The 72,089-nt window shown below is 41.9% G+C and overlaps 1 long non-coding RNA gene across 1 annotated transcript; it reads left to right on the forward strand.

The window, feature by feature from the left end:
- The first annotated feature begins 39,553 nt into the window (after nucleotides 1-39,553).
- LOC139041373 (uncharacterized) lies at nucleotides 39,554-55,947 on the forward strand. Its single transcript, XR_011496396.1, has 4 exons — nucleotides 39,554-39,780; nucleotides 47,174-47,271; nucleotides 53,218-53,315; nucleotides 53,675-55,947. It is a non-coding gene; the product is annotated as an uncharacterized lncRNA (long non-coding RNA).
- Nucleotides 55,948-72,089: the final 16,142 nt, after the last annotated feature.

Genomic DNA, 72,089 nt, shown 5'->3' on the forward strand with positions numbered 1-72,089 from the left:
CAATTTGAATAAAGCAAAGGGTAGTATTAAAACACACACACATCTATCTGTCTGTCTGTCTGTCTTAAACATAGAAACCAATCAGCATGGACAAGGCTGTAGCTTCAGCAAAGCTGAGGAGCTGGACGGTAGAGAGATTTCAGAGGAGGGGCTGTGGCTGTCAGGGTAGTGTGGGACTGGGAGGAAGTTAAGGGGTGAATGGGGACCCCTTAGTGGGACATAGTGGCAGAAACTATTTATTAATAGATACTAATGCATTTCAATATCCCAGCAACTAGTATGCTGGTATGTGCATATCAGATGAATATCAGTCTTAGCAAATGAGAATATTTTTCTTGTATTAAACTCTCCGAATCCCAGAATGTGGGCCACAAGTAGCACATCGCAGAGAGTCTAAGGACATTATTGAATTAAATTGACTATAATGATCCAGGAAAAGAGAGATAGGGCAGGCTAACTTTAATAGTTAGAACAAATATCTTAATTATCTAACTCAAGAGAAAGATAAAGGAAGGCTTTCACTAAAAGATCTGAAATCTCTATTTCTTTAAAGGTGAGGTTAATGAGGCAGGTCTCTGGAACAGATAAGGGAATGCTGGGGTGATATGTTAAAGAAAATAGCATTTCTTGGAGGAGACTCCGGATCCTCAGATAATTACTGGAAGTTTCTGAGGGGTCACAGAGATCAGAACCTGTAACCCTGAGAACATAGTTATATGGGCAAGTTATCTGAGCAGGATGAGTAACCTTTCGCCATTCTAGACCTTTCTGCACTTTCCTGACCTTTCAGTCTTTAAAAGGCACAGAAATGCTGGAGAACAATTTTGGGCTCTCATCTTGAGTTGGAGAAATCTAAGAACATCAGGAAATGCAGCATAAGAAATTGATGGCAGCTGCATTAACCAGGTTCCAACTCTAATGACTTTCACAAATTCAGCATATGCAGGATGTGGTGACCATTGCCATAAATGCTGCAGCATTAGTATGCAGAAAGTGTTCATGATAGCAGTGTACACGATAGCAAAGAACTGGGAAAGCATAAATGTTTTACTCTATGAAGTTGCCTAGCCAAACAACACCACATCCATTCAATGTGATGTTACACAGCCATTAAAATGATGTTTATAAAGACTTTGTAATAATGTGTGTGTATATATGTATATATATACACACTGAAAGGAAGGCTATAAAATTACTTGTACAGTATGATCACAATTAACAACAACAAAACGTGTAGAGTCATAAAAATCACCACAATATTCGGAGGTGGGGATTGAGATTTTGAGTGGCATTTCTTCATCCTCCTATTTATTAGTATTTTCCCAATTTACTTTAAATAAGCATACAGTAACAAAATAAATTGAAAACAATAGTGTGCTTTGGATCAAGTGTAGGCACTTCCACTAACTCCGTAGGTAGTAAATGTGGTCTTCAGAGAGGAATTACCCTTTTGGCTCCAAATTAGAAGCTATAACACTTTACATTCTCTTCACACAAGACCTCCCCCTAAACAAAAACCAATATTAGTGTGTGTGTGTGTGCACGCGCCTGCGCAGGTAGTGAGGAGATTTCTATTAAAGACGCATACACCTCTGGGGTCAGTATTTCCATGGACTAGTTTGAAAGGTACTCGTAATCCATTTAGGATTTGACATTGTTCAAATGTCTAAGAAAAATTATTGGAGCTATTAGGATCCTACATGGATTAAGAGTAGGTCAAAGATAAAATTATCTCAAAATTCATTATCGTAACAATTTTTATTATTTTTAGAGAAATATATGATATGCCACACCCTCTGATGGTATAATCCCCACTGCAACCCCCTGAGGTCAGTACCATTATTATCTCCACTGTATAGATGAGGAAACAGAGGCTCAGGCAAGATGAGTAACTTACTCAGGGTCATGCAGCTAAGAAATGAAAAAAGCAGGATTTGAACTGAGTACTCTCTGATGTCAAGGTCTGAATCTTTGACCAATACTCTACATTATCTGCATTTTTAGACACCAGGAATATACATCTAGATACCTCAGAAGTCGGTAGTCCTCACAAATCATCCTTTTCTATCAGTGCTTGCTCTAGAACAATACCAGGGAAGGCAAGCAATGCTCTAGAAGACACTGACACATATTAACTACTGCAGTTTCTTACCCTGGCCACTTTAGAAATCTAAATGAACCCTAGCTTAGAAGCCACAGTTAAAGGAAAATGATGGTGTAATTGTCTAATGGTTCTCCTTTTATTAAATCAGTTTTAAAATGTTACCTATTTGTACACATAAAATTCACTCCACCTTTGTTCTGTTTTGAATTTGCTAATTTATTTAAGAGAGTTAATCACATCTAACTCTAACATTTATTCTGAAAGACTTGTGGTCCGTTGCCGAAAAGGAAACAAATTCTTATCTGGCTAAATTAAATGAAATAGAATAAATTCTGGTTTAAAATTCACTTACTTTACTTCCACGGCTTTCTGAAAAAAAGAAAAGAAAATTAATCTCTAATTATAATTTTTATAATTTAATAATCAGGAGGCACCTCCATCACATGCACCTAGGAACCATAGACATAGAAATCCTGGCCCCAGCCACACAACCAAAAACCTCTGTAATCCTTCCTTCTTACAATTCCGCATTCTCAAGTGCTCTGAATTCTTGGGCTGAGAAGGGATGTAGTATTATGATTATGAGGGAAGCCCTATATTATCTTCTGCTAAAACTCAGAGGGAGAAAAATGTGGCAGCTGGAACATCAAAACTCTAAGAAAAGTGAGAGCTTTTGCAGAATAAGAAATATGCTGGGACGAGACACGGTAACAAGAAAAATCATGGGCTAAATTTGAGTGCAAAATTCTATGGTGAAACTGATTTCATCACGAAACACTTTTCAAATGAAGAGCTAAACGCAAGAGGCATTGGAGAATCATTTCAATCCAGATGGGCTAACGCTTCAGAGAAGAACCTACAGGGAATAATATTTCACAAAATAGGAATGAATGAAATCAGCTGACGGGCCTTCTATTGGTTTTTTAGCCTCTACAGAATATTCTATTTTCAGAAAACCTACAGAAAGTAAATTCAAGAAGAAGTTTTTGTTTCATTTAAGCATCCAGGCAAAACTAGTTCTTCCTGAGGAAGCAGCAAAAATATAGAGACAGAGACCAAAGAAACGTAAGTTAGCTATTGACACAATACTACTCACAATATCCCAAAGGTAATCAAATACTTCTGTCTAATCCTTGAATCTGTCTGCAAAGCTGTATACAATCTACAAAATTTCACATGCATTGTCTTATTTCGACTTCCCAACAATCCTGAGAGGTTGCCAGGGCATCATTAGGTCAGTTTTACAGATGATGGAACTGAGACAGAGAGAATAGAGGATTTGTTAAAGGACAAATGCACATGGCAGAGTATGAACTTGAACTCACATATCCTTGCCTAATTTGAGTCCAGGGAAAGCATGATAAGAGAATATGCTCAGCAGCCTGCCCAAAATCTGAGCCTGTTGTTTTGGAGAATGTACTTAACCTTTCTGTGACTCTGTTTCTTTACCTGTAAAGTGGAGACAATAATACTTATACTATTAATACTTATAATATTAATGTGTTAATAATACAATAATAACTTATTGTAAGGATAAATTGAGTTAATATTTGCAAAAGGCTTGGAACCCAGTAAGCATCATACACATGGCTATTATCATTAGCATACATAAAAATATTTGGCTCCATCTCCCCTTTTAAACACAAAAATGTATTTGTGAAGTTATGTTTCCAATATTTATATCTGGATATCCCCAAACTCCCAATGTTCTGTGCAAAATCATTAGCAAGTTAGCATCTGATTCCAACCCATATCTTTAATTTTCTCTGATCCTGATACACTCCTGCTCTTACAGCTAACCATCCCTTCACTGGGTAATTGGTTGTAGTCGTGCCCATACCACTGCTCAGAAGGAATGCGATCTGTTATCTTCTTGTTCATTGTCAACGTAGATTCAATCTTAGAATTGGAGCTGCCTAAATTATGCAAACTCACAAGGACTCAGAGGAGACACTTTGTAAAATATTGTACATTGAAAAAAAATAAAGATCTCACTTTCCTCCTGATTGCTAAAAATGATTGCCAATTTTTTATCTGTTTCCACAGGTGCAGCTTGGTTATTACTCCTTATCACAGAGACCACAGCATCTGAAATGTTTTGTATAAAGGATGAGGCCTTGGTAAGAATGGGCCCTGCCTCATCAACTCTCCCCTCCTCCTCAGAGCGGGGGAGCTGGATAGCAGCATCCTGGGGAGCTTGTAAGAAATGCCAAATCCTACACACCACTTCAGATCTACTACATCAGAATCTGCATTTTAAGAAGATCCCAGGTGATCCCTGTGCACACGAAAGTTTGAGAAACACAGCGCTGCCTCTCTGAAGGTGCTTTCTTCGCCATTTCTCTCTTATCGGAGGGGCCATTTAAAGAATGCCACTCTGCTGGTTGTTCAGTGGGTAGCTAAAGCCAAAATTAGCGTCAGTTTTGGTGTGGAGAAAAGGGAACCCTCATACACTGCTGGTGGGAATGCAAACTGGTGCAGCCACTATGGAAAACAGTATGGAGACTCCTCAAAAAACTAAAAATGGGACTACCACATGACCCAGCTATCCCACTACTGGGTATCTACTCAAACAACTTGAAATCAACAATGCTAAGTGACATATGTACCCCTATGTTCATTGTAGCACTATGCACAATAGCCAAGACATGGAAGCAATCCAAGTGCCCATCGACTGATGATTGGATAAAGAAGATGTGGTGTATATATATATATACATATATATACACACAATGGAATACTACTCAGCCATAAAAAAGACAAAATCATCCCATTTGCAACAACATAGATGGGCCTGGAGGGTATTATGCTTAGTGAAATAAGCCAGATTGAGAAAGACAATCACTATATGATTTCACTCATATGTGAAATATAAACAAACACATGGACAAAGAAAACAGTTCAGTGGTTACCAGGGGAAGGGGGGTGGAGGGTGGGCACAGGGGGCAAAGGAGAGCACTTATACGGTGACGGACAAGAAATAATGTACAACTGAAATTTCACAATGATGTAATTATGAACTCAATAAAAAAAAATTAGCCTCAATTTGACAGTCAGTGCTACAATATACTTAGCAACCATTCTAGAACTAAAGGCAGCCAGTCTCTCCCTGATTTTCTCTAGTGTCTCTTGTTATTTACTTATTAAAGCTTGAAAGAGCAGATGCACCTCACCTGCGACAACCCAGAAAAATAAAAGAATGAGTCATCCCACTCCACAATTATAAAAGCAGGCTCTGCTTGTCGATTCATAGCTGGGTGAGCCCAGAAAAGAATGAAAAGCCAGGCCAGACAATCATCCCTCTGCAAAACTCAGCTCAGAAGGCAACCTCGAAGTTAATGAGTGCCTTGGCTGGAATTAAGAAGTTTCAAGAGACTCCAACAAGAAAAAAAGAGAGGAAAAGGAAAATAACTTAATGAATCACTCGAATTCTGGAACTACTCTATGCATGAAAGAAAGTATGAGTCTATTTAAATGACTAATACCATCAATTCAGAGAACTGACTTAGCAAATAAGAAAGTTGGAATGTGATCACTCAGGATAAACCCTGCCCTCAGAGAAATGGAGGGGTCAGCCACTAACCACTCTTGTGCCAGCCCACTGGCATTTTCTCTTTGACCAGAAAGTATATTTTAAAATTGAATGTAATTCAATAAGTATTAATCAGGCAGCAACTATATGCCTGGCATGCTGGGAATTTGAAACAAGGAGGTGATTCAGGCTGTTCCCTCAGGAGTTTGCAGTCACTCGTAGCGTGTGTTGAGAGTGAGCATCTATTTCAACTTTTTGAAAAAAATATTATTTTCATGCATAAATGCCCTATCTCATTCAGTCAAGAGGAGAGGGTAAAGCAGAGACTTTGGGGCTCAGAAAGCACTCCCCAGGGAATGAGCCCTTGAGCAGGACAAAAATTCAAAACAAGGTTGAATATCTCTTTGACAGTTCATGGTTTTCAAATACTTTCGTATAGCCTACTGATTTCTATTCGTTCCAGATCCCTATAAAGAAGGTAAGGCAAATGCTTTTACTCCCAACTTAACAGAAATGGCTTTGCAGCTCAGAGAGGTCAACTAAGTGAGTCACATTTGCACAGCTATGAAGCGGCAGGAGAAAGAATTTGAACTTCGATTCCATATCCCAATCTAGGTCTTTGTCGACTCCCCTATGCTAAATTGTAAGTTGCTTACAAAGCATATCCACATACTTATTTCACTCTAATTTTAATCTTAAATTACCCTGTGGAGTAGAAAGCAGCAGAAGCTGTTGACTGATTTTCGGATGAGAAACTTGTCAAGTGGCTCTAGTGATGGCTCAGCAGGACTGAAACGCCAATCTTTGGATTCCTACACTGGGAGCTAGCCTCTGCTTCCTTGATGTGAGTACTCTCTAAAATCTCTTTCCTCTTCTTCTTGGCTACCTGACTTGATGATCTTTCCCAGCCTTCCTTGCAATTAGGTGTAGTCACGTGACTGAATTCTGGCTAATGGAATGGGAGTGCAAGGAATGTGTGTCTTTTCTAAGGCTTGGCCCATAAAAGTATTCCATGCATACTCCTCTAAGCCTCTTCCCCTTCTGGCTAACTGGAATGGAGATGACAATGACAAACTTGGAAGCCATGTACTGATGATAACAGAGCCACAGGCAGCCTAGGTCTCCGAATGACTGCATGGAGCAAAGTCACCTCCCCCTCCCACCTCACCACCCACCTCAAATTGCCCTGGACAATCATGTGATTAAGAAATAAACTTCTGCTGCATTGAGTCACGACATGTTTGGGCTGATTTGTTATAGCAGTTAGGTTATCTTAGCTATAGTACACAACCAGCCCCCATGCATGCCAGCTCATTTGGGGCAGCAGCCACAACATACCTCTTGCTCTGCTTCGCAGACAATCAAAGCCCTCCCTGCAGTGATTCTTCAGGACACTCATAAATCATGGAGTGAAAAGAACCAGGGGAGATGAGCAACCAGGCCCCGCCATTGAGGCAGTGTAGAGAAGTAGATGAGGTCAGACTTTGTGAGCAACCCTCAGTTTGAAGTCCAACTATGCAAACTCTGGCTGCTCCCACAGCTTCTCTGAGCCTTGGTTTCCTCAGTTGTAAAATGGTGATAACAAACAGCAATAATGTTATGGTGAATTTTAAGCCATTTCACAACTTATGTGGTACGCTTGGCACAGACCCTGCCACATAAAGGATATTTGGTAACCAGGAAGCATTATTAATGCTTACCATGTGAACCTCTGAGCTTTTCTGTCACCACAACACAACTAGAATTGTAGCTGAAGGTACTAGGCATGGTTAATAATGGAGAAGTAGAGACATTCAGAATTTCTCTTCTTCATTCAGAATTCTAAAGAGGACATAGCTACAAAAACAACAGTTAAAGCAATTAAAAAGATAAAGGCAAGTGCTGTTGATGCAAACAGGACAGATGAGTTATCGAAATGAACAGAAGCGTACTTGTCTCCAGCACTACTAATCCTAGGTCAACCTGTCAAGTAAGATCTACTCATCAGCAAAATGCCTGAGTCATACAATCGTAGGAGGCTCTAGATTGGATTTTACTAATAGTCGACATAAACAAAGCAGCATGTAACTCAAGATACAGACATTATGATGCCTCCCATAGGCTTTAAGACAACGCCAGAGGGTTAGAGAGAATTACATTTCCTTCTCTGTTGGTCACTGGCTTTAAAGATAGGGTCATAATGTTTGCTCTATGACTGCAGGCTTATTTCCTTCATTACTTTCTTTGCCTAGCAATTTTGAAACTTGACTTCAGAAAGTTCTCGTTTACCTTAGTGCTTAATGAACATAAAATATAGACACACAGACACACATGTGGACACCACAGTGTTCCCATTGCTTCAAATCTAATCAAACCATCACCAAAATAAAATGTGCCCATAGGAAACCATAGCCATGCAGTACACTTTTGTCAAGTTCCATGGCATTCCAAATTCTCAGGTTATTCAATATTGCATTTTAAAAATGACAATCTCTAAATCCAAGTATATTTAGTTACATTATATGTTATCAGTTAAGTTCATCCACATTGAAAGGAAGTATATTCTTCCTTTCCACCAGGAGTTGCCTTTTCTGCAGGCAGAACAAAAGGGGACGATTAGATCTGAAAGCACCATCAAAGATTCACTGTTGTGACTTTTACCGTGTTTCTCAGTCACATCCCTTGCAAGTATTTTAGCACTGAAGCTGACACACGGCAGACTACAACTACATTCTCTTGGGCAATACTGACAAAATGCCCATCATCCCCATGCAGAGCCATCAAAGGCCACTGGCCGACGACTGGTGCATCTGCCTCTGAGCTGTCTCATTACTGTTCCCTCTCCTCTGTCCTCACAGCCACCACCCTGCTGAGTGCTACTCTGTCTATACACGGCCTGTAAACCTCCCCTTTTCACGAAGAGCACAGGCCTCAATCTCAGAATCGTTAGCAATGAGAGAATCTAATAAGAGACAAATCTGTTTTATTTGTATTGTATTGCTTCTTAAGGTTAAACTTCTAGTCATGAAAAGTGATACTAGTTTTCCATTGAGGGAGTTATATAAGTATTTAATAGATAGATAGAAAGGTATAGATATAGACATATTATTTTTATATATATATATACACTTGAGTAAAAACAAGTCCATTTAAAGAAAAATATTAGAAAATTATACATAAAAATCATGAAGATGTAAGGTAATGACTAAAATTAGGAAATGCATTTTAAAGCAACAGTAGCTTCCTAATGTGATATGGGTTTATAGCTTCTGCTTTCTTCTAGGCTCTTTCTACACACTGGTGTTATGTTCCTTAAAACAAAGAACCTTCTCTCTCCAACGGTTACCTTTGCCTATGAAACTATGTATGAGATTTCACCAGCCTGGTATCCTAGCCCCTTTACAGCATATTCTGACACTTTCCTACTATTCTCTTTATACCTCCACGCTATAGCCAAAAAGAACTTTGCACGTCCCACCACATGCTTTTGTAGCTCTCTGTGTTTGCTTACGCTATTCCCTCTGCCTGGAACACCCTCCTTACTCCCTACCAAAGAAGCCTTTGCTGTTTCTCTTTTCCCTGAAGTACTCCTAGAGCATCTCCGCATTTCTAGTCAGCATTTATTATACTTTATTTTGTAGCTGTGTATTAGAACCACCTGGGAGGTTTCTAGGCTCCAGCTTAGAAATTCTGGTTTAGTGTGCGTAGAGTATAACCTGGGCCTTGTAGGATCTTAGAAGCTCTCCAGGAGATTCTAGTATGCCGCAGAGCATGAGAACCCTTGCTATAGACACTTAGGATCTTCTCTGGGCCTCTGCGATTGGACAGTCAGCTTCTTATGTTTGCTCTCTTCAGTATAGATGGAATGGTAGTGGGGAAAGACTGGAGCATCCACTTCAGCATTCTGTACAGATCGGGACCTGAGTTTGCTAAGTCCATCCTGGTCTTGTTCCAGGACACCCAAATCTCTGAAGGATTTTCAATCATAATTCTACTATATTACTGTGCAGGTTGTTAGAAACAGATCACCAGGGACAAGAAGGCATCACAACCTTTCAGCCAGGCTTTGGACTACTTCCACATCTATGAAATGTATCACGCAGGCTATTTTAGATTGTTAATTAAGACATGGAAAAAACTAGCCATGTGGTGCTACCAAGTATGGACACTATAAATTTTTATTCCAATATCCACATATAATTCACCTCTTTGTAAACTAAATGTTAATGATTGGATGGATTCATTGTTTTCAATATGGTGTCTTTCAATATGGCTGTGCCTAACTACTTCATGACACACACATGTGTACAATCTGTTCTCAAAAACAAACAGTTCAGAGTGACTTTAAATGGGTGACATTATAATTCATAATAAAATCTAACACCTGGCCCTGAGCTGTAATCAGAGAAATGACTTAAGAACCTAAAACATCCAGCATGATCACGAGTTCTCTCTGCTTGACTTCAGGTTATCTTACCGTTGTTTAAAGGACACTGTCAGCTTTCTTTTCTGTGACTTCTTCCTTCTGACAGTTTATGTGTTTTTTTAATACTCCATCTCTCTCAGCTTCCCAGAGACTTAAATCACTGAGAAATGACATGTCAGTTTCCCCTAAAACATTATTAATGACAGACCAATTTCCGCAACATCTGAACTCACATGTATATCCAAGCCCATCTTTGAGAATACTTCAAATTAGTCTTTCTGCCATCTTCGTTACTCTGCCTGGAGAAAAATGACAGATATTCTAGATTTCATGGAGAAACTGTCCAGACACAGGCTGTGGCTAACACAAATCAGCTGAACTGAATGTCAGGGAGACGCAAATCATTTCCCTTTCACTAATTCCCACTAATATCGTCTTCCCTCATTTTTCTCTTTTCCTACCTATGTCTGTTCTATTTTTTGTATACAGTCTTTTAGGCACTTTTGTTCTCTCTTCCTTATTCTGTTCCCTGACATCTCATTCATTCTTTTATCTCACAAGCTCAGCCTCTGGTTTGGGGGCGGCATCCCCCTAAGTGTGAGCCTACCAGGGGGCGCTGTCATCCCCTCACCGCCTCCTTGACCCTGGCAATGCCTTGCACTGGTGGCAGCGGAAACAACTCCCTCCAGAAACAGATTCCAGCACATTCAAGATTCAGGCTTATGCCATAATAAAGATGTGCACACATATGTACAAGAACCAGAAAGGGAAGAACCCAGAAAAAACTGAAAATATGTTTTAGCACCATGAAGTTTAGGGAGATGCTTTTTGTTCTCTCCTTAGTGTTGTTTTAACTTTGTTAGTATAATTTAACCTTTTAAAGTAAAAAAATTCCACACTTTTTAACAAGTTGACAAAGTCTCTAAAACGTCTATGGATTTTTTTTTTAAAGTGTGGTTGTGGGGCGAGTAATTCAAACAGTGAGATGGAAAATAACGAGAACCTCTGTGGAGGGATACTTAGCACATGGACACAGGAGACTGGCCCATCCTCCTCGTGTCCAGTTGACTCTACAGACTAACAGATTCCTACGCATCCTCCCCAGAGGACTATCTCCTCTATTCTTGCAGGATTTGAGCTGACACTGCTGTCTTACCCCTCTGAAGCCTTGCATTTTGTTCCCGGCTCTTCTATGCTATTCATTTTGCCTCTCTCTTCCACCCCGCTTCACAGCTGTGCGGTGACATCTAACACTTCTCAACAGCATATGCTGGCAGGAGCGGGTGCTAAAGCGGTGGAGCCTGGGAGAAGCAGAGAAGATCCTGAGAAGGGCTGGGCTCTGCCTCGAAGGCCCCAGCTGTCCTTCCTTCCTGGTTCCAGGGGCAGGGGAGGCCCAGATGATCAACTGGTGTTGTCATTTTCTCACCTATAAAATGGCTTTTTTGAGAATTAATTGAGATAATACACGGTCATTATCTCAATAGTAAATTCTCAGTATATGGCCAGTTTTACTACATGGCCACCTTCTGAGTCAGGCTTGCAGGCTGAACCAATGAGTGGGGAAGTTGGGGCAATTTTCCATCTTCTTCAAGGTTAGGCAAAAAGATACTTTTGTAACCAATTTGAAGGTCTGTTCATTCTCCCTACTTCAGATGACAAGAAAACTAATGTAAGATCTGTGGGATGTATTATGACACTTCTCTCATTCCTTACTTCACTCATTCACTCAACAAATATTTACTGAACATTGACTATAAGCCAGATTATCTTATAGGTGTCCGGGATACAGCACTGATAATGCCAGCTTCCTGACCTTATGGAATCTGTGACTAGCAGAGGAGACAAATACTAAACAAGTGAACAGACACACACACACCCACATGCTCGTGTATAATATATCAGGAGGTGATAAGTGCTGTGGAGAAAAACAAAGTGCGGTAAAAATGATAGAGAGTGGAGCAGGGAGTAGGGGAGTGATTATGTATTTCAGACAGTTGATCAGAGAAAGCCTCTCTCACAAGGTGACATTGAGTAGAGCCTTCTCCAGAGACCTCCAGAAAAGTCTTCTTCAGTAAAACAACCACATCCAGTGCACGGGAATTCTTTGTATGTCTGATTCTCAGAATAAAGCATTTTTAACATATCCCTCCTCTATATGAAAAAATGATTTTCATTGATAAGCATGAAAAGGAACAAATATATTTCATGTATAAACCAAAATGTGCACTTACCAAATGAACTTACGTACTTTGAAGTGTCCAAATGTAAAACACAAATATAAACCACAAGTGGTCAGGGAGAATGAGAGAATGAATGTAACTCAAGGTCTGTTTGTTTTTACTATCATTGAGCTCCATAGTTTATTCCAAATCTACTATTTAAATGCAAAAATATGTGGTATCACAGGGGCTGGAGACATGAGCTGTGCCTGAAGCAAGAGAAGGATCCCAGATCCGTTATGGCTTTATTGTTGAGTGGATATTCGAGGACGTGTGTGCCGGTCGGTATAACTAGGACTTCTCTGAATCAACTTCCATGTAGAATACAGGGTTTACTAAATACTAATAATCATGTGCTAACTTGGAGCTTACATATATTATTAAAGTTTAACAGTAACCACAGCAACACATATTTTTGAAAGGAAAGAGTATTTTATCTCTGACATTGTTTAGAAATATTAATGTTTAGTGACAATAAGAAGCAGAACAACTCAGCCGGTTTTCTTACAGTTTTAAACTCTCCATGCACCTCCTTATTGCCCGCCCCAGGGAGTGCTCCTCCCACTGCCCCGCCCCAGACATGCCCCTGATGGGGTGAGCCGGTGACCCCTCTCTCCTTATTTCCCGATCTAGCATGGTCCCTTCTTCCAAATATGTTTCATACTCTCTCTCCTTCCTGGACATTTCAGAACCTGGAATACATCAGCCCAGGTTATTCTCTGGAAAATATGATGATAAGGGTCTGGGGAAAATATCCAGACAATTGGCATCAAGAAAAGTTCTCTTCAATTCATTCATGCAGTATTTTGAATCAAAGATTAAGTATTCTTAACTAAATATTCCCAAAGAAACAGTATAGAGAAGTCAGAGGGGCAACAAATTCTCTTTGAATGTTAGAGCTCAAATGTTAGTTTCTCCACAAAAGCCAGTAGAAGCTTTCTGTCCTCAAAAATAAGCCAACAAGCAAAACAATTACTTGCATGGTGTTCCAAGAAAATTCTGTCTGTCTGGTGGTTGGCCCTACCTGAGACAGCCTGGCCTTGAGTCAGATGACACAAGATGAAACTCTGGACTCCTTTAGGAATTTAAAATCTACCTTCTATTTCTAATTCTTTTCTTGAAATTATATTCAATTATAAACACTAAATTATAAACACTGAAAGCAGCTTCAATTATAAACACTAAAAAAAGAGAGAGAGATGTGTCAATCCTCTGAATGAGCTGTATTTCAGGGCTGCGCTTAATTTGTGATTTCCCCTGTGCTAATTAATTCACCTCTCCTCTTTAAATAAAGCTCCCTACAAGAAACCATCAGCTCTCCAAAAGAGAAAAATGTCCCTTTCTGATTTGTGAGTTGCCTCTAGGAAGAAAAGTAAGACAGTTTTAGACAGCCAGAATATTTGTCTTTATTAAAGATATTTTGTTGATTTTAAGGCATAGTCCTTATTAGAAAACTTGGTGTTGCAATTGTTCATTCTTTAAGTCTTTCAAATAAAAAATTAAAAATAATGTAATTAAAATATTTTTGCATCAAGCATCAAAATCCTGGTGCTACATACTTTATTTTACCCCAGTAGATATGAGCACTTGTGTGAGAGTTTCTCTGGGAGTTTCACAAAGAGACCACATATTCTAGGAGATGTGGGCAGGATTCTGTTCCTCTGGGGTGGGGAGAGGAGAAACTAGATTGGATATGCAATCTCCTTTCCTGCGTCAGTTTACCAAAATCCTTATACTTAAAGAAAGAGGGAGACTATCCATTTTGAGAGCACAGGTAAAGTAATTTTTGCCAAATTCAAGATTTGGTTTCCTTTTCTTAAATGAGAGATTTCAATTTCCACTGAACCTTAAAGAACTCCTTTTAATTTCCTGGAAAAATTGAGAGAGTGGCGAGGGGAGAAGGCGAAGCAACCTTGCATACTGTGTCTACAAGGTGGCAGCAAGGGAGGGGTTGCACCGTCTGAAATCGGCACCAGGAGCTGATTCAGTCTCTAACAGGATGATTTTCACACTTCTAAAAAAACACATCTTTATAAACATCATGAATAATAGATTGATATTTCTGAAACTTCCTACCCTTCCCTCCACAATTTAAATCAAGCTCTTTCAAAACCAACATACTACAACTTGATTGAAGCCTGAAAAGGTCATAAACAGTAAAGGTTGAAAGTTTTCCACAAAGATAGGTAGATGAAAAAAATCCTTATACCATATATGGGCAAGATGTACTCAGCTGCTCATTATCATCACTGCGCTGTTGTCTTGAAGGAATACAAAAAACAAAAATGGGCTGTGGCATCACTGTGCTTGCCTCCAAGATGGACCCTCTACATTTATTTCCTGCCTCCCCAAAACCAGGCATATGATGCCATTTTCGTTAAGCCAAACGTGGCACAGGGAAGCTGTGTGTAGCTCAAATTCTCAACACAGTCTCCCTCTGATGCTGGGCATTGTTTAAATGTTGCATGCTCTGCATACTCCATAGGAATGAAGCTTACACCTGTAAACTGTTTGCTGAGTACCAATTTCCAAGCTGGAGGATTTTTCCTCTTGCTTCAAATTCCTCCAAGTTTTGTTTGAAGTTCCTGCCCGTGAGATGTATCAGAAGTTAAATTATGTGTCAGAAATGCCAGATCTTTACAGAAATTGCTGCAATAATATGAAGAGTCTACTTCAGGCTGGGGCAATGGGAAGGGGTGCTTCAAGGACAAGGCAAGGAAGGCTTAATAATAAGTGTCATCTATAGTGTTTTATAATTTCCAAAGGACCAGAAGCCTTGTATCATCTGATCTTCAGGACAGCCCTGAGAGGCTCTTCCTTCTCTCATGGAGTTCCCAGTAACTTCCATGCAACATGTACTTATTGAGCAGCTAGTATGTACCAGATGCTGGTATACTCACAATAGTCAAGGTCTCTGCTGCCATGGAGCTCAGGGTTGAGAAGAAGAAACACATAATAAACATAAAACACAAATGAATTATCAGGATAACTTAGATAGTGAGAGAAGCCATAAAGAAAACCCATCAGGGCAATATGTTAGAGATGGAGAGGCTGCTCTTAGTAGTGACATTTGAGCTCAGAACTGAAAGAAGTGAGCATCAAGCCATGCGGTGATCTGAAGGAAGGACATAGCAAGCAGAAACAAGTGCAAGTTCAACAACTTTGAAGCAGGAATATGCTTGGCATGTTCTCCAACCAGAAAGGAGGCCAGCATGACCGACTGGAGCTGAGGGAGAGAGTGATAAGAGGTGGGAATGGACGCCCTATTTGAAAGTGCATGACCATGCATAAAGAAACAAGATGGAGGAGAAGGAGGAAATGAGGCTCATATTTGTTGAGCATTTACTATGGGCCATGTTTTGAGCCAAGTTTACAGTCATAAATGGTGGGGCTGGGACTCAAACCAGGTTCTCTGACTCCAAGTCCTATATGTCTTACACTAGAACATGCTGCCTGGCCCACACCCTGCCATCTGGAAGAGCAGCTTTGATTCAGTCGGTGGAAATGGGAAATGGAAGGAACACTGATATTCGGAATCCTGCATAGGATCCTTTTTACCTGCGGACCTAACTCCTGAGTGATTTTATATGAGAGGCATAATTTTGGCCTGAATTTTAAAAGTTGGAATTTCTCTAAGCACTAAGAAATCTTGTCTTCACTTTCTATCGTTGGTGGCCTCTGGGCTAGAGAATCAGATGATGGTTCTACACTCTAGGGTAAATTCAAGCACTGCAGATAGAATATAATTATCAGATGAAATTGAAAAGGTGACTGGAAAAGAAAAAATAAAACATATTTAATGCCTCCAGGAAATGAATCCAAATGGATCTTGATCAGCGTTGCAAGGAGAATGCAATATAAGTTCTTCCCCTACCCTCCTTTAAGCAAGTTTGAATACTCTCTCTGTCACTGCTTTTACATGAGCCCAAATTGCTTTCAAAACCTGTCATATTGAATTAGCAAAAGCAGATAGTAATTCAGAGGGGTGCCAAGGTGGCATTATTGAAAATTGCTCGTTGGAAGTCTTCCTGCAGCATTATTCAGGGACAATAACTCACTTTCAGTACCATGTGTTATTATGAACAAATGATGGGCTTTCTGTGGTTTTTGGATTAAACTTTCTAAAAAGTCCATAATCAAGTCGAAAAGTGCACAGAGAACATCTGCATTTATCAACAAGAGAATGGGGAAACAAGAACACACCCAACTGTTGGCCCCACTCCATGGTCGCTGGGTGTGGATCAAAATCAGAAACATAGGCCCTGTGGCAGCCCAGCAGAACAGTCAGGTTTCAGATGACCCTTGACCTTGACCTCAAACTCAAAGGCTGGGAGAATTAGGAATAAATAGCAGAGACACATAACATAAAATATTCTTCCTCGTGACTTTAATGATCAGTCCTCTCCTCAGAGAAGCCTTTCAGTATGTCCTCATCACTCTCTGTCATGCTACTCCCATAATTTTCTTTTCCTTCGCAAAACTTGGCAATTTTTGAAATCACTCGATTCATCTCATTACTTGCTTGGTTACTTCTATCCCTCCCACTCCAGAACATAATCTGCAAGAGAAGTAAGACCTTAAACGTATCCACCAGCCTCTAGGAGCAATGCCTGGAGCATTGTAGAAACTCAATAAATATCTATTGAAGGACTTTCAAATTTACAAAAATCTTACTATACCATAGCAGAGGCTATTCTGCGTGTAACAGTATTATTTTATAAGCTGTAATAATGAAGCCTATGCAAACTAGAATCCAGACAGTCACCATGAGCCATCCTCGGCTCTGCTGACCAGAGACCAGTTTAACGTCTAACGGTTACTTGGTGGAGGGAATCTTCGCTGTGGAATAGTTGTGACGCCATTGTGGCTCTCTGCACCAATGTAAGCATGCTCCTTAGTAGGCTCAAGAAAAATGTTATCCAATTCCTCAACACCTACTTCTTGATCTACATAAGGAAAATCTTAGATTATCTCTGAGACTTCTCTATCTCAAAAAGTGCAATATATTTCTGTAACTTTTTATTTTGAAAAATTTTAAATCTAAGTCTACAGAAAAAGGATACAGGAACTGCACAAGGACCACTCCGGATTGGCCAACTGTTAATATTCTGCCACATTTGCTTTCCCTTGTACATATGTGAGCATGTATGTGTGACTGCAAGCATATGTGTCTATGCATGTGGGCAGGTATGGCTACGTGTCTATGTATATGTGTGTGCATATGTGTATTATGCGTATGCATATATCTGTCTGTATATATGGGCATTATGTGACCATGTGAGCATATGTGTATGTATGTATATTTCAGCCTGAACTATTTGAGAGTTAGTTGCAGACATTGATGCACTTCATCCCTAAATACTTCAGCGTGAATTTCCTAAGACCAGGAATAATCCCCTCCACTACAATTATCACACTCGGGAAATCTAAAATTTATAACTATACTATTTTCTAATAAGCAGTTGTTTTTCAAATTTCCTTAATTGTCCCCAAATGTCTTTTATAACTTCCTATTTTTGATCCAGGGTGAAATCAAGGGATGCATACTGTATTTAGCTGTTATATCTCTTTAGTCCCCTTTAATCTAGCTATGGTTCCCCAGCCATTTTTTTTGGTTTTTGTTTGTTTTCTTCTGGTCCTTTATGACATTGACTTTTGAGTAGAGTCCAGGGCCAGCTGTTTTACAGAATTTCCTTTTATTTTAATTTGCCTGGTTTTCTCCCCTAATTATACCCAGGTTAAAGTTTCACACTCTAAGTACCTGACACGATCAGGACAAAGAGATGTGAAATAACTCAGGTTCCCAAAAGGAATTTTAGGCTGAAATACCAAACCAATGAAGAAGAAAAACACTTCTGACATAGGTATCAGGTATCACCTGAATTTGTTAAAAGCCTCGTTAATACGATTAAGTTAGTGCGTCCCACATATTAGGCACTCACATACTACCTCCGAGAATTTTGCTACATCCAAGTTCTACCTATATTAGCATTTATGCAATCTTTTTATTTAATTCAATTTACTTATGTAAACTGTTTCTTATCCTAAGAAATAATACCAATATAAATGGTTTTACTATATTTCTCTAATACCTATCAAAGTATACCAAAATAGCAAAAAAAACTTGTGCACATCTAAAACTGCCTCTCATACTACAATGAGGTACTTGAGGAAGCAGTACATTACGGTCAAATTGCTGTGAGTGTGTGTGTGTGTGATGTGTGATGTGTGTGTGTGCATGTGCATGTAGACAGAATTGACACAAAAAGCGTCCTCAAGAACTAAGGAAGCAAGAAGGTGCCAAGTTGACAGACCAAGTCGGGGACAACATCCAAATAAATGACAAGACCTGCAACTCCTGGGGGAGACAGCTGCTATCTATAGTCCCCTCATGCCAGATTGATTGCTTCTCCACTCATTTCCTAATCCCTCAAAAGGCAAGATTGAAACGGGGCTCAGGAAAATGCTACTCAGGCAAACTCTGACACTGATGGAAGCGCCGTGTCCTCCAGAAGATCACTCTTTGTGGCCTATAAAATATGCATTTTGGATCACAAGATTCCTGACTTTTCACATCCTCTACATTTCCCAGAAGGAGACTGAGGCCCAGAGGTGCCTAGTGGGTTGTCAAAGGTCACACTGCTAATTGGTAGAAAACCAGAAACTTCATCCCCAACTTCAGATACCTGGGCCAGTTCACATGCTGGGGCCTGAGGCTATAGACCTATTTATATATAAAACAACCAATATATACATATACACCACACATATATATAACATATATATAACACATACACACACATGCATACATACACACACATATATGTAAAACCACATTCTGGCTTCCTGTGTCCCTCCTAAATGCTCTATTAACCACAAATGTGTTCAGAACCAAAGAGAAACATTCTCAAACCTTACCCCTGTTATCTTTGCTACTTGCCAAACAACCATCTTTTCCTACGTCCTTGCATATGTGAACCATGCAGCCTGGGCCAGCCCATATTAGAATGCTTTTAGTAACTCTCTCCATCCTAATTCCTGCCTATGCACAATTATGCTATAAAAGTCAGCTTTAGACCTCCTGATAATTATTCTGGGGCTGGACCTCCCACCTCCTTTCTACCTCGGGTCACACTCTTGTGGAGCAGAAGGCCTGGCTGGCTCAGGGATGGGTTGAGAAACACCCCAACACCAGTACCAGCAGCTGGTAGATGGTCAGTCCTTCACTGACCCAGGATATTCTCAGGGACTCTCCCCTGTCTTTCATCTCAACATCCAATTGGTTACTAAGTTCTCTGGCATCTATCCCCTTACCATTTCTCTCCTCCATCCTTGTTCTCCTTTTCTGCTGATATGCCTTGGTGCGGCCCTCATCTTCCTCCCCAACACCATTATAAGGCCTCTTCCCCGGTATCTCTGCCCACTCCCACCCATCAAGCCACTCTACACCAGCGGCTCTCAAAGTGTGGTCCAGGGACCCTTGGAGTTCCCTGAGACCCCTACAGGGGATCCAGAGGATGAGACTATTTTCATAATACTGTAGATGTGGTTTGATTATAGACAGGATATAGACTATTTCCATAAAACTATAGACATACTACTAAAGACATGATTTTCCTTTTCTACTCTTATTCTAACACGAGTATACTGCACAGTTTCCCAAAGGTTTTCTAACATGGGATATCACAACAGAATGAATGCAGAAGCAGATATGAGAATCAGACTGTATTCTATTAAGCCAGACATTAGACAGATGTGCAGAAATGTAAAACGATGCCACTCTTCTCACTGAATTTTTGTTTTGGAACATAAATTATTTTTCAGAAAAATGTGTTTTTATGTTAACATGTGATGGGTTTATTGTTATTTTAATGAATTGGTAAACATATTTTAAATTTCTCAGTTTTAACTTCTAATGTGGTATATATGGATAATATAACCTGCATAAACAAAAACTCTTTGGGATCCTCAATAATTGTTGAGTGTCTAAAAGGTTTCTGACACCAGAAAGTTTGAGAACCACTGCTTGAGTTATTTTCTTAAAGAAAACTCATTTTGTCAAGTTACTCCTTCATTTATAAGCCGTTGTGATTCAGAGGATAAAGTCCCTAATATTTAGCAGGGCTCTCAAAGTCATCCATTGCAGCTTTATCTCTTTACACAGACTGATACCAGGCCTTACTGGTACTCCAGCCTCCCACCCAAAGATGCCTTATGCCCCATCCAGCCACACCCAGCACAGGTTTCCTAAGCCAACTGTAGTGATTTTGTATTGTGTTGGCTTAGCTCCATTTGACTATGTTTCCCAGAATTCCCTTCCCTGTGGGGTTCAAGTTAAAGTTGGCCACAATAGAAATCTGTGTGAAAATTGGAAGCAGAAGTGAAGCCACAGCATTACACTTGAAAGGCACTGTTGCAGCTTGCACACATTGTCACTGACCAGCTGGCTTACCTCACTGGTGAGGGCAGAGGTGGGCTCACAGCTCTCCTGGCTCCCACCAGGTTTCCACCCTCAGTTTCTAAGTCTGTGTGTACAGCTCCTGGGCAAGGGACACCAGCTTCTTCTTACAAGGCACAGGTTCCAGTTCATCTTCCCAGGTTCCAGTGTGTCCTTGCCTCCCCTCACTTCAGTCCTGGTTTGTTCCCCTCTGAGCCCTGCTAACCTACAGCAACTTCAGGCTCACCACCAGGAGAGGCAATACCTTCTGTAGATCTTCTCGTCAGGACCCCTCATGGTCCCTGCCCAGTGATTTCTCTCTGCTCCTCCACCTGTCCCAAGCAGCTCCCACAACTCTGTGACGTCTGATCCCTACAGTAAATCCATTATTCCTTGTCATTCATGATGGCTCTGCTTCCCTGTTCACATCCTAATTAATACTAAGTCTCCAGGTGTCTTTCCCCTCCTTGATCTGTCTGGTAGAATACCAATTTTATTTTTCTCTGAATCAACCCAAGGTCTCTGAAGTCCCTTTTAGGCCACTCTTTGCAACTTAGATCCAAGCGGATACGACTCTTGTCTTCTTCATGTCCTCACTGCACCCAGCACATACATGTAGCACTCCACCTGTAATGCTGTATGAACTCAATTTTCCATAGATCTGTCTCTCTCTCCTATGTCTGCAAGCTCTCTAAGGTCAGAGACAGGATCTAATGATCTATTTCTCTGTATCTCCAGTCCCCGGAACAAATGCATATTTGTTAAATGATCTGAATGCAGAGGAGGTAGAATAAATATGAGACTGTGGATTTCTAAACATCAGACATGGGGAAAGAGGATGCATGAGACAGGGTGGGTTTGAAGAATTCCATATTTCTAACCTCGGGGGAGGGGTCTGCATAAAGCAGTGTTTTTTAAAGTTACTAGGCAGAAGAATTACTTAAGGAAGCTGTTAAAAATGCATATTCCTGGTACCACATGTTCAGATATTCTGATTTAGCTGTTTTGGAGTAGGGCCTAGAACTCTTCAGCTGGACAAGACACAGAGCATTCTGATGAAAGGGGTCCTCAGAACACACCTTATGAACCACTAGCAAAAAAAACATAGTGGGAGGAGGGATGTCGATGGTAGTAGTTCTTAAATTAGGCTGTGCTGGATCACTTGGTGGGGGGAGGTGGGGAGAGTACGGAAGACGATAAAAACGCAGTTTCCTGGGCCCGAGCCCAAATTTTCAGAATCAGAATCAGAATCAGAGTGCTGTGAGAGTGATGGGTATCCAGGGGGCTTAGAGTCAGGAACTTTACTCCTGCGATTTAACTGCTTAGTCATAACAACCTGGAGCAGGTTCACTTCCTGTCTCCATCTAATCATCTAAACTCATCTCTGAAACTTCCATCTATGAAGCAGAGACCATCTGGTGCCCCTGGATGTAAACGATGAATACTCATTAGGAAAGGCCCTTTGGGGGGTCACATAAAAGGATTCTAAGGAGAAGATGAGGAGCTTTTGGAAAAATACTGCATTAACAGAAAGACTAAAAGAAGGGTTTTATAGAAAGGACAAAAAAACTGGAAGGACAAGAATCTCTTCTTAATTTTTCCAGAGTTTAAATTTCCACACTATGCCTCTGGATCCCTCTCCCATTGTTTCCCCGTATAATCTAGACCTGCACCAATCCAATACGGTAACCACTAGTCACATGTGACTCCAGAGCACTTGAAATGTGACTCCGGAGCACTTGAAATGTGCCTAGTGTGACTGAGAAGCTAAATGTTTCATTTTATTTGTGATTAATTTAAATTTAAAACCTAATACTGGATTCAGTTATTGGAAAACATTTAAGTATATTTGAAGCAACTTGGATATGTGAACCTGTTTTTTAAACTGCAAATTTTATGAAATCTAAATATAGACCAAGTGTTTCTGATGAAAATTCAATGTTCAAAGTGCAATGTGCCGTAAGTATAAAATACACACTAGATTTCAAAGACTCAGTATGAAAAGAATTCAATAAATTTTAATTTGATTATATGTTAAAATTATAATTTGGGGCATATTGGGTTAAGTAAAATATATTATTAAAGTTACTTTCAACTTTTTTCCACGTTTAATGCAGCTGCTGGAAAATTTAAAATTACATAAGTAGCATGTATTATATTCTATTGAACAGTGCAGTTCTATTCAAGACTGTACAGAATATGACTATTTAATGTTGTCACTAAATATTTTGAAAACATCTTGGAATGTTACTTTTATAGAGGAAAATGAAGGGCCCTCTATAACGTAGACAGCCCAGAGGACTGTAGGCTGATTCCAAGGATGTTATAATTTTGGAAATGCGATCTTTTCCAGATCTCATCCCTACCCCGCCTCCACCCATGACAGAACAGCCTTCAGAGGATTGATGAGTCCCTTCCAAAAAGCCTTAAAATTTTCAAGTTTCAATCTGGTTTTTACACACCTTGATCACCCGCTACATTTAGCAGCTTTCCTTCAAATGACTTTGGCTTATTTCAAAATACCAGATCCACCCCCCAAAACAGTTTAATATTTAGCATTGATGAGAATATTCGAAACATTATACCACTGGCTCTCAAAGAAGACCCAACGCTATTTTAAACAAAGCCAACAGCCTCTCTCTCCAAAGGGACCAGTTATGTAGCCAACCACACTCTTTAGGTTGAATTCTGGCATGTTTGTTAAATTACCAAACAGAAAATGACATTCTTTTATAATCCTTTCTATGGGTCTCATCAGTCTGAAAACTGCTTTGGTTGTTATTTTCCAACTTATCAGGTATCGACTCTCATCTTGAGACAGGTTTTTAACTTGGGGTCCATGGTCCCCCAGTGCGGCCAAGGCTAGAATGCAGCACATCCACATCTATGGAAGGGTTTTTCGGATTTCTTTTTTCCCACTGATCTCCAACTAGAATTTGGCATTTCCTTTCATTTTAAAGCAAGCAACAGACTATACCACTATTATCAGTGTCTGTGATGTCACCAATAAAAATCAAAGCTTTTTTTTTTCATATGCCAAGACAGTTGTTCCAGAAATGCTGAAACACCATTTATGCGCATCATGACTTTAAAATCATGGTAGTTAGTTCTTCCTGACTATAACCCCTCATAATATATAGAGGCAATTACTGGTCAACTTCTCATCTGGTAGTCATTCAGCCACCAAAGGGGGAAGGTGTATCTTCTCAGCTAGTGATCCAGACGTCTAGGATGCTTCACGTCTTCCTTCTCTGCACTTGCTCATTCTTCATGGATACATGGAAAGACGTCATCCATTCATTCGTTACAATTTTGCAAAACTGGACAGTTCAAATGAGAATTTTTAATTCTTAATAAATTAGCATTGTCTTTTGAAATTATAGGCACGTGGGCTACAAGTCCAGACCAGCAAGTTCAAACACATTTGATGGTTAAGCTAACTATTGAAGTGTGTTAAAGTAATTTTTTTAATATTGATGACAGATGGGGCAGTGACACAGGTCATGCATAATGTTGTAAGCTCTGTGATTATCAGTGTATTTTGTGGGGTTTTTTTGTTCTTTATAATACCAGGTACTGTAATTTTTACATTCATAATATTTTACATTTAATTCAAACAAATTAAAAATAATAATTTTACATTAAAAAAATAAGAAGAGGTACATAGGTTTTACTGGACTGTCAAAAGGATACATAGCAGGAAAAATGGTTAAAACCTCCTGACCTAGGCATTACGTTACTAATCTGAGACCCTGAATATCCATGTGTTTTTACTAGAGACACCTGCCACATGCAGAATTCACAAATGTGACCTAGCACTGGTCACAGTCACGCATACACTTCCCACTCCACCCACAACTGAGTAGAAAGAAGGTTTCTCTCTATTACTTCTCTATTGTTGTCAACACAAAGAAAACGTAAAGCAGAGAAAGAAACATGACTTTTCAAAAGAAGTACTAGTGTCCAATTTCACCTGAGAAAGCCCTAGAAGTTGATGATGATGCCGAGGGTTTAGAGCTTGGGAAGCAAACAGTGATTTCCTAGTAACTCAATAAATTACTATTAATTTTTCTAGAAATCAGTTGGCTCTTCCATCCTCAACATAGAAAGTGCATTAAAATCTTGCCTGTTATTACTGAAGCTATTCCCCTGAGTCAGTTGAGTCCAATATGAATGTATATTTAGAAACATTACAGCATCTTCTAGTTAAAAAGAGAGCTAAGTGGGGCTTATACAGTAAAACCAGGCTAGACAGAAGAAAGTGATGCATATTGGAGGCCCATATTTCTCAGCACGGTTGTCCCAACATTTAGAAACACCCCTGGCATAAAAACAACGCTGTCACTTTTAGAAATTTTGTTCTGCTTTTTTTTTTCAAATACCAAAAACAAGATTCAGCCCACAATTTAATATTGTCAATATATTCTTCATTGCACAACTGGTACGCCAACTGTTACCTAAGCACTCAGGCTCTTCAAATCCCACACCCACACATTCTGAACTCATCTGCACCCAGATATGAATAAAGATGAATAGCATCTTGAGGAAACAGCTTCTCCATTCTCACATGGCAAAAGGCAGGAGCAAACTCCTCGTAGTGTCTCAGAGATTTCTCAGAGGAACAAGAAAGAACCCGAAAGCCACCATTTTGTCAGAAAAATCACATCCTCCTATGGCAATCTGCCCACTGGGGATTTGAAATTAAAAGGAACCTCAGATGTGCTTTCCACTCTCGAGGTTCTATGATTCTCTTATAAAGAAATGACTTTTCTTTTTTATTTTACTAATCTTAAGTTAATTAGATGTTGGTAGGTCAGCGGCCCAACTCAGCATCTCTTTATGGAGAATAGTTCCCGGAGACCTTGATGAAATTGCAAATGCTTAGAAACAGTCACTTGTTTGCATGCTGGGTAAATAGAAAAGCATGCTGCCTATATTTATTTTACTATCATTATGACTCCATGGGTTGAGCTAGTAAAAAGTGCAGGCTGTTAACAGCTTGGTGTATATGGATATAGATATAGATATAGATATAGATACAGATACAGATATAGATACACACACACACATACAACACACACACGATATACTCTAAAAGAAAGTATTTTCCCTTCATTTCAAAATCTGATTGCAGGAAACCCCAACACTCGAATGAATTATTTTCCAAATGTTTGTTTATAAACTGGATGTTTTTCACTCCATTTATTAGAGTTCATTTATTCATTCAACAAGTAGTTACTGAGTGCCTACAATGTGCCAGGCTATTGGTGAACATCAGAAACAGAAGTATAAAAACAGGCACATCTTTGCTCAAAGAGGTGTTTCACAAGGTGTCTCGATGCCCAGGCTAATCTATAGCAACCTCCTATGCTAGTCAGCTCAGGCTGCCGTAACAAAATACCATAGACAGGGTGGAACAGAAATTTATTTCTCACAGTTCTGGAAACTAGAAGTCCAAGATCAACGTGCCAGCATGGTCAATGTCTGGTAGGAGCTCTCTCCTTGGGTTGCAGATGGCCATGTTCCTGCTGCATCCTCTCATGGCCTTTCCATGTGTATGAGTGGAAAGAGAGGAAGCAAGCTCTCTGGTGTCTCTTCTTATAAGGGCACTAATCCCACCATGAGGGCCCCACCCTCAAAATCTCATCTAAACCTAACTACCTCCCAAAGGTCCCATCTCTAAACACCAACACGTCAGGGTTAGGGCTTCAACACCTCCTAAATATCCAATGTGCTAGTTCACCTATAATGTTAATTCGATAGATTTAAGTGTTTCAAATCCATCTCAGAAGAGTGGGACCTTGGCTCCTCTGGGGTTCGGCTCCTATAGTGGTTAGGGGGGACAGGGCCCTAAATGTCAACAGGGGATGAGAGCTACAACAGCATCCAACACCTCAGTCCTGAGAGCCCAGGTGTCTTGGGGCTCAGAGGAGAGTGAAATGGACTCTGAGGCTCAGGGAAGCTCCTGAAGCAGAGATGTAAGATCTCTTCGGTGGGGCCAAAGTCCATAACTGATGTGCTTTTCTGAGTCAGGTATCCTTACTTCAAGGCCTGTCTGTATCTTTGAAGCTTCTCATGATCAAGTTCAGCCAGACAATACAACAAAACAAATAAAGATAACACAAAATAGGAATAACATCAAGATTCAATGTATTATAATAAGCAATTACAGAGTGCTTTTAAGCAGACCTGATGAAGCTTGGTGAATATCCACTTTCTGCTGCATGAAAGCCAACATCCCCCAGCTCAGCCCCTCACCTAGAAATAATTCAACTCTTCTAAGGTTTGATCATTTCCTTAAAAGCCTGCAAAATCAAAGCCAACCTGGAATAGAAAGGGATCAAAAGAGGGGAAATTACAGAAATGCAACTGCAGATTTTGACATGACCTGGACTAATACCTAGTCGGCTGACTTCTTCTCCGAGTTCTTCCCCACCTCCGAGAAGCACTCAACACACACCCCACAGAGGCTAGATGCACATTTCCCCTTGATCCTGAGTCCATGCAGAAGCAATCAATAACTCTTAGCTGGATCTCTGACACACAGACTTCCAAAATGGAATGTCAGGCTCTCAGTGATGTTTTTAACAGAGTGAAGAGGAACAAAATACTCCTACATTTCTCTTCTCCCACCTATCATTAAACTTAAAAAGGCAGGTGAGGACGTTCAGGTATCTTCGGGTGACTTCAATCAGGCTTGGGCTGTACTGCGTATACGGCTCTGCCACAGCATGTAGGGCCTGGGAATAATTCTAGCACACGTCTGGTTCTTTGCAAGGACTTTTTATCTCCACAGTCCGAAAGGCTCCTCAAAGCAGAGTATGTAGGACAAGAAATATGATAGCCATTGGGTGGAAAATCAGGGCTCAGAGAGCTTCAGGGACTTTCACCTGTGGTCACATAGCTAATGGCACAATCATATCCAAAATTGGGAATTTCAATTGCAGATCTTATCTTTACACAAGCTAGGGAACCTGAAGGGCCACTCTTCTTGCGGGAGGCTGAAGACAGCCTTTGGATGGGTTTTGTTTTGTTTATTGTTTTGTTTTTAATTGAATTAGTTCTACATTATATATTAGGAGCTTTTGCATAAAAACATGAATTTCTCACTTTTTTTTGAAAATCCAAAGCTCAGACCTGTACTAGTGCAGGCAACAGAGGCAAAGCTAAGAGGAGACTGTAGCTCACGTCCCCGTGGATCTTGCCATAACCCACATATGATCAAAGACCCCCTCTCCCTCCATTGTCTCACGCTCAGCTGCACAAAACCCTAACAGGGACGTTGCTCCCTCTTCTGTTCCTGTGCTCACGTGACTTCCCTCGTCTGGGGGTGCCTCTATCTGTCTTGCCGGTTTGGTGAATATATGCAATCAATCTTTCAGGATTCAGTTCGAATGCCTCTGGCTCCAGGGAAGAATTCCGATTCACCTGGAAGAACTAACCAGGCTTTGTTCAAGGCTCTTGAACATTTTCTTGTGCTTGTTTTGTTGAACCTCTTCTCACATGTGTATACTCATTGCTGGGCACACAGTAAGCAATCAATAATGTGATCAATGCTAGGACTTAAATAGTACTTATCATATGCCTGACACTGTTCAAAACATCTTATCATATTAACTCATGTAAGGCTCACAACTACCTATTATTATACCCATTTTACTTAGAGAAGACTGAGGCAAAGTAAAGGTTAGGACATTTTCCCAGTCACTCATTCAGCTATTAAGTGGCAGAAGAGGAATTAGAACTGAGTCTGGCTACCTCTGGATAGATGGGTGGATAGGTAGAGGGGTAGACAGTTAGAAGGAAGGGAAAGAGAGAGGAAGGGAAAGATAGAGGGAAGGAGTAAGGACAGATGAACTGTCAGGAACAGGGAATAGCAAACAGAGAGACATGTGAAAGAGCACTTTCTGTGGCAGGAACTGCGAGTCTTTTGGTGGGGCAGGGGCAGTGGTGCCAGCTGGTGAATTTTAACAACACACTCTGGGGAAAAAGCCCTGTGGTGTCTGTCAGTTTCTGTGGTATAAATACTCCCACCATAGGTGATTTCAAGCTACCAACATGATATCACCGAACGCAGAGTTGGAGAGAAGAAATGTGAACAATTGGCAGCACTAACCAGGACTAACAACCAGCTCTATCACACCAGGGAGTGCGATATGCCAAGGAAAATGACAGATGAACAGACAGGCAGGACCAGGTGATGAAGGACCTATTAAACCGTACTAAGGATGTAATCCTCCTCGATGCAACAAGGAGTAATTTACAAGTTTTTAGCAGGGACTGACATTACCATATGGTTATAAAGAATCAGACACAAGATGGGCACAGAGTCAAAATATGACGATCCTCTTTTTCATCTTCCTACATCTTTCCTGAGTGACAACTATTGCTGCAAGGAAAGTTATCAATTGTTCCACTCCCTTCCTACTCTATCCCTTTAGCTGTCAACTATTCTTCCCTTCCATCCCCTTATTCTAGGCTCCCAGAAGTGTTCCAGGTGTCACAGACCCTCAGGACTGTAGAGTGTTCATCCATCATTGTTGGATCTGTGGCATGTAAGGGCTGGAATGTCTAAGCAAAGAAGTGAGCTTGAACCAGCTTAAATAGGGAAGCCATCATATGGAGTATGACTAAAACAAGACACATCCTCGACATTATAGACTATAGAGCTAGAATGGGCTTTAGAAACCATTCAGTCTCCACTCATCCTCTTATTGGGGAAGCAGAGCAGAGGGCAGTCAACTTAACCAGCCCAAAGCCACTGAACTGGTTAGGGCCAAAGCTGGAACTAGAACCAGGTTGCTAGGTTCCCAGCCAAATAGTCTACATGCACATAAAAAGGGTGTTTTCTGATATATTGTCGCCTCTTGCAAAGTCAAAGGTTTTCTTAGGAGAGCTTTTTCTTCCACTAAGGAGGTTCCACTTCACCAGTTACAACAGACAGAAGCATGGTGATCTCCAGGAGCTGGGACATTCTGACATCCTCCCCCAACAAAGGACAATATGAGCCGTCTACTTAGGAAACATTCCATGACTACAGTCTCCTCTCCATCACTCAAGGCCTTATTATCCAGTTTAAGAATTCTTCAGATCCTGGCCTTTTCCCATGGGTCTCCATCCACCTACCTGTACTGAGGCCATTTCCTGACAACTAGGAAGTGGGCAGGGAGAGGAAGTGAAACTTCAAAAGCCATTGTGGCAGCTCTGTTTTGAAAAAAAATTGTCGGAGGGGAAGTTGAAACTTCCGGCTAAAATGCAATGTAGTCTGATAATTCAACCTCACTTCAGGTAAAATTGGCCAAGGCTACAGGGCATCTTGCCAAGACGGCCATTGGGAACTATAACGCAGGCCAATGTTCACCCAGCCAGGAGCCAGAGGCTGCTGCTGCTCCAAGGAAACCCATTTTCCAATTCTTACAAAGGCATTCCATAGCCTGGCTGTGGCGCTGACACGGGAGCTTCTTTTAGCTAAAGTTCTTCTCTACTTCCCAATGCCCATCAGTATCCACAACCACGATCCCTAGGAATAGGGCAGATAAAGTGAATTCCTTGGTCCAGAAAAGTCAAAACTGGTCTAGGGAGAGAGATCCCAGAGAGGTAATAGCAGCTAAGAGAACCCTATGTTACAATTTTCCCAGGCTGTCCCAATTCACACCTATGTATTCCAGTGGTAGATAATAAATTAGATGATCACCCTAGTCTGGGATTCTCGGGGTCACAGACCTCCAAGGCCTCTATCAATAGAAGTCTAGGGATCCATGAACTTGAATGGAAAAAAAGTCACAAATTTGTTTACTCACATTGAACTACAATTTAGCATTCTATTATATTATGAATGCAGGCCACAAAGCTCAAATGCGGTAGCAGTACCAGCGATTTTGTCACCAATATAAATCAGGTGTCTTAACATCATAATACAATTGCTGCGGTGAGCTCACAGCAGCACTTATGCTCATCTCTTCTTCAAGATGAGGGAAGCCATTAGTCCCACCATTAGATTTTGTTATGCATACATTAGTAGGTCACAATGGTTTATGTATTATATATAACCATCTCAATAAAATTTCTGTTATAATCTTAGATACTGCATTTTATGCATTTAAGCACATCATTCTGGGGTCCCTAAGCTTGTCAGACTGCCAAAGGGCACTGGGCATAGATAAAATTAAGAGCCTGGTGATGGAGAAGCCACATTAACAAGGCACAGGGGAATGCGAGACAGACCATGCCCTCTGGCTGAGGAGCTAGCCTGCCTTTGAGTTATCCGGATCACGAGGAATTATTTAAGTACATTATTCTTCCTCATACACCTCTTCTTCAGGGCTTTATTATACCCACTAGCATTCTTTATCGTCTCTTTTTTTTACGCCTTTTTTTCCTTATCCTTCAGTTTTGTCTTACTACCAAATATCTTTTTAGTCTTCCCGTGGTGTCACTGGGTTCTCTTCCTTTGGGTGTTTGTTTTCCCTTATGGCCTGTCTATTTTATCCACCTCCATTTCTCTCCTACCCCCACCCTCTGCTGCTTCTATGTTGCCTCTCTCTTGGTCCTCCTGACCTGGCTGGCTATCAGCCATCCCACCTTCATGGGTTTTGCAGCAGATAGTTTGGGCATCAAGAGTCTACACTGTATCTTCTATTAGGGAAGGGTATTAATTTTGTTTATAGGAAGTGATTCTAAGAAGCAACTGAAAAACAGACTGACCAGCCTAATAAATGACTATGAAACATTCTGTGGCAGGAGGATACCTAACTTTGCAAATCCAAGCTTAAATATAATTTGTAGAAAGGATGGAGAATGTTCCTGCTTGATAATCCCTGATGACCAGATGTCTAGGGAAGATCGGCAGACTGGGCCGGGATTTTTCTCAGTGCATAAATTCCCAGTGTAGCCAAGGGAAAGTATACTGCTTAGTCACTGCTAACAGGGTGAGCCCTCTGCAAGCAGGCCTATCCAAGGATTGCTTTTCTAAATCAGAACTGAGGTTAGAAGACTAAAGAAAAGCCAATGAACTTCATGACCTTTGTGCTTTAGCTTTGGACAGATACACAAGTGTTCTTTATCTCCTCCCTGCCCTCACCGGGAGAAATATTGGTCCTGAAACAGCCGTCTCTCCCAGCAAGTTACTTAATTCTTACCTGCAGACTGAAAATTCTTTGAATGATCTAAAAAAGAAAGGAAGAAAGAAAGGAAAAAAAGAGAAGAAATAAACAAAAGAAAGAGGAAAAAAAAGAAACTAATCTGCATTTGAAAATATACTTTGGTGTGTCGAGTATTACTCCACATTTGAGAATGAGTCACAATATTTCATTTTTTATGTTTGTTTCCATTTTACTTGTAATACAAGGGACAAATCCTTTTTGAAAAACTGAAAGTGGAGTGACACTTGCACTGCACAACTGCCCACATAAAAAGCAGCTCAGAGCCTCAGATAAAATGAGCCTTAGGATAAAACAAATTTTATAAACTGTCCTGATCTGTTCATTTATCCTCGTAAAGAAAAAAAAAATCTGTTTTCATCAGGGTGATTCTTTTTCAATATTTATTCATTTATTTATTTTAAATGAATTATACTGTCCTTACTGTTAACTTATCCTATTTGGGAAAATAGTATATTCCAAGCCTGTTAGCTTCTGAGAAGATTGCAGACTTCATTCTCATTTAAAATGGCCATTTGATATGTCATGTCATGATGTGCTAATTCACTAAGTTTTCATAAAGCATATGCAGATAAATATTTGTATGTTAGGTATAAGAGCTTCCATCATGGTTCTCAACCACTTGTAGAATAAAGCTCATCAATGTCACAATCTGCAGATAAAATACTAAATTTATTAATCTTATAGATTATTCAAATCTAACTACAGATAAGATATTGCATATTTATTTAAAATAAAATCCATGAGGGTAAAGTTTCTCAGGCTCTATTTACCCATTTGTTCCCCCTGCCAATGTCTTCTTCAGACTCCCCAGAATCTTATTATTTGACTTTTCTTGTTACTAAAAATAGGTCAAGTTCAAATGCTCTGTTCTTGATTATTTTTTATTTTTAAATATCTAACCCAAACTGAGAATTTTAATTCACATTATGTATTCCATAAATATATTTATTCATTGTGTTCTGAACAAAAAGGTCTCATTTTTTATAACCTGTTTCCCAGAACGTGTTGCTTAATACTAATTGTTATTCTATCAACACTCATATTTTTATGATTTAATATAAATTCATGCTGAAAAGTATTGTCCCAGTACAAGTGTTGTGTGGGCCCTTTAACACTACACCAGACAGGAGTAAAATGAATAGAAGGGATATGGACCACATAAATAGGATGAGGATACAGCAGCTAACCCCACTATCACCTCTGAAAAAGCTAGGAATTGGGAACCAAGATGTCTGCCCAGGGGCAAATGAATTCTTCTTCCTGTGGTTCCTAAAGGACAGACCACTTCTTTTGAATGTCATCATATCTGATTTCAGCGTTACATCTTTTTTCTCTAACATTGCTGTAATCCAGCTAAACCAACGTCCCTACCTTCAGAAGGTTATACCCTTCTGGGATGATCTGATTTTTAATAGTTCTCTCTCAAGAGCAGGGCAGCTGCGCATATTTTCCCCTACTTACATAAAAACAATATTCATTTCTAATTAATTCTTTAGAAAGTGAATGTTTCTCTTGAGATAACTGAGGATGCTGGGATTCAGATCAGTTATCCCAACACAGATGGTAGACTAAGTGGTGGGAAGGAGGAGAAGGGGGAAGAAGAGCATCTCTTAGTGCACACTCTCCATAGCCATTTCCATCACACCAAAGCCCTTTGCCAGCCAAACCTCATCTCCATCTCTCGCCATCCCCAAGCCTCCTTGACAGCACTCTTCCCTCAACCTCACCTTTTCCTTCTCCATGCCCAGTTACTGCCTGATGCTCCTAGCCTGGCCCCTCCCAGCCTCAGGGATGGAAACTGTTCCAGGCGACATAAAAGGCACCAAGTTTCCACCATCCTCCTGTAACTATTCCCCTCAATGTGATTCTGAGAAACAGCCTCTTTCCACCCCCCTTCTCCGTTTACTCCAGCTGGCATTTTGTTGTTTTATCTCCAAGGGGTGGACATCCTGGTACCATAGCTACGAAAAAAGACATGGGGTGTTCTTAGAAACCAGAATGCTGTCCTACAAGAATGCCTAGAGGTATATGGAATCCCTAAGCTGCTGGAGAAAGCCTCCTTTCTTACAGGGGCTCAGTGCATCAGAAAGTGGCAAAGAATTATTTTTCCCCTTTCTGAGCCCCAAGTGTATCCGCTAGAAAGATACTGTTTTCCCTTAGGTTTACATGAGCCTAAAGTTTATCCAAAGCGTCAGAAATCCCAAAGAAATAATGCCAAATCATTGCATTGTATTCAAAAAGATTTTTCCCTCTGAGTTACTACATTTTCTCTTATTTTCACAAATACTTAGAAGTGGGGCAGGATAGGGCTACTCAACTTGACACGAGGACTTTGCTAAAATGGTTGAAAATCCATTCAGTTTTATTTAAAATCATCCAAAGTGTTGCATGGTTAGTTAATTTTTGTTGATTTGAAGGATTATAAATATTCTACTGAAATTTTTTGCAAAAGAGGTACACTTGTGGTGGTTTGTCCATCATATGATAGTGACTTTTTTGGTTATGCTGATTGAGGCATATATGAAAAATTAGCAAAACGGTCTATTTTTCAACAAGCAAGCCTCTCCCTAATTAATTAATTTTTCACGAATTAATTTTAAGATGCTGAAAAACCGCAGCAGTGAACATAATCTATTTATGCATAAACATAGTTTATTTTGACCAAGGGTCAGAAGACAGGAGTACTGGTACTAATTATGCTACGACCACACTGAGTGGCCTTGAGTGCATCACTCAATCTCCCCGCTGCCTCTGAATTGGGAGGGACGATATTTGAGATCTCTTGAGCTCTCACATTCTATGATTCAATCACTAGAAAGGGACTCATTTGCAGAATACAGTTTCTATAGCCTAGGACCACAGAGCAAATCTCTGCTCGCATTTGGACCTCTCCTTCTCTTTCTCCTCACATTAAAAAGGGGAATGTCTACCACAAGGTTCAGAAAAGAAGTCCAATGCCAGCAGCCAATTCCCTAAATCTACTTCCAGTCCCACGATCCCATTCTACCAAGGTGCACACCAATAGGCTCTGAGGGGGACGATATGCACCATCTGTCTCCTCAGTGCTACAGCCACAGGGGCTCACAGGCAAGGACTGGCACCCACAGTATGCCCCAAGGGTTTGGAGTAAAGGGTTGGAGGCCTCACCCATGCTTCCTTGTGGTCAAAGGGTCTTTGGTACCAAATAGGGCTGGGAGCATGGGGCACAGCCAGGGTTCTTCACCCACAAGACTAACCAGCCCCACCACTTGCTAGTTGGATGACAAATAGCAAATGACAATTTCTCCATGGCTTAGTTTCCTTACCAATGAAATGCAAAAATAACTTTATCTTCCAGGGTTGTTGTGAGGATTGAAACTAAAACAGTGTACATAAAATATCTAGACTAGTGCCTGGCACAGAGGAAGAGCTCCATCAACGCTGGCGCTGATTATTATTGCTATCCGTCTCCCCAGAATAGCTCCGCAACCTGAAAAAACCACCTTGATGTGGATTTGACGACTTCCTTCAAGAGTTCCCAAGGGACATGTTCCAACCTGTTTCTATGCCAAGGGAAGTGACCTGAGCACAAATCCAGGTGACAAGCATCCAGAAAGAACCGGGCCCTGGGGTGTCGGAAGCTAAATCTTGCAGAGCGAGGGACTTAGTTCTGGGATCCTACCTCAGGTGTCCAGGTAATTCGGCAGAAGCCAACGCTCTATCCCAGCGACGCCTGGTCTGTGAGGGTGTGGCCTTTGTGCTCAGGAGCTGCACCCGGAGCCTGCGCGGAGGGAATCCCCGTTCCCGCTCCTTGTGGCTTTGAAGCTCGCCGCGGGGAGACAGGGAGCTCGCTGCCCCAGGGGTACCCCGGGATGGGAGGGACCGACCTCGGGATTCCTCCCCGGAGCCCTGGTGAGTCGACGTCTCTTCCGGAAGAGTCTAGTCAAGGCTGGGGGCCCAGAAAAGGGGACTGCGCTGAGCTCTGCTTTCTCCCAGTAGGCATGGGAGAACAGGAGACTTCTACAGGGCAACTGCAAAGACGCCTGTGCCCCTAAAAGCTGCACGTGGGAGGTCTGAATAGGGAGGACCAGAGGGTTTTACGCGGCTCCAGACCCAATCAACCTCCAAATTCTTCTTTCTCTATGAGGCCAGTAGGAACCGAGAACCGGACTCTCAGCCAAAGGCACCGCTTGGAAAGGGGCGTGCACCTCCTCAGAGAGAAGGGTCAAATGGGGTGCTTCCAGGCCTTTGGCAGCCCAGTGTGTTCTCCACCAGGATAAATAGAGCCTGGGGGCTGCCCCTTCTTCGACACAGCAGTCTAGGCCCCCTCCCGCAAGTGGTTTTCCATTCGAGATTGCTGGGGTGCAAATGAGGAAAGAGTCTTGCCTTCCAGCGTCCGCCAAAGCGTTGGAACAACCAGAAGTATCTACCTAGGAGCTGCTAGGTGGGCAGACCCACCTCCGCCTGGGGCCCCGAGTCTGGGAGCCAGGTCTCCACTCACCCGATTCCCAACCACCCCCTCGCCCTGCGTTTCCCTGCACGCCCTCCACCTCTGCGCTCCGGAACCTCCCGGGCGCAGCATGGGGCTCCCCCACTCTCTTGCTCCGCCCAGGTGCGATTTGCGGAGGGGCTGGAGGCGGAGGGGTGGCTCCCACTGCAGCATGCGCCCCAGCGCTCTCCTCCAACCCGTTCGGACCCCCGTCTATTCGCCAAGCGCTGGGGACTCCCCCCTACCCCGCACATACACCTCCCACTGGGGGGCCAGGAATCCCCTTCCCATCCTGCGGCTGCGGAAACATCCGTGACTCCGGAGCACCCGGCAGGGAAGGTGGGCGTGGGTCTGTGTACCTAGCTGCGGAGGTGGAAGGGTGTAAAAGCAGAAGCCTGAGAAAGGAGGGGACTACGGTCCTCTTAGAGCCAGGAAAAGCATCCCTGATCCATGATCTGACCACTCAGTCACCGCCCAAGACGCCAACGCATTCAGAATCTCGCCAGGAGGTTTGTTTCTCCTGGAGAGGGAGATCGCCCCATTCCAGGCACCCAGAGCCTTGCCTTCCCAAGTCCCCCCGGGCCCTGGCATTCCAGGGCTCCATTCTATCTCTCTGCGCCTCCCCAGGTGCCCAGCCCCTCCCCCATCTGTATTTACACACCGGAGCCAGCGCCCTCAGGACTCAAATCCCCTTTCCTCCTCGTCAGATGACCGCTTAGGGCTGGCCCCTGGCCCACTTTAGAAAAGCCTTTTGGTCTCCCCACAACCAGATCTATCCCCGATCCTCAGCTTCCTCCCCCACCCCACCAGCAACCTTTTCTTTCTCAAACCACTTACTTCACCCACCCGGATCTGCACTTGCCGTTCCCACGGCGCACAGCCGCAAGCCACTCCAAGGGTTTCATTACCGAGTTGGTCTTGGCATAGGCAAGTATGGACCGACTCCCGCCGCGCTGGACAGAGCCCCAGGGGTGGCCGCAGCCTTCCCCCACATCCCACATCTCCTATTTCACCGTATCGGCTCCTGCCCAGCCCCTACAGGCAGGATGAGTACTGCTGGGTCCCAAACCCTCGCCTCTCTAGCGGGAGCTGCAGGGAGTGAAAAGTCGACTGGCAAGAACACACGGAGAGAAATGGGCAGATGCATACGGCAAGGGGTGGGGGGAGGGGCGCACGCGAGACCTAGCCGTGCAACTCGCACCGCAAGGGGTGAGCACCGCGCGGGGAGGGGGGGCATAAAAGTTTGCAGACTATTACTGCACGGCAGCCGGCTGCACGCTAGCAAAGAGGGTTAACTCCCCCTAACCAGGAGGGGTCTCTCCACGGGTCTGCGCCAAGAGGAGCAGGGGGTTTGAACATGGCCCAGAACTGGAGTCATAGTTCTCTTCTACTTGTTCCGGGAAGGACAGCCTAGGCACCCCGGCAGAGGGACGATACCGCGCTTTGCGAAAAGCAACAGGCAGCTGCACCTTACCTTGCGCCAGTTCTGGGCCGGGGAGACTGCTCCATCCTCGTGGCGCAGGGAGGAGGCGTCGGGTGCGTATGCCTGGGGGTGTGCGCGCTACCGGAGCTGCAGCTGCCGCTATCTCAACCCGGCTGCTAGCCCGGCTGCCACCCCGTACCGGGCCGGCCGGCCGGGCTCGTTCCCCGGCCGCAGCGGCGGCGTTGGTGCGCGGCAGCTGGAGCGCGGGACGCGGGCTGTGCGTGGCTCGGCTGGCGTCCTCCGGCGCCTCCACCGAGCGAGGGTGCGGCCCCGGGCGGCCGTGCAGAGCACGGCTTGCCTCCCGGTGCTGCGGCGGCCGCTGCAGACCCTGCGCCGGGCCCTGGAGCCTCCAAGGAGGAGGAGACAAAGACGCGAGGGAGGCGAAGCGCCGCTCGCCCCGATGCAGTCGGCTTAGTTACTAGAGGAGAGTCGCCTCCAAACCCGGGCTGGGGATAAGGGAGGAGGGGCGAGGAGCCTGGGGACTAGAGCAGCAGGGAAGGAACGTGACAGAGTCCTGCCGCCGCCTCGCCGGCGCTGCCCTCTCGCGTCCCGGGTGGGGGGTCCGGAATGGAGAGAGACGGCAGGAGCTGAGCCTTTGCTGCTGGGGGAGATGAGCTGAGGTGGGAGTATTAGCTCCCTCAACCGCCCTCGCCTTCCTTCCTCACACCCCCTTGCATAGCTCCACTCTCAGGATGCTATGGCCCATTCTTTCTCTAGGTTTTCTAACTACTGAGATAGGAGCTGAATTAAGCTGGCAGAAGCAGCATAACGTGTTGATGGGTTGGTTGTCCTCTATTGGGGAAAAAGGCGGATGCTTAAAATCTATTCGACAAATGGTTGCCTCCTGAATGCCAAGTACTTCACTAGGCTATTTTGGGGAAGGATGAATAAGGTAGGATATCCCCCGTGAAGGCTCCGTGGTCAGATCTCAGAACGATCTTCTGCAGTTCCTCAAGCCCAAAGTTTTAGAGCTGAGTCGTGGCCCTGATCCCTACCCCCAAGCCAGCCCAGTTTCCCAAAGCAGAAGAAAGTGTTAGGAGAATTCAATTTTTCCTTCCCCTTCCAGGGATGACTTGGAATGTGCAGCCGAAATGAAGTCTATATGCCCCTCAAGAAAGTGTGTGTGTATGTGTGTATTTTAAGATTAAAGTACATTATTGGTTTTAGTAATGTTCTTATTTCACGATTTAAATTATTTATCAGGTGCCCCAAAACAAACACACAAACTCCAGTTTGGGCCAAGGAACTGGCCTTTCCAGCCTCCACAAATACTACCTCCTTTTTTTTTAGCCCTTTTCCACCCCCACTCCTCATCCCTCACCCCAGGGGAAATTAATCTTTCCCCTCTCACAGTTGTATTTGCCAATCACTTGCAGAACTTACCTATATATTAGATTTTTTATAGATTTCTATTGCTTCACTCACCTGTGAGTATTACCTTTTTTGTTTCCTTTGGTTTCCACTGCAACATCCCGCATTGTTTTGTATCTGATAGGTACTCAAGGAAAGCTTAACCAGTTGAAGGTTATTTTCTCCTTCAAACACAGCTAAATCTGAGTGTCTCTAGAATTAAAAGGACTCAAGTGATGAAATTATTAAGAGTTTGGGGGGAGGAGAGGACACATACAGTTACACTCAGAGCCTCTTTGACCTAGAAAGGTAAAACTATTTAATTCCTTTTTGTTTCTAGACAATCTTCTTCTCCCACTGATCACCCCACCTCTGTTTGTTGAATTCCCAAAGGTAAAGCAAACCCAGCTGTTGCCCAACTGCATAGAGCAAGAGATATGTATTCAGCTGCCAACACCTGGAGCAAACCCATTCCAGGTGAAGAATAGCCAAAAGATCTTTGTCATTTCGTGACCTATGTCAGTATGTTGAAAGTCTGCCAAGCTTTCCTCATTTCCAATGAGGGTCTCTTTTTCTGGATGCATTTTACAACAATTTGAGGAGTATTTCATTGCTGAGAGGTAAGAAATATGCTTTGTAGGTTAGAGATGTTTAAAATTGTTCTTTATTTTCTCTCCTCACTTTCTATGAGTTATAGGATGGACACCCCAGATCAGGGATGCACTATGAAAAAGGTCCATAATGTGTAGGAGATTAGAAAAAATGACTCTTAAGAGATCTATTTCTGAGATGTTTGGAAAGGATATGGAAAGGTTTGAAGTTTTGCTTATTTATTTCTTTTGTTTTTGTTTTCTAAATGAGGTTTTAGGACCCAGACACAGGTACACATAGATGCCAGCTATGTAATTTGGTATTATTTTTCTGAAGTGAAATTTGGCATTACTATTAAAAGCATAAAATTTTTGCATGCCATTATTCCAACAACTCTACTACTAGAAATTTATCCACAGGAAATAACTAGGGATGTACAACAAGATTTATCTACAACCATATTCATTGCAGTATTGTTTACACCAGTGCAAAATTGAAAACAAAACCAAACTCAAATGTCTAACAGGAGAGGAATAGTGAAATATTTTGAAAAGCTCTAAATGGAATACTAGTCCGACATTAAACTCTTAATTGTAAGTGAATATTGTCATTACTGATGATTATAATATAATTTTAGTGGAAAAAATCAGATGCAAAAGATAAGAGATAGAATAGTAAAAGTTAAAATCTGGAGTTGACAGATCTAAGTTCAGAGTCAGACTAGAATATTTCTACTTGCTAGCTGTGCTCCTGACCTCTAATACCTCAACTGATTGGATTGATGTTACTTACCTCATAATGTCGTTGCGCTTTAAATGAAATAGTATTTATGAAGCACTTAGTCCAGTGCCTAGTACAAGTAAAATGTCAGTATGTTTTCCTTTTGACAATCGTTGAAAGCATAAAGGTGAGTTTAAGGTATAATACACGTTTTGTTGAATATATGTGTATTTATACTCACATCTAGAGTAATATGCACTCCAGCATTTATCTCTGTTAATACTGGGATTATGGGTTTCTTTTTCGAAATGTATCTAGTAGTCAAAAGCAGTGGAATTTGTTTTTAATTTAGTTTTCTTTAATGAAAACAAATCCTTTCTAACTATTGACGCGGGAAATCTCTAGGCTTGGATGCTTTCTGCTCTAGTTGATTCACATAATCATCAACAAGACTTGCTGACTATTGGTGTCGCCCGTGCTGTAAAAAGGGTAAATGACAGGGCATGGAGTTTGTCACCTCTGATATCAACTTAGATTTGTTTTGTAGCAACCAGGAGTCAAGTCCAGCTCAGCAAAATATGCTGTTTAATAGAAAGAGCTGATTGGCTGCTGCCTCTGCCTCGTCTTGAGAACCAATAAAACAAGAAGAAGAGAGAGGAGGTATCGGAAGCTATATTTGTAACTTTTGATTAGTGAATTAGAGAAGAAAGCCCAGCACTGAAGAGCCATGTCATTCAACGACCTTTTCCTCTATAGTCGTGGCCCCTCTAGGTTACAGGTGGAGCTTTTGTGAGACTTCTCTGTATACATTACAAATGTTACAGAAATATAGAGGCAAATATCATTTACTGGTGTTTTCGGTTTAACATTTCTTAGAAATAGGAGTGCACTCTTTTAAAATCGATGTTTCAGTAATTTTGCATGTGAAGGAAATTCCTTGAATTTTGAATTGCATTCTCCGTTTGAAACTCTCTACAGAAATAGAAATGCATTTTTCTGAGTCCCTGTGTTGAGTTTCTGAAATCTGAATAGTTGGAGCACCTAAAACCCTGCAGTTTAATGAGTGAATGTAATCAAGGCAAAAAGATGTTACTATTATGAATTCTTTGTGGAAGATGGTCTAGTTAACTCTTCTTAATAACAAACTACCCTAGAACTTCTTGGCTCAAAATGACAACAATCTTTTACTAGCCTGAATCTGGAATGTGGACAAGGTTCAGGGAAGAAGGCTACCTTTTGGCCCACTCACTATCAGCTTAGAGCCACTGGACTCAGACTGGGGGATTCACTTCCCAAACGGCTCACGCACTTAACTGGTGGGCTGTGCTGTCTATTGGAGTTCAACAGGAGCTGAGGGCTGGGGACTTCAGCTTCTCTCCACTTGGGCCTCTCCATGTGCCTCTCTCCACAGTTTCTCATAGGTTTCCTCCCTTCATGGCAGTTGGGTTCACAAAGAGAGCCCCAATAGGAATTAGACCTTTCCTGAGTAATGAAAACCTAAACAGCTAAGCGTTGCCCATTATATAAACAATCCAGTCTTTATACGATATTATTGATTTTAATCCTGAACTCATCAGGCAAAGTAAACTAGTGAACTAGCTAGTCACTTGAATGATTTAAGCAAATGGATCAATTTTTCTTCTATTTATTGAGTTCATTTCCTAAAGAATTGGAGGACTAGCTGGGAATGTAAGTTGGTGTAGCCACTATGGAGAACAGTATGGAGGTTCCTCAAAAAATTAAAAATAGAATTACTATATGAACTAGCAATTTCACTTCTGGGTATTTATTTAAAGAAAACGAAATCACTATCTTGAAAAGATATCTGCACCACCATGTTCATCACATTATTTACAATAGCCAAGACATGGAAACAACCTAATTCTCCGTAGACAGAAGAATGGATAAAGAAAATGTGGTGTATATGTATGTACAATGGAATATTATTCAACTATCAAAGAAAGAAGGAAATCTTACCATTTATGACAACACAGATGGGCTAGGAGGGCATTATGCTAAGTGAAATAAGTCAGATAGAGAACAACATATACTGTATGATTTCACTCATTTGTGGAATCTAAAGAAAAAAACTGGGCTCATAGATACAGAGAACAGATTGGTGGCTGCCAGAGTCAGGGGTTGTGGGGTGGGAGAAATAGGTTTACTATTTAATAAAAAAGAAAAACAAAGAATTGGAGGACTAGGTATTTAAGTGAATTCATAATAATTTCCACATATCTTTCAAAAAATTTTAAAGATGACTTCACATAGTGAAGACCAAATTCCTTAGCATGATTTTCATGGCCTCTGCAATTTAACTTTCTTCCCAGCCCTATCTCATAGCTTCCTCTTCCTTTTCATGTTTTTCCATCTTATTTGGGCCTTATATTTTGACTTGTATTGGAGCTAGCTGTTGACAAGTCCACCTCCCCTACTAGACTAAAAGTTCCTTGAGAGGAAAGACTTTATTTGAGTTTATGCCCCCACAACTCTCAGCCCAGAGCCACACATGGAGTGGCTGCTTGATGCATATTTATTGAAAAGATGAATAATTCAACATTCCTTGCCTTTGCAACTCAATCATTCTATCTCCAAAATGGCAATATTGCTCGTGAGCTGCTCCACAGGGGAGCTAATTAATTCTCTGAAACTGGAAAATGTTTTCAAGTTCCACAGTACTTCGGAAGCACTCAAGAACATTAATATGTGCAATAAAGACATTATTATTACTTCCCTGACACATAAATGTGGAATAATCCCTTTTTAATGTGTTTGTTTTGAATATACTCGACAAATTTGCAGGAAGTAATGTATTGTTGGCTCATTTCTACTAATGGACACCTTGTGTGGACTGAATAACATGTAACTTCATCTAGCTCTATTTGTTCATTTCTCCAGCTTTCAAAGCTGCTGTTTTGCATGCTTTCTGCCATAAAGGCAACCATGATGCAGGAATCAGCCTTCTGGGGGTTCTATGTCTTGACAGGTAGCATGGGTACCTATGGGATTCTAGTAATGCACTCGTCGTCTCCCAGCCATACAATTACTGTGGGAAATGTCATGTAACTACAAAGCTGAATGATCCAATAGAGAATCCATGTCCCAAGCTAGAACTATCAGAATTTCTTCCCTGAGAATTTTGGATGAGAAAACTGGGAGGGTTGGATTAGTCTCTCAAGTGGCTAAAGCTGCAAAATATAAACCATAGGAGGCACGAACAGGCATATTCTCTGCCATGTGGAGAAAGCCAGACTGCAGTGTGAGCAATAAAACTGCCACATAAGGACAGGTGTGAGAGGCAGAGTGATTCCCTGTAGGATCTGAGTTCCTGGTTCCAGCTGTTTGAAGGTCCAGCTATGTCTCTGCTTTTCCCACAGATGGGTTTTTTTTTGTTTGTTTGTTTGCTTTTGGTGAGCAGGCTTGGCCCTGAGCTAACATCTGTTACCAATCTTCCTCTTTTGCTTGAGGAAGATTGTTGCTGAGCTAACACCTGTACCAATCTTCCTCTGTTTTGTATGTAGGATGCCTCCATGGCATGGCTTGATGGGCAGTATGTAAGTCTGTGCCTGGGATCCGAACCAGTGAACCCCTGGCTGCTGAAGTGGAGTGTGCAAACTTAACCACTATGCCAGGCCTGGGCCAGACCTTTCCCACAGCTTTTTATTCATCCTCTCTTTGCAATAAATTCACCTTTTTGCTTAAACCAGTTCAAATTTGGTTTCTGTCACTTGGGACCAAAAGAATTCCAGCTAATGCAATGTCAAAAAAAGATATGAGAAATGCTTCTCAGAACATATTTGATTAAAGGTTAGAGAGAGAGCACTTGGGGATGCTTTCATACAAGGCTTACATTTTGAGAAGCTAAAAGCCCAGTGAATAACATAAATTGAACCCTAATTTTCCAGGGAATAAAAATATAGACCTGACATATAAAAGCAGGATCCCAGTGTTTGTGATTTACTAGAATGGCGGCTTCCTGAGGGAAAATATTTGGATTTTTTATCACTATACCTGATGACTACAATGGAATTCTGCACAGAGTAGAAGTCTAATAAATATTTGTTGAATGAGATAATGTATTTCTTTGTTGTATCTCTTCCTTACTCTCAGTTAGAAGTAGAAAAAACTAATACTTATTGAGCTCACACTATAAATGAGCCACTGTGCTAAGTGTCATCAAACATCTCATTCAATTTGTTACCAGACCTTGGAGTGGAGGTGGGGGGCAAATTTAGACTGACAGAACTTCTTCTCAGAGATTAAGCAGGTTGCTCAAACAATTTGCACAGAGATTCTATATCTTGGGGTCAAGATTTGAACCCAGGAGCATAGCTCTCCGGCATGTGTGCTCTCTCTACCATACCACAATCACATATTATCATAGTTCTGTATAGGGCAAAAATATCTCCTGGGGCAATAAGCTGAAAGGGGGTGGGGTTGGACTGGAACATTGCTTCATATGATTCCAGCTCGAATTATCATGGATTTAGTGAACACAGAATTAGTTCTTATTTTATGGACAAGTAAGTACAGATTTATGGTGCTGCCTCCAGTACTCACCAGTCCATGTCTCCTTGGAAAGTCTCATTATGAGGCTGGAAGCCCACCACTTCTTCCCCCGCCTTTCCCTAAGGGGACATCATAACACTCCCAGTCCCTTGTAGCTGTTGCTGCTCCACCACCTCCCCTTGACATCACCATTCTTGACCCCACAGCTTCCAAATGCAAGCACCTGCTACTCAGTGCCCGGTCCCTTGAGAGGTAGCCTAGAAGTGGTAGGGGACTTACTGCCCCACCCCCAATGACTGATGGGAATTGATGGATAGATATTCTACACACTACTCCTGTGTTGGTACCGCTTAAGGCGTGTTCTACACTGTCTCTCAGACGTCCTCAGTGTGACTGTGCCCCAATTACCCATAGCGCTAACTTTCTCACAAGTGAACCCTTTATTGGCTTTCTTCCTTTCCATGTCTCACTTCCCTAGACCTCTACCAGAACTCTCCAGATAAACTACTCGAATTCTCAACTTTATTTCAAGGGTCTGCTTCTGGGGTAAACCAAGCTAAGTCATCTCTCTGGCCCCTTCACTACTGATCCCTTAGGGAGAGGGTCAAATTACCTAAGCGATGAGTTTGAAAGAAGAAATTGAGCATTATCTGTTACATTCTTCTTTTTTGGAAATGGCAAGTCCATAGGACATCTATGTTTGGACTGCCCTCTGCCTTGTGTATAAGCGCTTGTCCTCATTGGAAGGTCTTTAGTTAGCAGCTGGATGGGTAAGTCAGTTTAATTTGGGAGTGATATATTAGGACACCCTCTAGGTCCTTACAGATCTAAAATCATGTTCTCCAATCAGCTTTATCAGAAATATAAGGGACATTTAATTCCACATGATTCATAAAAACCAACAGGTGGAGTGATGGTTGCCCATATCTGTTAATATACTAAAAACCATTGAAAGATACACTTTGAACAGGTGAACTACACAGTATGTGAAATATATCTTAATAAAGCTGTTAAAATCAGGTCCATGTAGTGATGCAAAATGTTAACGTTAGAGGAAACCGAGTGAAAGGTATCTGAGAATGCTCTGTACTATCTTTGCAACTCTTCTGTAAATGTAAAATTATTTAAAAATAAACAATTTTTTCAATTAGGTCTAAGCTTGGGAAGGTCCAACCTTGGGTAGGCTTGAAATCTCTCTGACTAAGTTTCCCTACCTATGAGGGAGAACGGTACTGTAATACTCATCTCATAAGGTGGTCGTAAGAATTAATTGGGATAGTATATATGACACCAATGTATCTGGCGAATAGTCTTTCTCTCTCTCTGACTGTAATAGAGATATAGGTGCACAAGACAGAATCACCACTGTGTCTCAGGCATCTCATTCCTTTCTAAGATCTTCATTATCCTCCATGTCTCCTGTTACTTTTCACATGCAAGATTTCACCTGACATGTTGTGGTCAGAGTTCCAGCAGTGAGGTTAATATTCTTATTACTACAATTTATCAGCTAAAACAAGCCAGCTCAGTTTGCAATGCCAGCAATCTGGGGCGGGGGTGGGGGAAGCAGCGTTAACATTAGCAATTGATGCCAAAGTGGCCCTCCTTAGCAATTAGCTGTTCTTGTCTCTTTTGCATTCCATCGTAGCTATTCTTGTTATTATTTGTGTTTTACGAAAACGGTTTCGTTCCATTAGAGCCACATGTAAGTCTGTAGTTGCTGATGCAGGCTTTCCTTTCCTCCTTCTGCAGCACTTATGGAAGTCAGCACAATGTTTCTGCTAGTTGGTCTGGAGTCAGTTCTGTATCTAATTATGGGGTTGATTTTCTTCTTTTGTATTAAAGTTTTCTCCACCCACCGGGAGTGTTAGGGCTTTGACAAGGAAGCTTTCCCTATCTTCCCTGCTTCCTTGGGAGAAGCCAAGGGCGTGAGGGAAATGCCCTTGTTGGAGTGGAGGCTGAGGTTTCAGTCCTTTCTCTAAATCTAAGGGACAAAAGGAAGCCATGGGCAAGCCATTTAATTCCCCAAGCTTCAGTGTTTTCCTCTGTAAAATGAGAGGATTGGCCTAAACCATCTCTAGCCTGACATTCCCTAAAAGCAAGCGTTTTCCTGAAGTTACTGACAAGTATTTGCCAAACACCAGAGGAGTGCTGATATGTTGTTAGCTAATATTATCTCTCATCTGTTTGCAGCGTCTTGATGGGAAATCATCACTGGGAGCAGCTCTGTGTTCTGGTGTCTGCTCTGAGAATACATTTAGAGAACACAAGAAGAAGGAATTATGGAGAAGGTAGGTCCCTCCAACATGGACAGGGATAGTGTCGTTCTGTTGTGATGCTGAAAGTGATGTAGAGCAGCCAACCAAAGGCTGGTCTCAGTGCCTAGAAGATGAGTATTACATAAGTGCAATTTTACTTTCTGCGTTAATCTTTGCTGAGGTAATTGCCTTCATTCTATTTTCAGTGTGTTGTTGGCAATGCTGCATGGCCTACTGACAGTTGTTCAATAAAAATAGAGATCATACTCAAGAGGAAAAGTGCAATATTCACATGTGGCCAATGTTCTGCTTTTATGAGCCACAGTACTCAATTCCTCAAGAGTTAAATGAGGAGAGGCACTTGCTAGCGATTTTTACTAGGAATCAAGTTTGAGCTTTGTTTACAGGGTGTTGCGTATGTCTGGCACACAACTTTGTACACAAGAAGCCATGGAACAATTTCAGCAAGAGGGAAGTCTTCAAAATGAAGGAAACTGGAAGTCATAATCTTCTCTTTACTTACCACATATGCACCCCTAAGTCATATTCACACTTACCCTGCCGTATGCATCACCAACTGGAGCCAAATTTACCTCCTAAATATCTAATGGTCCACACCACAGCATCAACCCACTCTCCACTGCCATCTTGATTCAGAACATTATCATTTCTCACCTGAGCGTTGTAACACCCTCATAAAATGTTCCACTGTCCCCAGCATTCCTCTCATTCCCATCACAGCAGCTGGAGTCAGCCTCTAGCCTGCAAATGCCACTGTGACATGCCTTGCTCAAAATTCTTCAGTGGTTCATGATAAAATCTTAACTTCATTACACAGCATACAAGTCTCATTATAATCTTCCGTCTGCCTATTTCACTAACCTCACTCTCTGCTGCTTCCCCTTCTTGTAGGTTCCAGTTAAGCTTAGCTGCTCATAATTCTCCCAAATTCATTGCACTCTTGTACCTCTCGCTGGAATCCTGCCTGGCATCTGCAACCCATGCAGCCAGCTTCTGCTTATCTTTTAGGTGTCTGTCATCAATACCATCCCCGAACTGACTTTCTTAACTCTCCAGGAAGATGTAAGGACTATTTCCTCCCCATTTGCAATGTTCCATATACATACTTTTGATATGGCAGTAATCAAACTAGAAGAGTTCTAGCATTGTCATAGTGAGCTCAAGTGTGATCATCTAAAGGCTGGGACCATGTGTTGGATCTTCAACTCCCTAGCACCAAACCAGATAAGAAGCGCTCAATAAATGCCTAAGGAAGAGAATGGAAAGAGCATTTACTAGGTACTTAATATATGTCAGGCTCGATGTTTGTGAGTTTGGGATGTTGGGGGCTGGAAAGGAAAGTAAGCAATCTATGATCTACATCTGGCAGAATGATAAAAATAATGAGAGGATAGGCAGAGAGATAATAATAAAAAATAATGCATATTGAAAAGTCAATAAGCTAGAAAGTCCTGTAGTCTTGGGTAGAACTTAATAAATCATGGAAGGGAATGCAAACCAAGAACTTTGACTTCAAATGACTCCTACTCCCGTAGCAAGTAGAAGGGCCCTGAAGTCATCACTATTAAAGCCTCCTCGCTTATTTGTGGATGACCTTGATGATCAAGCATCTAGCATATGAAATGAATCAGAAAATATAGATGTTTCAAATCAGAGGAATCCCAGCAATCACTCTTCATGATCTGCAGAGATATTGAAGGGAATTCTTAAGTGGATGACTTTGTACACATAAAATTTAATCATAGGTCCTAGAAAAATTATTCTCTTATTCTCTTTAACATCAAAGACTTTGACTTTTAGTGGGGAGTGTTGGGAGGTGAGGCTGGATGAGTAGCAGAGAGGAATAATGAGACTTAAAGACTATACTATGGAGTTAATATTTTATCATGAAGGATATGGGGAACCATTATTTTGAACAATCTATATCACAGTCACATTTGTAGACTAGAAGTCTCTGGATGTATGCAGGATGGATGGGAGGTATAAAGGGAGGGATGGGCTTAGTGAGATTATTTGGGACTTTGTTACAATACTCCAGGTGAGAAATGTTAGTGTTCTGAATCAAGACAACAAACGTGGGGATGATGAGGCATGAACCAGTATAGGGAGATGGTTCTGAGATAAATTAAAGCCTCTGACACTATCTAAGTGACCCACGCTATGGCAGATTCCAATCATCCCTTCCACATGCTAACTCAGGGGGGGATATGCCTAGCCCTTCAATATTTCCATGGCCAACAGGACCCCAGCCCCACTGTGGCAAATGGAGTTGGCTTCCCAACCAAATAATCATTCTTTTCCTCACTATTTTTCCAACAGAGCTTGTATCTCACTATGGAGGTTGAAAACCTGCTTTCCCAGCAGCCCTTGTAGTGAAGGATCGGCTTCAGACATGATTCCAATCAATGGAATCTAAGGGAAAGCTTGCTGCTAGGAATATTTTAGTAATGGCTTATCTCCATATACAAACAATTTAAAAAGAAACAATACCCCTCTTCTACTAGTTATGCACTTTGCCATGTCTGTGTGTGATGCCTAGAACCATGACAGCCGTCTTGAGACCATGAAGGAAAACCCTCAAGACAAGAACCATCTTCTTGAAAATGGGGAAGAGGAAGTATGGAAAGAACCCAGATTTTTATTGATGTCATTTGAGCTATCAAATGAGCCCTGTAACCCACTTACCTCCAAACTTTCATTAGATGAGATTGTGCAAAGCCTCGTTTTAAAAGTTCTTGCTACTCAAAGGGTAGTCTGTAGACCAATTATGTCAACATAACCAGGAACTTGTTAAAACTGCAGAATCTTGGGCACTATCCTAGAAGTACCGAATCAGAATCTATATTTTAACAAGATCCTTAGCAAGAGTTTAAGCCACTTTTAATTAGGGATTTCTGTTACTTGCGATTGGAAGCATCCTAATTAATATACTCACTATACACATGTTCTTTTATAACTAAATTAATTATACTTTCTTCCATTAGTCTACAATATTTGACCAGCCCTCTATCACAGTCTGCATTTTATTTTGTCATGTATATGTAGCACAGTTAGAACTATCCTTGATAGTCTGACTCATACAACTTCATAAATTCCTAAGAGTAGACACTATGCCCTATTGACCTTTGTATTCCCCCTTTCTGCCTAGCATTAACTAGCATTAGAGTGGATAAAATTTTAGGAGTGAAATACTTATTGAATAAAAGGGTAAAGGGAGTAAGCTCCTTTGCAATTACTCTGGCCAGCTAAAATTTTCAAAGCTCCAATAAGTAGACATAATGGATTCTAAGGTATACTGATTATTTGCCTTGCGCTATAAATGTATTTTGTTTTCTTGTTCAACCACTTTTCCAGGTAGAGCCCTACTTGACAAAGCTCTTCAGAGTCAAGGTGCTCAATAAATCTTGGGCCTTCTTCACGCTGTGCCCCATTATTGTCATCTACCTAAAGCTTAACTGCCTTATTGTCACTGCAATAATGAAAGTCAGCCCAAGGTTTCTCTTATCAAAGTCACCAGATCCAGCCCTCTTGGGACTACTCTATACATATGGTGCTTAATTTAAAGTAATCAGTGCCACAAATCAATCCACCCTTTAGCATCAAGCATTGACCACTAATTATGGCCGAGAAGGAAATCCTTGACCATCTGGAATTCAGGAAAAGCCAAAAAGGGGCAGGCACATTCAGCTGACTCTGCTTTCTTTAAAAGGCTCTGGCAGGGGCCAAGCTTAGAGAAGCTAGAATGCTGGGATAAATATAGAAAATTGATTTATCTTTTTCATTTAATAAAAAGCATTCATAGACTTCATAAAGTAGAAACCTCACATATAAGTCATCCAAATAGAGGATACACACACACAGAATAGCTTTTGGCCATCTTACAACATATACACAAATAGATTACAATATTGTTTGACTTTCTGTTTTATCCATGATTTTGTAAATTCGCCTTCATAGCCCACCATACATCTGTGTGCTGGCCTGCTTCCACAATATCTGGCAAAGCAACAAGGCATTGTAGGTGTGGTGAGTAAAGCCCAAGACCTAGGATGAAGAGACCTAGTCTTTGGTCCCAACTGCATGCTGGTTAGAGGTGAGAGGTAAGCCTGTGTCAGCCTCAGTTTGTTCAAATGAGTACCATCCTTTTGATTACGAACACACCTCAATTTCAAATTTTAGAGTGGATAAGAAAAACCATAAAATTATTTAGAGGAAATAGTTTCACAAAATTCTTGAGAGTTTTATGAGATAATTTAGAAGAGGTTGCTACTCAATTTTTCTGCCTGTTTTGACAATTTCATCTGTTTATCAACAGCTCTGATTGGTCAAAGGAGCAGACATGATGCAGCAAAGTAATCCCCAGCAGTGTCTGACATCATTCAATATTGTCAGCTGAAAACCAAACTTTATTGCACCAAATTGCCCAATAAGGCCCACAAAAAAACACACACGGACAGCTGTGGTTATAAGTCCTGAATTGTCCTTCGCAAATAGGGACATTGCCGAAGCTATTTCAGAATCTGGGAATGCCTATTAGCAAATTTTGCCTGTTCAAATTATGGCCTAGATTAAGAAACTCAGTCCTATAATTGGTGGGAGCATTTTTCACTCCCAGAAGAAAAACTAATTTTATATTTATATTAATAAGATATTTTTGAGACACTATTCATTTGAAATTCAGTGTAAGTTAATTCCTCAGAAAGATGGAGTTGGTTAAATAATTTATAAAGTTTCCAACTTGGCTTAATAGATGTCTTACTCGTATTTATGATAAACACACAGGAAAAAATAGAGACCCAAGAGATTCAGTGGCTTGCCCAAGGTCACTCAGTGAGAAGCAGAACCAAGACCACAGCCTCATTGCCACTTTTGCTTAGAGCAGCTTTCTCAACTGGTGGCAATTTTGCCCCCAAGAGACGTTGTACAACACCTGGAGAAGGTTTTGATTGTCACACTAGGAGGAAGATACCACTTGCATATATCACCCTCTTGCATTTAGTGAGTAAAGGTCAGGGATGCTGCTGAACATTCTATGATTCACTGAACAGCTCCCAACACAGCAGTGTTGAGGCTGAGAAATCCAGGGGTAGAAGGAGCATTCAAATGCGAAGGCTTGCGTGCACACATATGCACACAAACATGCAAATACAAAAATGACCAGAAGAGGATAAAATAGCTGTCTGCATTATTTCTAACACTTGCTTATAAGCAAAACAAGAACAGTAAGAACAGCAAACCTTAGAGTTTTCCATGACTCTTCTCTCTCTCTTCACTTCCAACATCAGCACATCCTGCCAGCTCCTCTTTCAAATTATATCCCAAACCAGCTGCTTCTTACTACCTCCACCGATATCTCCTCGCTCCAGCCATCATTATCTCTCACTTGGACCACTGCAATAGCATTCTTAATTTTCTTCCACTCTCTTCTCATTTAATCTGTTTTCTACTCAGCAGCCACAGTGATTCTAATAACATAAACCCCATCATGTCACTCCCTTGTTGTAAAGCTTAGTCCTCCACTGGAACTAATCCCATATTCCTGTGTGATATTGGAAATGAGTACGGCGTATTTTTGGTTCTCTTAATTAGTGGGGAGCTACTAACCTTTAGTAACTGGGAGCAGAGGAAACTAATTGTTCTGTAATAGGAGAGATTATGAAAAGTTGACTTGCCCAAACTGTTTAGCACCTCTGGTAAGATGCAATAGCCTCATTGCCTACACCACCCTCCGTCTCGTTCTCTGAACTCTAGCCAGTGACCCTGATGTTCCTTGAACCTGCCAATCATGGTTCAGTCTTGGATTTGGCACTAGTTCTTCTTCCTTTCATTTGTCAATGTCTGATATCATAATATAATATATATTGATCAGTGTGTTCTGTTTCTTATCTGTCTCCCCATTAGAAAATGAGCTCCAAAGGGCAAGAGTTTTATTTGTTTTTCTCATTTTTGTGTCTTCAGTTCTAGAACCACACCTGGCACACAGAATGTATTCGACTAATATGTGAAGAATGAATAAATGAATGTATGTCTTAGACAAAAAAAATCCCGCTGCAAATGTGAGTATGATCAGAGTAGAAGAAAAATCATAAATTTCCCTTTAACTTGATGGCCGTATATTTTAAAAATCTAACACTACTGAGAAAACATCCTACATTCACCAAGGACTGCTTGCAAAATTATAAAGAGGAAATAGTCCTAATTGTTATTTTAATTATTTGGTGGCCATAATCTCTCTTTGTGGACTGAGTAGTATAAATAGGTCAAGATATTTCTCAAGAACTGCAGGAATCATGGAAGAAAAAGGGGAACATTCAATGAGATCTATTCACATAAGATTTAATTAACAGTCTTATTAAGGGACGCGGTTTCATGGACTTTTTTTGTGCTGACTGTCTTAAATGTGTAAATTCAATAGGAATGGTGAAGCAAGAAAAATTCCTCCCCATTAACTTTGATGGGAGCTGGGTGTCTGACAAAGCTGCAGTTGCCTGGAGGCCTGCTTTCCAGCCAAGGAGATGAATTGCTCCTCTCAGGGAAAAGTTTGGACTTGGAGAGATAGACTCTCAGTGGCCCTTTGATCAGCAGACAGAACTTGGCATCATCTCCGACCACACTTTTCTGAGCTCTGATTGCCCCCTGCATCTCCTTCAGCCCTCTGGCTAAAGAGCAAGAGAGATGCAGCGGAGCAACGAGGATGTCGTCATGGAGAAAGAGGCAACTGTAATACTCATCGTCATTCAGATTTGTTGACCCCATGTGTTTTGGGTCATGTTGCATAGACCCAGAGCCCCAGGGGGCATTTTTGTGAAAGTGATTTATTGGGGGCTGCTTTCAGGAGCAGGGGAGTGGAGGAAGGCCAAGCGAGCAGGGGAAGAAATCTAAGCAAGAGCTGGAGTCTAGTTTTAGACTGAGCCCATGGGGAGCTCTGGAATATGACGTGTACCACAGAGTTGATCTTCCTTAAGGCAAGGGGACCAGCCTTTTGTGTCCCCTTGTCAGTCAGTCTTGGGCCTTTGACTGCTCAGTAGGATGGAGGGTTGACCTCCCTGAGGGTAGCCATGAGCCCATAGCAACCAACGATCACGGTAGCCGGGAGTGGAGTCCCCTATCCTGTGAAAAGAATTTGGATGAGGCAACAACAGCATTTGCTTCATGTCTGCCAGAGTCCCAAAGAGACATGAATCACAGTTTTATAAAATATACCAAAATCACTTTTTCTAAGTATCACTGCTTGGCATAGCATTATTCATAGTGGCCTTGAGAATCATGTCTGGCATCTTGAATTCCTTCTGAGGGAATTCTGCTAATGTAGAGCAATGTTGACATGGTACTTGCAATGTCGAATAATCTCTCCTTCTCTCCTTGAAATGTTCCAAGCATTTTACAAAGAGCCATATTAACAAGTCTCAGAGAACAGTGGAAGAGGTTAAAAATAGATGTTAAAACATCTAACTTAAAGATTTTAAGGAGTCTATTTTATCAGTAATTTTGAATGATAATCAACTGAAACCATTTCAGCAACTCTGTGAGAAATTTTATTTGCTTTTCATTTATTTTATTTAAACAACAACAACAAAAAATATCTCTGAAAAAGCACGATGTAGTACAGGGTTCTCAACCTCAGCACTGTGCACATTTTGGGACAGATAATTTTGGGCTGTGCTGTGCATCGTAGGATGTTTACTAGCATACTTGGCCTCTACCTACTAGATGTTCGTGGCACTCCTGACCAACCTCTACCCCTTCACATTGCCAAATGTCCCCTAGAAGGCAAAATTGCCACCGACTGAGAACCATCAATAAAGTCAAAGGTACCCAGGATAATCTATGGAGTCATGGCAGGTCCATCTTGCAGCTATGTGTCTTGAGCAAGCTAAAAAGTTATTCTAAACCTTGGTTTTCTCATATGTGAAATGAGAATAACATCTACCTTACAGGACAGTTGTAATGATTGAAATAGAGAACACTGATATAGCATGGAACCTGGCATATTAGTCAGTGTGTGTCAGTTCTCTTCCTTTCCTTCTGGACTAAAATACTTTCAAAAGTGGTTTGCATTCTTCTGGGTAGATAGTGATGAAAGGACCATTGTATACAAATCAGGACGTGAAGCATGGTTTAACTCTAAAGATCTAAGGTTGACAGAGGAAAAACAAATTCCTTCTAATTGGAAAAGATGTCACTGCTGCTTCTCCCCTTTCAGTTTTTACTAAATATTGTTTGGAGTAAAGATATTGGGAATTAAATAGGCGTTTAAGATAACTAATATTTTCTGAATGCTTACATGTGTACCAGTTACTGTTCTAAGCACTATATATGGATTATCTAATACTGCTAGCTCCAATTTATAGAATTGGTGAGAAATGAGAAGCAGAGAGACATTAAGTAATTTCCCCAAAATAATAGAAAAGGGTGGGGCTGGAATTTATACTGAAGTGGTTTACTGGAAAGTAGAACAGTCAGGTCAGCATCTAAAAACACAGTTGGTGGTTTGGGAAGAGGAATACACCAAGATAAATAGCCACAGTGAGCTGACAACTCTTTGTTGGCCTGCCTCTAAAGGCCAGTCCTGAAGGTATAGGTCTTCCTTGAGTTAAGAACTTAGAGGCCCTAAGCTTGGAAGAGTTGCCCCCACATACCATGTACAGTTCAAATTAAAACAATAAAAAACATGAAACATTTAAGAAACCTCCAGAAAGTCCTAATTTTTCCCATTGTGAATACACTGATGCTTTTTTGAAATTTCAAATATCACATTTTTCCTACATTTAGCTTGTCTATTGGATATCCAGTACTGATAACTCTGAGTTCCTTCAATCTCCTATAAGTGTCTTGATGTTGAATCAGTGATCTTGATCTTTACCTAGGAATGAAGAATACGTGACCTTGGATTGGAAAACTTAGCTTCACTCTCTTAGTCTTGGTTAGACACCCGCATTTGGATTTTCCATGTTCCTTTTGATCTGGGGCAGGCATCAGCAGACTTTCTGTAGAGGGCCAGATAGTAAATATATTAGACTTTGCGGGCCTTGAGGTCTCTCTCACAGATAATTCACCTCTGCCACTGTAGCTCAAAAGCAGCCACAGGCAATGCATAAACAAATCGATATGGCTGAGTTCCAGTAATATATTTACAAAGATAGGCAAGTGTCCAGATTTGGCCTGTGGGCCATAATTTACTGACCTCTGATCAAGGACCCCATTGTGCAAAACTACACAATAAAAACAATAGAGTTTATGGGAAAAAAATAGAGTTAAGGGAACAATAGTCAAAAACTTCATCACTGACACACAGGAAAAAGATAAGAATCTAAAAAAGGAATGTCATAATTTATGCATGTTAAATGATTAGGAAATACACAAATACTACAATAAATATGGCATTTTACTTTGAAAAAGACCTGAAATTTGCTTGTAGAAATGTGCTTTGTGAGTTATTGTGAAGTGGTAGAAAGAGGATTATGTGAGATCAATCAGAAAGTTGTAACCCAGATGTGGATGAGTGTGGCTCTTAACACATGTGGTGACCTGAGGCAGCTGGTAGATGTCTGAGGTATGTGTGTGCATGAGTTTTGGTCCTACGTGGCTTGGTTCAGCTGGGTGCAGTTTTCTGAATTCACCTAATGCTTCTTGTGGATGAAATCACACATGAAAAAACTAAAATACGTATGCTCAAGTTGATTCTTAATATATTAATATCATTGGAATAAACTCAGGGTTTCAAAATAAGTGTTATAGCAGAACTGATACCTCACAGGCATCTCAGTGTCAATACACCACACCATACTATGTCCAACTATTTTTCTTCACGAAGTCGTGCTTTCTCTGTAAAGTTCAGTGATGCCATCAACAACTCAACTGCCTCAAACAGAAACCTTGACATGATCTTCAATTGTTTCTCTCTCACCCACTACATCCAATTAGTCATCAACCACTGTCAGTGCTACCTCATAAGTGTATCTCAAATTCATCCTCTCTTCTCCATTGTGGGAACTGTACTGGTTCAAACTTACCATCTCTTGCCAGGACTCTCACAGGAGTCTCCTACCTGACTTTCTTGTCTCCATTCCTGTCTCCCTACACCCGATCTTCAATACAACCACCATAGTGATCTTTCTTAGAGCAAGATTTTTCTAAGAATAAAGTTGCTTGATTTAAGTCCTTACCCTGCCCCACTATCTGTATAATCTTGGGAACCTTACTTAGCTTTTCTACCCCTCAGCTTCTTCACCTAGAAAATGAGAATGATACTAAATCTTGTATCGTAGGGTTGTTGTGAGGATGAAATGTATAAAGTGCTTGGCAAAGTGTCCAATATATCATATGTGTTCAGTGAATGGCAGTTATGATCATTATTATTGTTATAGTTATCAACATCCGTGTTATCATCATCATTATTGCCATCATCAGGATATATTCCAAGAGAGTTTTCCTAAGCTCAAAAACTGAACTTTTACCCTTCATGTCATTCATTTTAATTCAATGCAATGTAAGTGACATTTATTGAGCATCTACTATATTCAAAGCAGTATCAAGAAAGATATTCAGTTGAATAATACCGCCAAGGCTGATAAAAATATCATAGTAATGTCTCCACTTTAAAGCAGATTCTCATGATGGCTATAAATAAAGTACAAAAGTACTACAGAAAAAAAGAAATTCTAATGGAGGATTTGGGAGGTGTTTGGGGAAAAGACTAGATTTGAATGGTCCTTAAGGACGGGAAGGGCCTTCAGAGGCAGTTATGATGGATAAGTTTTATTTTAGAACCATCATGAGGGTTGGATGTGTCTAGAAGAGGGAGAGTTTAGAAAAGGACAGTTTTGTCTGGTGTGGCTGGAGTGTGGTATATGGGATTGAGAAGCTAGGAAGAAAATGAATTACATATGAATTGGGTTGGGGTGAGGGGTCAGCAGGTCCTGTTCATTCTACTTCACAATGAAGTCCGAATCCTCCATTCGTCTTCATTTCCACCATTACAGCCCTAGCCCAGGACACCACAATCGCTCAGGTGGAATACTGCAAAGGCTTCCTATGGGTCCTTCCTGCTTCTACGTTTGCCCTTAGCACCTGGCTCACAATCTTTTCCATACATTGATCAAAGTAGAAATCATGTTATCTGCTTAAAACTCCCTTGGTTGTTTCCCATTGCTCTTGGAACAACATCCAAACTCCTTTCCCTGGCCTGCATGATTTTGCACCATCTTGTCTTTGTTGTAATACCCCTGCATTAACCACACTCCTCCTCTCAGCCCTATGGGGTTCTTATGTCTCTTGAACAAGATAAGATTGTTACCGCCTCTGGGCTGTACCCTTGCTGTTCCTCTGCCAAGAGTTCTCCCTCCTTTCTTTGAATGGTTACCTCCTTCTCATCATTCAAGTCTCAGCACAAATGTCTCCTCTTCAGTGAAACCCTTCCCAACAACCCTATTGAAAATAGACCACCCTAATCATGATCTCTAACATCACCTTGGCTTACATATTTATTTATCACACGTCTATGCCACCAGGGCATAGCTTCCTCTATGTCTGGCTCACTGTTGTATCTCCAGTGCACAAAATAAAGCTTGTGCATAATAAGTGCTGAGAAGTTCCAATTGAATGGATACATGACTCTAGAAAGCTTCGTGCTATACTGACAGGTAGGAGAGGCCTTAAATGACAGACTGAGAAATCCAGGCTTTGCTCTGTGGTAGTGGAGGGGTTTGTGAGAGTATGTATTTTGTCTTCCTTCTCAGTTTCTTCTCCACCTACCTAAATCCCACCTGCCTGAATTTCAAGGTTCAGCTCAGGCTCCACTTTACAATGGTGATTAACCTTCGTCACGTCAGCTGAAAGGTTCTCTCTTTTTCTTTCTTCTGCATCCTGGGATCATTTTTATTACTTATGTCTTTTTTTGGCACTAATCATATGCTGCAAAGAATTACTGGGTATTTATCCATCTGTTTATGTTTATCTCTTCAAATAGATTTCTAGCTCCTTAAAGAACTCTATGTATGATCTATGTCCTACAGCTATTAGCATGTCTCTGGTAGGTTTGAGCTACTCTAGAAGTTTTTCGTACGCTATTTGGTTATTTTTAAGGTCATTCATATTCTTTCAATTCACTTTATGGTTTGTGTTCAACACGTATTTGTTGAGTGGCTAGTGTATACCACGCTCTGTGGCATACAAAGATGAGAATGATGCAGAATCCTGCACTCAATTAGTTCATGGTCAAGCTGGGAGAAGCAGACACATATATCAGATGTAATAATTAAAATGCTAATGATATCAGTGGGTACTGACTGCAGGGACACCACGAATGAGAGACCAATTGATTCCACCAGAAGTCACAGGGGTGGTTGGTCAGAGATAAGAAACTCATTTGAATTGTTATGGGCTGCCCATGCCCCAGGAACAAGGCATTCTAGGTGGAGAAAGGCACAGGCCAAAGCTCAGTGGCGGAAATGTGCTGATGACTGTGTGAGTTGCCTATAAACTGGAGTTCTTGAGCACAAGGTTCCAGGGGTAGAAAAGAAGTAGCTAGGAATAGGAATTAATTTTCAAAAAATTTATTGTGCGTTTTAAGAGGAAGAGTGTATGCAGAGAAGGTGATGCCATGCTTAGCTCTTTCCAAACCAGTTGCAGCCGGGACCATCCTGCGATAACGAGTCTCCAGGGGGTGATGGGGTTGGACTGACTATGGAGGCTACTGTCCCCCACCCCAGTGAGAGCACCGCAGCCTGAGAGCAGCCTTGAACCGGAGCTGGCAGAGCATCCACATGTTTTACACTATTATGAAGGAAATGTAGCCCCACTTGGATGTGCTGAGCCCACCAGAAATGTCAGCCTCAGGTTTCCTTTAGTGAAACTCCCAGCATGACACAACTCCAACGCATTCCTGGGAACGCGTTTGGCATCAGCAACTGAAATTCTGGTCTCTGGGATGTGCTTGACAGTATAGGAAAGAGACCACAGAAGACAGGTTGTTCATCCCCTGAGCCTGGGGGGGTGCTCTGTCTGGGTCACGGAGGTATCTGCATACAGTCAGGCAAACATGTCTCTGTTTGGCAGTCCAGGAAAGGACAGGCCCAGTGCAGTGCTGCCTTAATGGGGATGGGGAGGCCAAAGATGGGACGGTAATGGCCCAAGGGCACTTTCCTTTTTTAGAACATGCTCAATTTGCTTTCTGATTAAACACAGGATATGTAGCTAAGAGCTGGCAAAATTCATTAACCTCTAATTCCTAACCTGAGTAAACCAAGGCTTTAACGGTTAGTCACCAGGCACTGAAATATGATAGCAAAGGGATATGCAACATTTCTCCCTCACACCAGACTGAGAATGCTTGGAAGCAGCCATCTTACCGTGACAGTGGCTTGGTAGATAAACCCCATTCAGCATCTGCACCCCTGTGCAGGGGTGATTGTGAGGTGCACCGCACTGTGTCCAGAGGACCCCAGAGGGCCGGCCCCAGTCACCTGCAGCAGGACACTGATAGATCCCACACCCTCTACTGGCTGCTGTCCCTTCCCTGCCTGGCTTCCCCTCTGCCCGAAGCTTGCTTTCTGGTATCACCTCTCAAATAAACCGCTTGCCCTCAGTCTCTGTCTCATTCATTCAGAGGAAATCTCCTAACACAGACAGAATAGACTTGAAGAATAGAATCTGGCCACAGAAACTTTTAAGAATGGGTAGAGGGAAGGCTTCAGCCATTTATTGAAAACCTACTAGGACCCGTGTCCCCTGCCTGACACTCACCCTGTGGCAGGACTGTAATCATGCTGTCTGCCTCCCCTCAGCACTCGCCCCTGCACACCGGTGCAGCTCACCACAAAGTCCTCCCACCCCTGCCCGAGGCCTGGCTTTACCAGCTTCAGGAGCACACTCTGCCGCAAAGTGGACAACTGAGAACCGAGACAGAATGGATGTTCCCGAAGCAACCCTCAGCCGCTGATGGATGGTGGCCAGCGGATGAATGAGGAAGTCCTTCACCCCTGGGGAGACATAGCTTTCAGGTCTGTCTTAGCCTGTTTCCCAGAGGTCTCCACAGGCTTGAGTCTCCAATGCCCACAGCAGTAGCCTGACCACTAATGTACACTTTGGGAGCTGTCTTCTCTTCCTCTCCCACTTCCTGAGCCTCCGTCAGTCCTCCTGAGTCCCCCTCCCAGACCAACAACTCGCATCCAAATCCTTGCCACGGGAGCTGCTTCTGTGGGAGGCCAATGCAAGGCAACATATATATTTCATCTGATGCTAATAATAAACAACTGAGTCCGTTGTCATTCACTCTTTTAAGTGCTTTACACGTGTTAACTCATTTCGTTCTCACATCACCGTGATGGTCTGCTACTAACATTGTCCCCACTTACGGATGAGGAAAGCAAAGCATAAAGCATTAACTATTTTGCCCAAGGTCACATGACTGGTTAGTAGAAGAGCCAGGATTCTACAGGAAGCAGCCTGGCACGAGAATCACCACTATTTTTCATATAAGGAATCAAGGCTCAGAGAGGTTAATTAACTTGCCAAAGGTCACACAGATGGCAAGTGACAAGGCTGAGATCAGAACCCATGTCTGTCTGCAGCCAATGCACTTTGCCTGCTATAATTAACAAAAACCCTCCTGGAGGTCCCTGAATGCATCTAGCCTCCTCCTTGGACATGTCGCCTGGAGCCCCATCCTGTGGCAGTCTGCCTCCCTCCGCCCCACAATCCTGTGCTGAGAAGGAAAGCAAGCTGGTGGGGTGCAATAGAAGGGAACACCCAAGCCACTGTGCAGCCTGAAGTTCCCCCATACTTTCACCAGGATGTTTTCCAAAATGTGAAATTGCTTAACAAGAACAACAGAGAAGATTTTACTTTTGGCATGTTTCTGATCCTTGATCCTAGCAGAATAGCTGGGGTTTGATGAATTTACTGTTCTTCAAAGGAAAGGGGAAAAAGAAAAAGGTTTGGGCTTTAAGAAAACATCAAAGCCTTTGGTTCTCAAGATTCTTCTCTAAAACACCAGCCACGTCTGTCAGAAGAAAACACTCCAGAGTCATAGCACGTTGCAGCGGGATGCCTGGTTCAAGTTGGCCCTACAGCTCACACTCTTAGCTGTGTGAATTTAGGGAAATCGCTTCACCTCTCTGAGCCTGACTTTTCACAAAGTGCGGATAATAATAGTGCTGGCTATGTCAACCTAAGCTGAGGATCATAATGAGCAAGGTGTAGGAAAGATTCTGCAAATGCTAAGATGTTATAATATACTGGGACATCACAATATTACAAAGCAGAGTGTGTCCCTTCTCTTAATTCTACCAGTGTAATTAATATAATAAATATTTATGGAGTACATTTGCGGTGCCAGACAGTGTTCCAGGTTCTGAGGACATAGGGTAAATCAAACAAACAATTTCTTGCACACATCCTAGTGTAAACAAAATAAGTAAATATTTAGTTTGCTAAAGGGTGGTAAGTCCTAAGAGAAAAAAGAAAGCAAGGAAGGGCAGAGGATGCATTAGGGGAATAGTTGTATTTGTGGAAAGAGTGGCTAGGAAAGGCCTCACTGAGCAGGTGATGTTTGGGCAGAGAGCTGAGGAGGTGAGAGTGTAGACCACGAAGGAATAACTCAAAATGGAGGGACCCTCTGAGGTTCCAAGGAACACACTTTGGTAAACACTTGCCCTGGTGACCAGCCCAACCTCATTACATCCTCTTGCACTCCATGACTGTGGCCCTTTGAAAGAAGCAGAGCGTGCCCCAGTCCAGCAAAAAGAAAAGTGACCTTAACTGGCCTGATTCTGAGAACTCTCGTAAGTTCTGGGGTTCAGGGCACACTACCCCAAAATATAGCACCTCGGCATAGTAAATATCTTAAGCTGAAGGAATGTAAAAAAATGGCAGAAACAAAAAGTTACTCTGACCACCCCCCTTCCCTGAAAGCAGGAGATAAATCCCCCATGTGAAAGATACCCTCCTTGAACCAGGAGGAAGGGAAATGTCCTTGTCACCAGAGATTGGGAATTGGGGACAGAGAAATCTGTACAGACAAACCTTGTTAACTTGCCCTTATCTTCCTAGTTACTTCTTCACCATTTACTACCTCTTGCCCAAACCCCTTTGTCTTGTCAATACTGCAAAACAAATGTGTTGTTTCTTTGTCTAAAAGATATAACAGCTGCCTGCTCTGGTCACTTCTTCGGGGTTTCATTCTCTTGGGAAGGCGCCCAAGTACATGTAAAAGTTCAAGGGAATTAGTATGCTTTTCTCCTGTTAATATCTCTTTGTAGAATTTTCAGACTCAGCTAGGGCCTCCAAGAGAATTGAGGAAAACTTTTTCCATCCGTCCATAAGCTACAGACAATCTAATGGTTTCTCTTTTCTGGAACCCTGATTTGAGAAGCCTGAGAAAATCCCCCAAAACGCTTGCATGAAACTGGCAACTTGAGAGAACATACTGCAAAGTGTGCTACCATTGCAGAATCTTGAGCTCCAGTTAGGGCTGTAATCATGAGGGAACATTCGCCATTCGGAGTGTGAGCACGGAGCTGGCAAGTTCTGTCTGCACAGGGAAGCCATGCTTTCCAGCAAGCTGCTTCTGACCATGAGAAAGCCAGTAGAATCCCCAGCACTGTCGAACCATGACAAGTGTAGCAGCCTCCCTAGCCTCACAGGGCCATGAAGAGGTCAGCAACATTTCCAGCAGCCCAGAAGCATCAGGAGGTCAGTAATGACCCCCGAATGATGGAGCTGGCCTACAGTTGGCTAAAGACTGCATCTGGACCACCCGAGGGTCAATTAATTGTCACTGCTAGGGCTCTGCATAAACGGCATTTTGCATGTGGAGAGCAAAAAGCAGAGCATCAAGCAGAATTCTCAGGCATTACATTTGGCCTGAGTTTTACTTAACAAGTATTGGACATAAGTTGCTACACTAGCTTTATAGTCCCTTTCCTTCCAGTGAAGCAAGAATAAGGGATTGGATGTGCCTCAGCTGCCCTGGGATGTGTGCCCTGTGCAAGGCCAGGCTTCTAATTCCACGTGTGTCAGCCAGGGACCTCTGGCGGGAGGGCAAACTCTCTGTGCTTAGATTTTCTATCTGCACAATGGGAAACTATTTCTTCATCTTCAACAGGAATTTTCCCGAGGATAAACAATCTATGTTGTTTATGTTACTTAAATATTTAATATTTAATCATCATGTTGCTTAAAATAGGGTATTTTGATGATCAGTCAGGTGCAGGCATGGAATAACACCAGAGAGGCATATGAAAGGGACAAGAGATTTATTATTCTCACAAGTCCTAGAAGAGGAAGGCACAGCACACCATGCAGGGGCCACAGGGGAAGAGGGCCCAGGAAGCGAGATCAACCAAGTACGTGGGGAGCCAACAGACAGTGAGAACTCATGGGCAAGTGCCTTTACTGGGGGTCAGGGTGGAGAGCACAAGCAAAAGGCACAAGAGAATTTCATTAGTATATGTGAACATCACTAAGTCACAGTCGGGGAGAGCAAGAAGGGGAACTTGTGGCAGGGACCCGCCTTATAACGCTAGCACACCTGGTGACCTGGGTGAGGTGCTCACAGCCTGTTTGTGGGGGTGTTGAGGTAATAGAAAAAATAGGAAGTTCTAACAATTTACAGCACAACATCCTTAAAAAAGAGAAGATGCTGTACAAGCCTATCTGAGCAGGGTATGGGCCGTCATGAAAAAATTTCCAGGTCCTGCTAGCAAGCTAAAAATCCCTCCATGGAGATTTATGTTAATATGCAAAAGGATCACACCATGGGCCCCCTTCTGGACCACTAGACATCTCACATTTTTACCTGCTTCCCACTCACCTCATCTATACTGCTCATTAGATGCTTACCAGTAAATATGTTTTCTCCAACTACTCTCATTAGAAACTAGTTGTACACCAAATGCAGATAAAAGACTTTTTTTTAAAAAATTTAAATTTATTGGAATTGTTTTTAACTAATTGGGAATTAATTAGCACTGAACCATCACTAACACTGGGCAATACCAGTTTTAAGTGTGCTATGCACATTTTTTCCATTTAATCATATCTCTATGAGGGAGGAATTATGAGACGAAGTTGACATTTTTAGATGAGAAATCTGGGGCCCAGAGAAGTAAGGAACCCACAGAAGTGACACAGCTAGAAAGTGACAAGCCTGCCACAATAGGCTTGATTTAGACTCCCTGTTCTAACCACAAAGCTTTACTAGTTACGTATTGCTGCATAACAAATTACCCCCACATTTAGCAGCTTAAAATAACAAACATTGATGATCCCACTCAGCTTTTGAGGGTCAGGAATCTTAGATGGGTGGTTCTGGTTGCAGGTCTCTCTTGAAGCTGCAGTCAAGATGTGGCCTGGGCCTGCAGTCCTCCCAGTGCTTCACTGGATTCGAAGATGCAAACTCACTCCCATGGACCTTGGTAGAAAGCTTCAGTTCCTCACCACATAGGCCTGCCCACAGGGCTACTTGCCATATGACGACTGGCTTCCCCAGAGTGAATGAGCCGAGAGAAAATGACACCAAGATAAAAGTCATAGAGCGAATCTGATCTAATCTCAGTTCATGTCATCACTTTTTCCATAAAATGTTATTGGTCCTAGAGGCCAAGCCCCATAGAATGTGGAGGGCATTACATAAGCATGTGACTCCCAGGAGGCAGTGACTTTTGTGGGCCACCTTGGAGGTTGGACATAATTGCCTACCAGAGTTTGATGTTATCACTTGAAAGGACCCCAACAGACCCCTTGGCTTGAGGTCTCCCTACCAGCTCCATGTCAGCATGGAGAATGTAGGGGATGGCTTTTCTAGGCATCTTCTCCTTAATAGTAGACTAAAAAAGAGGGAAAGAGAAGGGCTATAAAAAATTAGTTATTTTTGCCTCTTTCATGTGCCTTGCATAACATCAATTGGGTGTGATATGTTGAGGGTAGTTAACTCTCCTCAGGACACACACATACCCATTTTTGATGAGAGACAGAAAGAGAGAGAGAGAGTGTGTGTGTACTTTTCCAGACTCCCTGGACACAAACTCGCCATCAGATTTAGTACTGTTTTCTCATAACATGGCAGGACATAATCTAGCTCAGGAGCTAAGAAAACCCGATGGGGAGAGAAAGGGAGAAATGAACCATAAATGTTGGAATTATTCCACAGCACCAACAAATGATAAACTCCTGCTGTTCCTTGCATAGATCTGTAACCACAATTGCACTTATCCCTGTTAAAAATAGCAGTTGGAGTCAAGAATATTTCTAAGATAGTAGAGTGTCATCTTCATTTTTAAACATGAATAAGCTACACAGATGAAGCCTGTGGGACTAATGCATTAGATAAGAGACTCAGAGAAGGGGAAGGGGGAGGGGCAGATGTTATTGGGGAGGGGTACCACAACAGAGCTGTTTATTCATTCACTCCTCAACTAGCATTTTTGGCAGCTTTTATTATGAGATGGCTATTAAGCATTTAGGGGCATATTAAAATATATAAAGCACAAGCTTTGCTTTCCAGAAGTGGAATATTACTGATTGGTTTCCATAGATTCAATAGACAGACATAGCCTCAATCACTTATTCATCCATTCATCAAATATTGCTGTGTCAGGCATTGTGCTATACACTGGGGTGGCAAAGATAAATAAAACACATTGTTCTCTAGAGCCCACAGTTTAGTGGAGAGTCAGGATTGAAATGGATCCAGAATGATAAGAGAAGACAAAAGAGGGCACACAAACTGTTGGGGGAGACGATGGGTAGGTATTAGGAGAATTTTCTAAGGGGAAGTGGAACTGCAACTGAGTCTCAAAGAGAGTTTAAATCAACTTTTAGATCCATGTTTGTATGACTGACTTTCCATCTGTCTGTCCATTAAGGGATATGGCTTAGAGATTATAGTCACAGTTTCTGGTTTGCATCCCAGTTCTGCCACTTATTAGCTGAGCAACCTTAGGTAAGTGAGTCTCCTGAAGCCTCAGTTTCCTTATCTGTAAAATGGGAATAATAATAAGGATTACTCCTTATGATCATTATGAGAATTAAGTGAGCTAATATCTGCAAAGTGCTCGAAAGAGTACCTAGCACAAATAAGCTCTATGTAAGTATTGCTTACGTCTATCTGCAGAGAAAGACAGTGAACTTTTCCACTGGAATGCCTCCCAGTTACGTTCCTGGGTCTTGGGAATTAAAATTAGGGCCCTTGAAAGGGAAAGCCCAAGGTGCTAGTTTTGAGAGTGTTCAAGAGATGAGATGAGGTGTCTTTATGGCTATCTATTGAGAAAAGCCAGAGTTGCAAACCTCTTGTCAGAGAGCAGGGACAAGAAGCAGGCATCTCAGATTCTTCACAGTATCAGAGGCCTTGAGGAAGAAGCTGTTGTATTGACAAATTCATGGATTTTCTGGCTTAAATGACTGCAACCTGGAGAAGCAGGAGTCTTTTGGTGTGTCTATAGTAGCCTTCTGCTGGGAGGAAGATAGCAAATAAAAACCTGAGCTGGCTTCACTCTCCATGTCCTCATCATTTCTCCCCTTCCCCATTCTCTTTCTTTGGGTGGCCCAGAGACTGAACCCACTGGGGAAACTGAGGCTACGATCAATGCATGACATGTACGCAAGTAACTGCTTTGCAAAGTATGGAGTGGGAAATCTTATTTGTAGCAAAACAAATAAAACTAATGGTTATGGTATTTTGTCTACATTGTGGCACCATGCTGTATATGTGTCATTACATGCAATTTAGCTCCAAACTAGTCTCTTGAGGAAGTTATTATCCTTCCCATTTTAAGATGAGTGAAGAGATATTCAGAGCAATTAAAAACTTTCCCAATGTTATTGTTAGTAATTGGAAGAACTGGGTTTTGAGCCTATGTGACTCTAAAGCAAGTGCTTGTAACTTCTGTGATAAGTAGTATCAAAACTAAGAAGTTATAGAATTTCGGAGAAGGAATAGAAGGGGAAACAGTCAGGATTTCCCCAGAAAGGTGATATTTGAGTTGAAGATTAAGAATAGGTGGAGTTTACACATGGAAAAGGTAGAGCAGGTCATTCTAGATCATGCTGTGCTAAAGGTTGAGGACATGAGAGTCATGAACCTCCCAGGGAAATGGGGAGGAACGTGATGTGGCTAAAACATGGGGATGTGGTGGGAGAGAAAGCTGGATGAGATTGAGTTCAAGGAGCATCATTTGTTCCCTCAACCTGCTAGAAATGCTAGCCCATCTTCAGAGAGAGGTGGTGGCCAGGGAGAATGGAGGGAGTGGCTCTGTGTCCTATGACATACCACATGCAGGTGACATTCTATCCCCACCAGCCTTTTGCCCATGGTTGATGCTAAGTTTCCGCATCACTGTCTGAAGCCAGTGGCACAGACTCCAGCTGCTGGGACCCTGGATACTGCAAGCATCTGGATTGGCCTTGATGATGGGAAATGGACAGCAGAAGAAAAACCAGTAGGGGGCTGACCCTTAGACCTGAGCCTGATGGATTGTGAAGCAGAGATGGTGCCCGGCTATACCAGGAAGGAATTCCTTCTAGCTCCTGTGGGCGACTTTGATGACATCCCACAGCAATTCCTGTCTGGACACAACCAATGCAGAGAGCCAATGTTTTATTGAATTGTGATTCATGGAGATATCAAGTCTAGGATTTGTTTTTAATGATCCTATTCTTTTCTCACACAATCCTAGACTAGGAGTCATCTCCAGCCAACTGGCATGTCATTTTCAGAGGTAATGTGAATCCAAAACAACAAAATTCTGACCTTTTCATTATGGGAGTAGATATGCTATCATAAAAGAACCAATAAAGCATTGGTTTTGTAACCAACAGTTCAGATTCAAGCCCCAGCTCTTGGCATTAAGCAGTTGTGTGATCTTGAACAAAGCGCTTACCTTCTCTGAGCCTCAGTTTTCTTAACTGTAAATAGGGCTGAGAAAGCACACCACACAGGGTGGATGTGGGAAGCAATGAGATAATATGCATGAAAAAATACTGCTATTTTAAAATAGTTAGCATTTAAATGACGTGACAGATAACAAAGTCGTTTTAGAATCAGAGAGAAATGTAATCTGCATCTACCATCATGACCCCTAAGGTGTCCAGTTGCTCACGGATACTGTTCTATGCTCTGCTCTGTTAGGGCCCCCACAAGTATGATGGTTGCTGCCTCCCAGGGCCAGGGAAGAAGAAAGAAGAGTTTCAGGCATGCTGGCTTCTGCTTCAGGTAAGGTCTCTGATTACCTTCACATCCCTCTGTGTCCTAGCAAATGTTAGAGATGGTGACATCCAGCAGGCGCATTTACCTTTAAATATGCCTTGAACCAACAGCGCAGATCCCAAAAGTACCCCTTTCCACTGCCTCCTTGGCATGGTTAGTTGCTATCTGTTTATACTTCTGCGGCCTTGAGAAAGTTATTTAATCTTTCTACGCTTCAGTTTTCTCATCTGTAAAATGGTGATATTAATAGTACCTCCTTTGTCGTACTATTCTCATGAGGAATATTTAAGATACTATATAAAGAGTGTGCCTGGCACATAATACACACTCAGTAAATACTAGCTACTGTCAGCATTGCAACTACTGCACTGCATGGCAATAATATCATTCCTTCACATGGGGGTCTTGTCCCACTAGGCTGCATGTTCCGTGAGAGTAGGGCAGGGGGAGCAGGTCTGGCATATAGTAGATGAAGAATAAATGAATCCAGAGAGGACAGCTACCCCAGTGGACAGGAGTAGGGAGGGAGCATGGCACGGGAAGTACTTGGAGGAGCAGAAAACTGAGCTGAGACTCAAAGAATGCCGAAGTCATTGCCAGGCAAGGAGGAGTGGCCAGAGCACTCAATCCAGGCAAGGGGCCCAGTGACTGCACACAGGAGGGCAGGGCTCCAGGTACCCTACAAGGGGACAAGACACAGTGAGAGGAGGATGAGGTGGTAATCAACATAACTGGAGAGGGAAACGGGAACAGATATTGGAGGCCTTAACTGGCATGTTAAATAGCATGGATTGCATCCCACGGGGTCAGTGTTTGCCAAACTTCAACCAGTATCACCTTCACAATTTTTGCCTGATCTGACTAATGCAGTATCTCTTTCATAACATCTAACTTAATATTTTCTTTAAATTGACTTATCTTTTATTCACTTAAATAAACTCACTTTATAAGAAAACTCTATTACTATTGTAAATAATAACCCATTTCGTTTGCCATAAATATAATGGTGAAACAAGTAAAAACAAACTACTTTAGTAAACTCTTGTTAGATACTTCTGCCTGCAAAGGCTCTGAGCCTACTGTCTCTTGGCTAAAAAGGGAAATCAGTAGGTTTTTGAGGAGTGTGAAAGCCATCAAGCACATATGGCAAACTTTTCACTTAGAAGGATGGAGACAAAGCTGGGAAAGGAATAGGTTTGCTGCTGTGGAATCTGACATAAGGCAACACTGTCACCATGAGTCTCTAAAAGCACCCTCAGAGTTGCTGGTGGCAAGGGTCCCACAATTAGGGAAACCCTCTTGGGGTGATGAGAACATCTTTGAGGCATTTTAGGGAAGGAAAGTCACCCTTTTAGAATATCTTTCTGGCTATATTGTGGATATAGAGACTGGGATTGGTGCCCTGGGAGGTCAGGTAGAAGGAAACCATCAGAGCCCAGGTGAGAGGTGATGAAGCTCTGAGAGAGAAGTGTTGTAGGGCTGGGGAGGAGAAAAGCCATCAGAAACATGGATTGTGCTTGGTGATTGACTGAACACAAAGGGAGAATCTAAGATGCCTTCCAAGGGGTCAACTTGGGTGAGAGGGATAATGCTGGTGCCACAGTGAGAGAGAGAATTGTGCAGGTGATGTTCCCATATCTCTCTTCTGAACTTGTCTAGCCATCTTCTCCCAGGCTCTTAGACTCTTCCTGCTGAATTCCAGATTGCTCAGACCTTCAGGATGCTCCCAGTAAGAGCTGGGGAAGAGTTCACCCTCCAAACCCATCACTCTGCTTACGACTATCTCAAAGTAGGGGGCAACTTGAAGACAAATCACTCCACGTCTCCCTCTCCCCATTTCACTACTATTGTACAGTTGAAAACTGGTTAAGGGAAAAGCAAGCACAGGGGAAAGGACCTTCAAAACTCACCTAGAGAATCCCACAAATCCAGGTGTGGATTCCAGGAGCTCACCAATTTTCTTCTTCCAGTTAATGACTAGGTGAGTAGAAAAATTTGAGGCTAAGTGTATGCATTTGCATCTCAGATCATTTCTTAGTGCTGTTGGAGGAACAATTTTCTTGGTCCCAGGCTGCCTTACTTCATTGCTCAGACAGATGTCTTTACTTGCTACAGTGGAATTCCTGCCCTTTCCCCTAGGGGCCGGTGGTCGTCACATCAATTTGATATATCCTGGAAATGACATGATCCATCTTATGCTCCCTGATCCAAATGAAAATAACAGCTGCAGTCACAGCAGAAAGTGGCTAACGAACCAGCTCACACTATGGTGTAAATGACTATGAACAGGTTAACTGTTTAAAATATAGCCACAAATTAATCCGACGGAATGAGTATCTTACATGGAATTTCAGATCCTTGGGGCTTCATTTTGAAGTGGAAAATATATCTTTTCCTTCCTGTGAGTCTATCCAAAATCAACAGACACCAAGGCACTAAAGTTCCATTGATTGGGTAAAAGTGGTTTATAAAAGACGCTCCCAAGAGCGTCACTAGCAGTGTACTTTCAAGTCCAGCTATAGAGTCAGCTAAGTTCTGAAACAAAACAGCTTCTCCTGTTTCTAAGCATTTCAAAATGAAAACTTCTCATTTAGTGATGCTTTAAACTGGAAACACACTAAAGGTA

This window comes from Equus asinus, chromosome 21 (assembly GCF_041296235.1).
Source record: "Equus asinus isolate D_3611 breed Donkey chromosome 21, EquAss-T2T_v2, whole genome shotgun sequence".
NCBI classification, from domain to species: domain Eukaryota; kingdom Metazoa; phylum Chordata; class Mammalia; order Perissodactyla; family Equidae; genus Equus; species Equus asinus.